The 72089-nt window shown below is 40.4% G+C and overlaps 1 protein-coding gene across 1 annotated transcript; it reads right to left on the reverse strand.

Annotated features, from left to right (window-relative positions):
• Positions 1–21809: 21809 nt before the first annotated feature.
• Positions 21810–37586, reverse strand: TES (testin LIM domain protein; the record flags this gene model as incomplete). The annotated part of the gene is made up of 6 exons (XM_082489069.1): positions 21810–23266; positions 24472–24630; positions 25195–25410; positions 28523–28858; positions 30022–30274; positions 37501–37586. The coding sequence occupies 6 exons, from the start codon at positions 37584–37586 to the stop codon at positions 23075–23077; spliced, it is 1242 nt and encodes a 413-aa protein (XP_082345195.1). The 3' UTR covers positions 21810–23074.
• Between the last annotated feature and the right edge of the window lie 34503 nt (positions 37587–72089).

Below are 72089 nucleotides of genomic sequence, written 5' to 3' on the forward strand. Positions count from 1 at the left end.
GGCAGCACCTGTTGGAGTGGGGTCTGCTGTTGAGTAACCCTTCTGCAGTACAAAGGGAGGTTATATTATTGGGTACATTTTAATTCTTGCTGGTATTAGTCATAGCCTTGGTGACTCATCAATCTGGCTCACAAAGTAAAAGCAGATTTACTCTTTATAGGGTTTGGCAGTTGGCAGATGATTGTTTCCCCTCTGTGAATCAGACTTTTATTTATTTAGTGTAATCAAGAAGGAACTGTCTGTTTTGTGACCTTCTAGGTTAGTGAAAGGGAACAAAGGATTTCTCTTTATTATTATTATTTTTTGGCATCATGCAGTTAGCAGAACAATGCAAAACTATGATAAAGGATCATACTCTGGTTGGCTGGCTGCTTGGACTGTAGCTGCATGTCACATTATTATTCCAGTTGGTCTGAAGAATTCTTTTACATGAGCAGAAATAACCATTTTATTACAAGTAAAGTAGAATCCATAATCTTTAAAATCAGTGGGGAAAATTTACTCCCCTTCAGCAGCTACCTAGATAACCATTTAACATGTAAGGCACTGAAAGTTCCTCGAATAATTTGCTAAGCTAGACAAAAACAATAAGAGAGTTTTGCAACATGCCTGGCTATTGGACAGAGTACGTCCTGCCAGATTACGGACATGTCTCATGCAAATTCCAGAAAAAAAAAAATCAGGTTGCAGACAAGGACTGTGGTAAGCAGCTCAAAGACAGCAATCTGGGTAACGGACCTAAAATATATAGAGAGATTGCTAAATGACGGTGGAGCTGAAAGAAATTATAAAAAGCTAAGAGTAACTAACCAGAAATAATTAATTGGTTACTGCTTCTTATCCAGATAAGGAGAAAATGCCATTTGGAAAGTTCATACAGTTCCTAAACTTTGTATTTTGTTTCAAGGAAATGGCTTCACCAGCATGAAGCACACTGATTCACTGCCTGGTCCTGGCGCTCCGTAGGCATTTTGCTGAGACCTGTAAATGATCTGCAATATGTTCAGGGAACGCCAACAAACATTATTAATCACTACAGCTGCGTTTGTTGCATAGTTTTCGAAGCTGGTTATTTCTAAATGTTTTTCCCTTCTACGTTTAGCCAGCGAAAAGTTTCAAACGCAGTGAAAGAACTTGGTGCTCAGTGAAGCTTAACTATAGTGAGCCGTGTGGAATGAAACATCTCCGATAGTGCAGTAAAAAAGAGGGCTTTTTTTTCAAGTTTATTTCAAGAAATTTTCATTAGCGTGCCCTGTGGGAAGCTGCAGCGTGGGCCGGTGTCCCAGGGGGGTGGGCAGGCTGCATGCGGGGTGCACCTGCCATGGGGGGGGGGCACTGGTGGTGGTGGTGGGGGCTCTGAACGTTGCACCCATGAAGGGAGGGCTTCCCATCCGCCTCGCTGCATTTCTGTGCTGCCACACACTGAAGGTCATAAAAGTGCTGTTTTACTAAGAACCTCGCTTGAGGAAGAGTATATTTGGAAGAAAAATGAGAAAAACTCTACTTCATCAAATTACATACTTGAAAAGGTATGTTGTGGAGTAATCCATGCTTCTTTTAAATCAACACTTTCTAGGATATTAAAAGGCCTCAACTTTTACATGGGGGAAAAAATCGGCGTTAGGGACAAATGAAGCATGACTGCCTAATCAGTTTAGTGGGGATGGGGGCATTACAATGAAAGCTCTCGTGAACAATTTCTTTGTTAAGCAGATCTAACTAAGTTTAAGTTACCAAATTGAGAGCGTTTTCCAGCAAGGAGGATGTTTTGCTTAGCAGCGTATGGTCAATGCACACCAAATGATCAAGGGGTACTGCAGGTTATTCTTCATTGGGTTCTATAAGGACAAGGTAATTATCGGTGGGGAACGGTTTCAGTGGAAAGTGAGTTAGCGATCTCTTGAGGTGTCTTTCACCCTTATATTTTTGTCTGTTAAAGGAAAGATAAAATGATGGAAAACCATGTCAGTGGATCTCAATTCAGCGATGCATAATTTGACCCAAAAGAAGATTGATTCTGTTGGAGCCAGTGGGAGATCTCTGAATAGACCACAACTCACGCTCAAAGCTGTAGTGTTTTTTGACTTAAGAGAAGACTTAAAGAATTGTTTATGTTGAAGGATATACTTACAGCACATTTCCAAATTCTTTACGCTGACCCTGAGAATACAGTGACACACCACTGTGATCACAATTTTAGTGCGGCTTCACCTAAAATACTCACAAAGCAAATGTTATTGAACTTCAAAGTGTGGGCTGTGAGATAACCTCTTGCAGGTAAAATGATCAAGAATACAACTAGACCAAGGAGAAAATTACTTGAGACACACAAGTCCTCTTTGTTCTTCCACTTTCTTTTCCTCAGAAGCATAATGGTCCTGAGATCAGCAGCTGTCAACAATATAGGAGTCAAAATAATATACAGTATTACTTTCTTGTTGTGCTAGGCACTGTGTAAAGATACAGTAATTGAAGTTAGCAATATTCACGCTTTTATTATGGCTTTCAAGATTTTTATTGTTCTCCTTCAAGCCTTTTTCCTCATTTTCTTGTGCTATGTGAGAGTCTCAACTATTGCTTAATAAAAAAATTATCTAATTCACACAACTGTACAGGAAAACCTTGAGAGTTTAAAACCAGACACAGAACAGAAAGAAGACAGTTGTTTTGGGGTTTTTTTTGTTTCTTTTTCACTTCTTACGTGCCACAATTTCAAAGTCAACCTCAAAGTTTATTCGTGCTTGCTCTGGATTTGGGGGACTACCACTACTAAGAAAAAAAGCAGACCCTCTGCCAGACAAACCATTCTGTCTACACATACAAGATAAGCAAAGGGTGGGGGAAGTTAACTATTGTTAAGAATGTGGAAATTAGGCACAAGGAGATTAAACTGCAAGTACTTGGTTAACAATAGGTTATGCAGATAAGGTCAGTGCCCAGGAGGGCTCAGAGGCAGAGGGCGAGCTGGCAACTGGCCCTGGTGGCTCCTTGGGAAGGGAGAGAAGTGGCACCAGGCATAAATGAAGCTGCACTCACCAGTGCAAAAGCTGAATCGGCTGCAAAGCTTAGTATTTTCTTAATGAACATCAGTGTGAAAAATCTCAATGAAGTGCCATGGCTGTCCATAGTATACCTTGGGAACTGCTCCACAGGATTTACACAGCATTACAGGGGAACTGGAAGTGGAAAAGCCCATGGGTAAGAAATCAGTAAATATCACCAAATAAAAACCAAACCGAACCAAACCCAACCCAGCAACCCGCCTGTATTGATCTCAGGAAAATTAGTTTAATTTTATCTGAAAATGACTCAGGGGAAGGAATGCATTTCAGTGAAATATCTTCTGTTTTCCTTGTTCTCACACTCGACCTTAGACATTGATTTGTGGTTGCTGTTGGAGACAGGATGTTGGTCTAAATGGGTTTTTGATGTGACCTACAACTGTCCCAGGGCTATAATGTTATGAGGGACACTTATTGCCAGCAGCTGAAGATCTAATCCATCAGCTGTTGCAAGTTCTCTTAGACGTTACATGGTTTTTGTGGCTACCAAGTAGTTTCCAGAGACACCTTTTCCCAGAATCTCTTGGCCTTGCACATAAAGCAGTTCTGCATGGTTCTGGCCACTTTAGGCTGTCTGTGAGTCACTTGTTGGGACTGCAGCTTATGGAAGGGGTCAAATGCTTCGTTAACAAGGGTAGGCTGCACCACACTGGAAAATCCTTTTTCTTCAGTATACCCTTGATAGTTCTAAAATCTAAGAAATGGGTTTCTACAAATAAACAACATCTGTGTGTTATCAGTATTATCCACCTTTGGGATGGAACACATTCAACTGGGTAGAGCCTGAAAGCCCCCCCAGGAATATTTCAAATCCATTTCCTAGGTAAAGCAAACAGATACTTATGCTCCAGCCCTCCGTCCCACACTGACTCCTGCATTCACAAGGAACCCCAGTGACCTCTCTGGGTCCATACAGGCCAACCACACTGCAGGACAGTGCATTACCTTTAATAATTAGTACAGCATGTTTTTTTGATGGGTACACTTCAAATATGCTGCTTCTTCCTAATGAGAAAATTCAATTTAAATTGACATACAAGAATGAATTAAAGTATACAAAGGGTCTTAAATGAAAAAGTGTCCATGTAAACCCAAATTAGATATCTAAATTATCAGATGAGAAAAGCAGCTCGTGAAAACAAAGGTACATCAGTAGATTTATTTCAAACAAATGCATTTCTGTGTGACTAAAAGAAAGACCTGGAGCTGATGTAAATAGTTTGGAAGCAAAATAAACCGCACTGTAATCATATATTAAGAAGAGATATGTGTGAATCTCAGTGATTTGTAGAAATATAGTCCAAATTTGTGAAAAAAATCACCACAATTTTACTACAAATGAAAACTTTATTTTAAATATAGTGTGGGGGGGGGGGAGAATAGGTAGGTAGCACTTAAATTTTTAGTCTTGTTTCAACAGAGGAAAATCTATGTTTAAAAACAAAAGCTGGAGGATGCAAATCAATTGCTTGCTTGAAGTACTTTTACTCAGGTAGGAGTTACTCTTCCTGGTAACTAACCATGCATGAATTATTCCTTCAACAGACCGACACAAGTCACACAATTTAATCAAACTGTGGCTCAATCTTACGCTGTAATACAATTGTTCGCAGAGAAATGTAGTAAATTGGAAAATCTTACCTTTTTTTCCCCCCAAATCCATTAGTGAAAGGGTCAGTAGTTCTTAAGGTTCCCATTTCTAATTCCCTTGCCTTCTTGACTGCAAGATGTTACTGGCTTTCAATTAGCTGGGAGTGACTGACTGCTCCAAGTGCACTGCTCGCCTGTTGCAAATGCAAAATAAGATGGGTTTATAAAAAGTCACCTATGAAGATTGGTTAAGTTGCCCGTTCGACTGCATGTTTGCAATGGGCTAGGACCATGCGCACAATGTGTGATTTGACTGACAGGTAATTGGGATGTGCTAACTTGTGCCTGGGGGAACCTGTATCATTAAAGTGCCTTACCCAGTACTTCACCACATTAAAAAATATATTGTGTCCAGGTTGTCATAAAAGTTTTATTTTATTGATACTACATGTATATTAAAGATGTAGCCATGCACCAAATGAAATTTTACATTTTCTCTCCAAGCTTTACTCATCCTAGTTTCTTATAATTAAGCTTCCTGTGTCTTCCTTCCAGTACCAAGTGTACTTCCAGAGAAAAAGACATTAGATATTATTACTTATTTTAGGATTTTTATTAGCATTCAGAGGATCTCAGGACCACACAAGGAGGCCCTTGGCAAATGTCAAATACAGAGTTTTCCGCAATGCTGGGTGGTTGCCTTTTTGAGAATCTCTAGCTTCAGTTGTGATCGACTGGTTGCGAAAACATTTTAATATGTAAGAGCTGAAGTGCTGTGCTCTTCTGTCTCAACAAGTTATTAATTCATTTTCAGTTGAGAATCCACATCTAGATAAGAGTTCCACTCCTAACACGGAGCTACCTCTCCCTGCCTGAATTCTTTCCACCACAGAACTAGATATAAATTTACCTTTCTTTTTTTTTTTAATCACCATGGGTGTGACAAAAATCTGTAGATTCGGTACTAGATAAGAAGAAAATAAATTACTCCTCTCTGACAATTTGGTGGCAAGTGATTTCACCCCTTGTATTTCTGCATTCTATTCGTGCACTATTAAAAAATAAATAGTTTAGGAGACAGATAACATTAATTTTCTCTTTCTGTTTACACGTAACAGCAGAGAGATGTAGGTCTTAACTTTGTGTTTAAATTATATCAACATTTTGAGGTGACAAGTTTAAAGTTTGAAATGTGATCTGTAAAAGATGTGTATTAAATGTGGAATCAGTTCAAATTCTGTAGAAAAAAAATAGATAGTGAACCAGAATTACTTTGACCCTCTGAAAGTCGGGTATCCAGTCCAAGCTAAAGAGAGAGGGAGAAGGAGGTATGATTCAGTCTATTCAGAAATAAATGTCTAAAGCAGAATCACCCTCTGGAGATGCTTACCTCCTCTCGTTAGTAACAGGCTGAGCTTTGACGATTAGCTTCAGTTTGACACTTTACTTTTAAATGCCTAAAATTAGGTGACATGAACCTTATCTTGCCATTATCTATTTCCACCCAATAGAGCAAAGCATTTAATAGCACGCTTATACTTAAACGTAAGACAAGTGCCATAAATCTTTCTAAGTGTTTTGCTGGAGCAGGTCCAGAGTGCTCATCAGTTTGCAGGATCAAACACTGTATCTTTAATGGTGTTTGGCACTTGAAATTCCTATTGGTATCATTGCTCTAATGTGCGGTTACAGCTTTGAAATGTGAAGGCCAGGCTTGAGAGGGTTTGTTTATCACTCGTCCATGCTGCTGTCTTTTCCAGAGGGAAGTGAAGGTGTAGAAAAAGAGCTTGCCCATCTCACATCTGGCTGAATACTGAGCATCCGAAAGCTGTTTTCACTGGGGATCTTCTTAAAAATGCAGGAATGTTTAGAGCACAGAGACTGAAGTGGGAATAGGCTTCACATACAATTATTAAATTTACTTAATGATCTCCTCAGCTTACTTTAGGCATCTACCTTAGGTGCAATCCAGGACATACGAGTTTAGGACTCCAAATTTCCTTTCTGGTCCATGGGAAGAGACACTCAGAGGGCCAGTGGGAACATCAGTGTTAGCTGCCCGCAATCTCCAGTGTTACCCATTTTACTGTTTAATTGCAACATTAATGCCTGGTTGTTTCCTGGCAAGGTATAAAGTACACATGGAAAAATAAGATATTGCAAGAACACAGAGCACCTTTCTGAGCCCGTTTAACTCCCCTGTAAATTGGCAAGCAAACTCTGCTTTCACTGAAGTTTTGTGTCTAAGCAGCACAAAAGTGTTTTTCACAGGGTATTTGCGATATTTTACACTGCTGTTCACACCAATCTAGATAAGTGGCCTACATAAACTGTGTTGCAGTTTGAGTATGAGAGGCCAAACTCTATTTGCGTACACATCACACATCACAAAGATAAAATAGAAGTGACTTAACAATGTTCTGCCTTGGCTTTAAACGTGGTCAGTATAGCACATTATCATCCTGCCAAAACAAGCATGTTGCATTTGTGACAAACTTCCAGAAAAATAGATTTTGACTCACTTAGCCACCCAGTTTAGTTTCCAAAATGACCTGAAAGAGTAAAATACTTCTCTTGCCTACATTACTGTTGTTTTAGGCCAAGGAGCGGATTGGCTTAAGCAGCTCTGCTCTGACTTTCATTATACTGTTTGACTTATTACAAATCTAGTCAAAACAAAGGAAAGAAAACATTTCAGATTTTGAAGACTATTACATACTGACTTATTTGCAGCTTATATAAAACAGGACTTTGCATTTGCTTCTCCGACTCCAGTTGCCACAATAGGTGTTTGGCAGGGCTGCTCATCCAAGATGACTCACATTTTTTTGTGAGGCTCCACTGCAAATACCTTCCTTCATTCTCAGAAATGTCTTGTCTAAGACAGTGGCCTAAATCTTTTCTCTCCCACCCATGGCGGGAAGTGAAATATCTGCTTAAGTTGGCAGAAGTTGACTGGTCAGTGAACTGGACAGGTGCACCAGCAAAAAAGAAATTTTGTGGGGGATGGAGCAATTTCTGTGCTTTCTTACACGAAGGGGAAGGGGAATTACCACCTTGATCTATTTGTTGATGTGAAGCGTTGTTTATTAGTTTAAAAAGGAGACCTTACCGACCTTACCCTGACATGTTTATTAAGGTAAAATGTGGATGTCAATATTTGTGATAACCCTCGGATGTGCTGCAGACTCGCCGGTTTTACAGACCACTCTGGCACACTGAGAGTTGAACTCTGAAGTCAAACAGGTGTCCAACAGTCACCTCACCGTACTCAAGGAAAAAGTGGGAGCAAAGGAGGATCATTGTAGTTATCTGCAGGACCCTTCCACCATCTCAGGTATGGCGTTATTAGCAAAAATGTAATAAAGGACATGTCAGAAAGGACCTGTTTGTGATATACAGCTGTTAACAAGCCCTGCATACTGCTCTGGCCTTGCAGAGGTGCACAAGATGGTGTGGCCAGCAGACAGAAAGAAGTTCCTGCTGTGGTAGGAGGGTTGCAGTTCAGTCTCAAAACTGAAATGCAGTGGTTTGGGTTTTCACATCCCTTCTGACGCCAGAGCCATCAGACTCCAGCAGAGCCTTTGAATCACAGTGGAACACAGATCTTTAGATATTTGATTCTATGCCTGTAGGAAGAAGAGGTGGTGTAAAGTATGACCTCAGAAACCTGCAGAAAAGTTCAGAGATTTCCTCTTCATCAGCCCATCATCTGTACGTGATCATGCTGACGCTGCTGAGGGGCTATAAGTTCAGTCTAATGTCAGGTCATGTCTGGGCTGATAAATAAAAAAGACGGGAGACAGAAGTAGAGCACTTGTCTCATCATCCACACTGTTCAATGGTTTTTTCCTTGCTCTGTTTTGGTGATGTTCTAACAGCTCCTTCTAAGTCTGCAGTCTGGTAGACTAAGAGTTCATTTGGGGACCCAAAAGCAACATTTCCCAAAGGAAACCATTTTTCACTTCTTCCCAACAGTTTTCTACTATTATTCACCAGACTTTGCAACATCACTTATTTCCAAATGGTCTCATGCTCCTTTTCCAGGCATACAGTGCGTACAGCCTCAATGATGTCATGCTGTAAGTAAGCTGCTGCACAGTGCTCGTAGCAAGAGCCTCTAGAGAGCTTTGTTTTAACACAAGAGAAACTGCCAGCTGCATGCAGACGTTCTAGACAATGGGCTTTTTGGCCTTTTGTCCTAAGTAAAGCAAATTCTTCACCCACAATAGTTTTTTATTTCAGCCCAAAAGAAAGAAGTCCCTCCTACACCTGAGAATTGTCAGGCTGTTAGGTCGGCTGCAGACTGGTACGTGTGTGCAGCTGGCCAGGGCTCAGCTCTGTGTCTCCCCTACTGACAGTTGTTCTTGGAGGGGTCAGTACTAGCAATGGCAGAGGTGGTGGCATCGGCTTGGTGTAAAAGAGCTGTGCTTAAACAAAAATTATAACTTCGTATTTTTTGTCCTCTCTGTGTGAAGTGGAGAATCCTGTGAAAATAATTTGCTGGATTAGATTACTCAGATCTACTGTTGCTTCATTTATGGATGACAGCCCTACCCCGATGAGTGTAAAGTGAGGGATATGTGGTAGCTAATGGGGTGGGGCTTTGACATTCCTCAGAGGCTTTTAATTCCTGTCCTGTTACAGGGGTCTCTAGGGGACCCTTCCAGCAGAGCTCCCTCTTCCTGTTACCTCCACTAATGGGACTAAGACCTGTGTACCACCACGTATGACAAATGCTGGCAGGCTCCTTTCAGATGGGAGCCTTAAATTCCACATCCTATTCCGTTCCCACACACTTCTGTCAGGAGCAACCTGCTCTTATTGATTTGAAAGATGAGGAACCTGCAGATACAACCTTTTCCTGTGCTAACAAGATCTCCTGCCCCATAGATGTTCCGTGAAAGATTAGTAGTAACAGTGCTGCCATAGCGAACAATACTTAGAACCAGGCAATCATAAGAAGACCATTTTGGATTATTTTGGATGAAATCACAGAATAGTTTGGGTTGGGAGTGACCTTTAAAGGTCATCTAGTCTAACCTCCCCTGCAATGAGCAGGACATCTTCAACTAGATCAGGTTGCTCACAGCCCTCTCCAACCTGACCTCAAATATTTCCAGGGATGGGGTATCTATCACTTCTCTGGGCAACCTGTGCCGGTGTTTCACCATCCTCATTGCAAAAAAATTTATTCCTTACATCTAGACTAAATCTACCCTCTTTGAGTTTAAAGCCATTCCCCCTTGTCCTACTGCAACAGGTCCTGTTAAAAATATCTTCATCTTCCCTATAGGCCCCTGTTAAATACCAAAAGGCCACAGTAAGATCTCTCCAGAGCCTTGTCTTCTCCAGGCTGAACAACCCCAACTCTCTCAGCCTGTCCTCACAGGAGAGGTGCTGCAGCCCTCTGATCATCTTTGTGGCCCTCCTCATGTCTTTCTTGTGCTGAGGACTCCAGAGCTGGATGCAGTACTCCAGGTGGGGTCTCACAAGAGAGGAGTAGAGGGGCAGAATCACCTCCCTCGACCTGCTGGCCACACTTCTTTTCATGCAGCCCAGAGTACAGTTGGCCTTCTGGGCTGTGAGCACACATTGTTGGTTCATGTCCAGCTTTTCATCCACAAGTACCTCCAAGACATTCTTGGCAAGGCTGCTCTCAATCCATTCATCCCTGAGTCTGTACTGATACCGGGGGTTGCCCTGACCTCGGTGCAGGACCTTGCACCTTGCACTTGGCCTTGTTGAATCTCATGAAGGTCACATAAGCCCAATTCTGAAACCTTTCCAGGTCCCTCTGGATGGCATCCTGTCCCTCAGGTGTGTGAACCGCACCACTCAGCTTGCTGTCATCTGCAAACTTGCTGAGGGTGCACTCGATCCCACTATGTCATTGATGAAGATATTAAACATTACTCGATGGATTTGTTTATCTATCTATCTATCTATCTATCTATCTATCTATCTATCTCTTTACTTATTTATTTATTATTTAAATTTTTGTCTCAATTAAGTAAATAAATAGCTGGAGTTAGCCTGGTGTACAAGTTCAATTGGCTGCACAATGTAGTGAAAGTTACCTGCAGTGTCAGCATTAGGGTAATAACGAAAAATGAGAAACTGCACCCTGAGCCACGATTCGGAGCACGGGAGCTGAGAGGCAGGATACAGCACGAGTCTCAAGGGCCATGTGCAATGGCCAGGTAAAGCTGGACAAGAAAACCTCCATACTGAGTTAGGTCAAACTGGGATGCTAAGAATGTAGGCAATCACCTGGAGTAGAACATTTACCACCTTCCACCTTCAAATTATTTTAAAGTAATTACTTGACTCCAGAAGGTTCCAGATACATCAGTGCTGCCATCCTCATTTAAAAAATCAGACCACAGAATTAGAAAAGGTAATGGCTTTCTGTAAGTTGGTAGCAGTGAAAGGAAGACAAGCCAGCCCCAAAATGACACCTCACAAGTTCTGGTCCTGCATGACCACCATTAATTTTGTAGTTATCACTGAAAGTAAGTATGGCATTATTATCTTTCCCCAGCAGTGCATTACTGTAGTTCTAATGAAACTAATTAATTAATGAACTGATTATCTAGCATAAGCATGTTTGAAATTCAGAATTCCCTATCCTCTGTGGACTTCATACTTTATACTACCAAATTGCTTTTCTGACACAATCAAAGCTGGCAAAAATGTTACTGAATTTGATCCTACAAATTGTTTTTTCCCTTCTGTATCTTTCACCATAAGTAGATTCCAGTAAAAAAACAGTATTTTCTTCAAACCACTCACAATACAGCCGATACTGCACCTTTTCTTGCTAAGTAGAAACAAATCCTCAGTTTAGGGTATCAAATTTGGGTCAGGTTTGGATGCAGCACAGCCCCGTCCCACTCTGGAACAGCGTGTGCCTTCCAAGTCTGGTCAGACGCACGTTGTACAACTGCGCCTGGAGGCAAGTGGCAGCCGTTTACATTAAGAGCAGAACTGGGCTTGGGACAGTGAGTTCAACAAGCATGAGAATAATGCTTCTTTCTTTAGCGATCTCCGAGCTCCACCCCATTTCTCAAAATTGCTGAACTATTTACAAATGTTTAAGAGAAGCTCTGTGTTATTAGAAGAATGTTTACACTGCCATGCGTTTCAGATGCAGGCAGAGCCATACAATCAAGGCCCACCCCAAAGACAAGAGCCATGCTGTATTATCAAAATATGTACTGGTTCTACTCTCCACCACCATACAAGGCAGCTCTGCATTCCTGCTGGTAACCTTTTATTACCTCCTCAGTTTTCCAGATCACTGCCAGATTTCTTGAACCTCGTGGAATGATTACAAGCTTCATAAATATAAACCTCAGATTCTGTTTGGCAGTTTTGTATGGGAACGCCAAAATGAAGAAAACACAAAGTATTTCAGAAAAGACTATTAAGACCATTTGTGCGTGGTAACGGCTGCAGTTACACAGTTTACAGTTTCAATAAACTTCAGCAGTTAGAGTGAACCAAGCCTCAAAATATCACTGCTAGTATACCCATCATCTTACATAGGATGTTAGCCGAGGCATAGAATGCCCAAGGAATGTAGACAATGTCCCATTGCATTCGGCAGAGGGCAGGAATTAGATGTCAGATGCTTCTGCTTTGCAGTCGTACTCTGCAGTCCACTAAACTATGCCGACTCCTTACGCCTTTAGAGAGGAAGAAACTATTACACGTAAAGGATTCCATATAGCTTATATTAATACTCTCAATGCATTACGACTAAATTGGAAGGGGCCAAGAGTCCATTTGTTTGTTGTAAATAAGACATTTGTAGAAGAACATTCACTTTTAGAGAAGATTCCCCCAATATATGAAAAAAAGAAAAAAAGGAAAGAAGGGATGGAATAGATGCAAGTACACAAAAGCAGCCTGAAAAGCTTCTGAATGCATATCATACAGAGAGTTTTCAAGTTGTAAAATATGCATTGAATTCCTGGAATTAGAGAGATGTCGTTTGTATTCTGCCCACAGTGTTCTGGCTTCCTATTCTGGAAGGTCATTAAAATGTTTTCTAAGAACTGATGAAATGTTTACTGATTTTATTCTTACTGATGATTCCTGATTTCTGTCCTGAATACATTTTCCAAGTTATTTGTTAAAAATGTCCCCCAGCTTGTTTCAACTGGAACTTTAAGCTATGTTGTTGTTTTTTCCCATGTTTTCTTTGACGAAGATTTCTGTCCAATTGAGACAAGTTAAGCCTCAAAAACTTCCATTAAGTCAAATTCCTACACAATCTAACTATTTTTTCCTTCTATGACAAGGTGACCTGCTTAGTGGATGAGGGAAAGGCTGTGGATGTTGTTTGCCTGGACTTTAGTAGAGCCTTCAACACTGTTTCCCACAACATTATCCTAGAAAAACTGGCTGCTCCTGGCTTGGATGGGTGTACTCTTCTCTGGGTGAAAAACTGGCTGAAGGGCTGGGCCCAAAGAGTGGTGGTGAATGGAATTAAATCCAGTTGGTGGCTGGTCACAAGTGGTATTCCCGAGGGCTCAGTATTGGGGCTGGTTCTCTTTAATATCTTTATCAGTGGCTTGGATGAGGGGATCGAGTGCACCCTCAGTAAGTTTGCAGATGACACAAACTTCGGTGGGAGTGTTGATCTGCTGGAGGGTAGGAAGGCTCTGCAGAGGGATCTGGACTGGCTGGATCGATGGGCTGAGGCCAATGGTATGAGGTTCAACAAGGCCAAGTGCCAGGTCCTGCACTTGGGTCACAACAACCTCATGCAGCGCTACAGGCTTGGGGAAGAGTGGCTGGAAAGCTGCCCAGAGGAAAAGGACCTGGGGGTGTTGGTTGAAAGCCAGCTGAATATGAGCCAGCAGTGTGCCCAGGTGACCAAGAAGGCCAATGGCATCAGGAACAGTGTGGCCAACAGCACTAGGGAAGTGATCATCCCCATGTACTCGGCACTGCTGAGGCCCCACCTCAAGTACTGTGTTCAGTTTTGGGCCCCTCACTACAAGAAGGACACTGAGGTGGTGGAACGTGTCCCGAGAAGGACAATGAAGCTGGTGAAGGGTCTCAAGCACAAGTCTTATAAGGAGCAGCTGAGTCAACTGGAGTTGTTCAGCCTGGAGAAGAGGAGGCTGAGGGGAGACCTTATCTCTCTCTACAACTACCTGACAGGAGGGTGTAGCGAGGTGGGGGTTGATCTCTTCTCCCTAGTAACAAGCAATAGGACAAGAGGAAATGGCCTCAAGTTATGCCAAGGGAAGTTTAGATTGGGTATTAGGAAAAAATTCTTCACTGAAAGGGTTGTCAAGCATTGGAATAGGCTGCCCAGGGAAGTGGTGGAGTCACCACCCCTGGAGGTATTTAAAAGATGTGCAGATGTGATGCTTAGGGACATGATTTAGTGGTGGTTTTGGCAGTATTATGTTGATGGTTGGACCTGATGATCTTAAAGGTCCCTTCCAACCTAGATGATTCTATGATTCTACTTTCTTTGCACCCAGAGACCACATAAAAATAGCAGTACCTAAAACTTAGCTGTCAGAATGTGTCATTTTTAGGTCCAGAATTTGAAATGCAGAAAAGGTTAATGCCAAAATAACCAGCATGCTGAACAGAGAGTCACTCCACCAAAACACACCAGTAGAAAATGCTGAAAATGGATTTTTCAGCCTGTTCCGAAGCTTAGTAGCGTCAGATAGAAATGGGCACAGACTCCACTAATGTTCTAGTTAAGGTGCTTTTAAAAAGACTTTTCAGACTGAGTCATGCGTGGATGCATTTTCCGGGGGGGGGGGGGTGTGTGAGACAGAGACAGTGTGACAGAGAAAGCAAGACAGGGAGATACTTCTCCTGTAACCTCAACCAGACTTGGCAGAGGGATGGAGATCTAATATGTATTAAGTTCCTACAAGCGCTGGGAAACTTGTGAAACAAGTTTTGTCTGTTAATGCTGAGCCTCTGCTGAGCCTCAGCCTCTAAAAGATGAGAGAAAATTCACACGGGCAAATGAGATCTAATGAATTCCCTAACCATGGGAAAGGCTTTAGTCAGAGTTTATGTATTAAACAGCAGAAAAACCTCAGACTGGAATTCTTGCCTGTATGGAGTCTCTGCTGCCTAGTAAAATGCAAGCAAGGATAGAAGTCATAAATACATTTGTAAGTATGGTTTCCCAATTAGATTCTCTGAAGTCCGAAAGGGACAAACTCCAGCTGCAGCTTAATATATTACAGTTAGATTGTCAATTAGTCACAAAACCACTGGGAGCTAAGCTGCTTTGGTTCAAGTACACGGGAATGCTTGTTCCCAGGAGCCGCAGGGTCCAGCTGCATCTCTTTGCTGGGGGCTTTAGGCTTACTTAGAGAAGACACACTGGAGCAATGATCTCAGCTAGAGGGAGAAATAGCACCTTGTGGGTGGGTACCTTTTTATGATGTGTGATAGTGAATACCAGAGGAGGCCATGAGACGCGAAGAACTAAATCGCACCCATTGTTGGAATAGGCAGGCGGGCGACTATGGCGTGGCTGGACAAGGCCCTGAGCAACTTGATACACCTGTGAAGTTGGATGAGATGACCTCCAGAAGTTTCTTCAACTTAAATCTTTCTGTGATGTTATGAGTCCTCAACTGTGACGTCACAGTTAAAAGAAATGTAATTGTTTTGCCATTATTTTGCTGGAGTAAAGTGTTATGTTTAGCCTGGATGCCCTTAGCTTTTTGAAAATTTAAATAGCCACTAGTGTCCTGCTTGTTTGGGAATGTAGGAATTGTCTCAGACTTTTCCAAATAACTTCTATCGCTATCCTTGTGTTTCACTCCTGATCTGATTCCTGAGAATCTAGGAAGTGCCATAAAGTTAACCTCACACAACACATTTCAGCATAGGATATCAGCCTGTTATCACACAAAAAAATTTTGCTTTTTTTTTTTTACTTAAATGGGGCAAGTCTATTAACCAACGTACAGGCGTAACTGATTGGATTTTAGATATATCATAAACATGCAGCATTAGGGGCTGAAGAACAGCCTTTCCTCACCACCAGTCCTCTTGATGTCCTTGTTTCTTATCTCACAACCTTGATTATTGCAGGCTGTTCCCTAACCTCATGGTGTGTTTTCAACCCATAGCGATTAAACCTCATCATCAACTTTCCTTGTTTAGAGCAAATGTCCTTCACCACCTTTAGTTTTCTACCCTTTAATAGTAAATCATAATTATTCCAGAGTACCTCCATGAGTGGTCAGGCATTGGAATAGACTGCCCAGGGAGGTGGTTGAGTCACCATCCCTGGATGTGTTTAAGAGACGTTTAGATGTGGTGTTGGGGGATATGGTGTAGGGGAGAACTTTGTAGAGTAGGGTAGATGGTTGGACTCGATGATCCCAAGGGTCTCTTCCAACCTAGACAATTCTATGATTCTATGATTCTATGATTCAGCATTATCCCTCCTTGCTTATTTCACTTTTTTCCCCCTGTTTCCACTCTATTCCTGTTCACCCTAAAATACTTCCCCTGTGCCTCCCTCCTCCTAGCTGAACTCATGATCACGCTGTGTTCCACTCCCATACGGCCTCCTGGGCTTGCAGCCCCCTTCTCAGCTTATTCCTTTCTTAAAACCTTCAGGACATCTCTCTTTCAGTTCATACCTTCTTTTTTTTCTGCTGAGTATTTCCCAGGGTTTTGTCTTGTGGGTGCAGCATGCGTGCTCAGCGTAGCACAGACGGCATCTGCTGGGTGACTGAAGAACATCATGTGGCTGCTGCAAATATTTTAATTACTGGGAACTTAAAAATCAAGTCTTGATTCATGTAAACGACTCATCCAGGGCAACTAATAAATACTCCCGATATTTTATTGTGACGCTATATTTTTTTATCAAATGAAAAGTTAACAGATATATGAAGCCTGACTAGTTTCTCATAAAGTGGGTGCAAAAGTTTTCTACAACAATGCTAGGCTTGAAGCCAAATCTGAACAATGCTGGGCTTAATCTGTAGCAGAAACATCCTCTTATTTGGGTCATTTTTCACTTGTTTAGCGGGGAAGCAATGGGGGAAACGCTGATCTGTTGTATTTTGTTATGATTGCTCATAGCAACGACAAAACTCAGCATTGCTGCTCCGGTGATGGCACAGTGAAGCAGGTACTGCCCGGGTGCTCGCCAGAGTGCAAGGTAAAAAACATCTGGATCATTTTTGGTGATTTAAGCTGCAAACACAGGGTGGCAATCTACAATCTGAGCCTAGTCCTGGCTCAGATGGTTTTGGACTTTTGTCCCCCAAAGCTCTTTTATCCATTGTTTTGTTAATAAAGACATTGAAAAAGTGAGCAAGTCATTCTTGGTACGTTGAATTTTTTTCTCTCCACTTCTCCCGGATTGTTGATAATCTTTAGATGATTTGTTTTCCATTTAACACCTACTTCTGGGACCTCTTTGGCAGTACACTTAATTTTATTAACCACCATTCTCAAGCCTTACACTTAATTAATAAACTCAATTTACTTATTTACTGAAGGAGTGAGTAAAGACAGACTCAGAAGGTGGCGGTCCGTAGGCTTTTTTGGCCTCAGTACTCAGAGGCAGCAGAGTAACAGATGCAACACGTGAAAGTGGATGATTATTTACAGCCTTTGTAAGTGTGGAGAGTCTTCAGCTTTAGACTATTACCGAGCAGCTATTTGCAAGGCAAAAATCAGAAATCTAGCTCTGTGCGATCCCACTCACTGCTGACTGCGAATGACACAGCGACATAATTTTAATAGTGTGTTTTAGCTAACAAACATTCAAACCCGGGTATTGGCTGCCATGTGTAGTTTAGGTTGACTATGACATTCTTAATTGCCGTGGCCTACCTCCAACAGGTGGCATGAAGACCACCTGCCCAGAGGTGACACCACAGCTCAATGACCGGGACATTCTCCCAGATGGTGCGAGGCAGAATTTGGAGCTGAAATGCTCGAGGGCAACCTTGCATCCAGACTTCCCACTTCTGGAAGCAAACACTTCACTCATCCAGACATACAAAAGGTGAACACACCCTCCTTGTGTTTCATACAGAAAAACTATGCTGAAAATAAAGTTTGTGCTCAATGGAGTATGGGGGTATGGGCTCCTGTCACTTCTAGGGTAAAACACATGAAGAGGTGTGGAGGCCTAGCAAAAGATTTTCTGTTGGCCTGTCACATCCTCTTCCACCACACACAAAAGCATTTATATACATTGGTGTGAATCAGACCGGACTCTTCTCTTATAGTGTTTTGCTTGGGCTGGGAAAGGAGGCCCCATTGGCCCCAGTGACTCAGTGGACTACTCTTGTGGAGGTGATGTTTATGATGGCTTTCCAACTGAGATGCCACAAGGTATGGGGCTCTGCTGTGGTGGGAAAGCACACCCAGGACATGAGGACATCATACAGGAAATCTCAGATTTTTGGAGGAAGTCCCTGCCCTTGAACTGCTGCATCCTTATACTAGCTCCCTTCATCCTGTTCTCACAGGACAGCCATTGTGCCCCTAATCCCCTGGAGAGCCTGCTGTGAGTTGAATTGTTGACCCTTTCTTGGACTGCCAACCTCCTGTTTGCCACCCATTGCTAGCTCTAGCATCCCAAACCCACACTGAACTTGGCAGAGGTTATTGAACCAAGTATTACCATCCTGTCACCCCTACCTCATGCACTGTTCTGGGAACAGGTGGCCTGGAGCTTCCAAGCACCTCAAGTTAGTCCTGAATGTAAATAATTTTGTGCTAATGATCATTACTTCAACAAAGCCAGATAATTTTGCTTCGCACCATCAACCATGTTCCATAACACTCAAAACCTAGGATTCTGCAGGCAAAGGGGGAGTTACTGTGTTGGTTGTTCATTAGCATGTATTTTAAAAGACACAGTTGTTAGATTTCCAGTCATAAAACATACATATAAAAAGGTGCTTAAAGTATGTTTTTCTTTTTTTTTTTTTTTAGCATATGTATAACCATAATAAGTTTGAGATGCAATCGTAATCTCAATAAAAAGTTACAGGTTAGTGCTACCGTGTATAAACATCCATTACTAATTCAAAGAAGCATTTATTTAACTTCAGTCTTTTAAAGTTTTCGCAAAGCCTTTGCCAGCCTGGACTTTACAGGCCGGCAGGATCACTCTTCCTTAAACGAAAGGCAATATTGGCTTCTGACTGTATAATGGTAGTAGCGGCCACATGAAATCCAAGGCTAACCACGTCTGTATGCTAAAGTGTGCCCCATCGTGTATAGTACCGACTCAGCTTTGACTTCACCTCTTCCCAGAAAAAGGAAAGGTTTTGCCCGGAGTTCACATAAAAGGTATTTTTGTAACAGTAAGTAATTAAAAAAAAAAAAAACAAACCCAACCCTAAAACCAAAACCTTGTTCTTCTTACCATAAGAGCAACAATGGCATTACCACTTTTTCTTCATCCAGACTGTAAAGACTCCAATTAATGCACTAATATTTAGAATGACATACATAAGTAAATTTTAGTGTATGAAGTGGTTAAAAAAGATTAAAATTTAAGTGTGCTAAAAGCCTGCATCACGTGCATAAACATCTGTATCTCTGGAAAAGCAGGGGGAGTTACACATGCTCAGAGTGCCACAGATCTCCTTTGCTCTCGGGGCACGGAGGAGACCGGGTTGCAGTGCTTGTCCAATGGGCCTTCTGGTGCTCGTGAAGGCTCCTGGGCTCTGTGGCCAACCAACAGGCATACAAATACCTCGATGCTCCAGCCATGGTTACAAACAGGTTGAGTGAAACGAGACTTTGCTGTCATCTCAATGGCACTGCACCTTGTCTGTAATTTTTGTACACGAGGTAGATTTCAAAATTTCAGGGAGTGTTAGAAGTGGATAAAAACCCGGTAATTTTAGGGGTTCTTTGAAAAGGCTGACAGCCACTGCCACATGGAAAAGAACAATCACATTCCCAGGCATCTGTTGGGATAGTGACAGGATGGTCTCTTTGGTGCCCTCTCCTGCCATGGTTTAAGCTATACCCCACTTTAATTTAATCCCTATAGTAAAGTTGTTCTACTGTATAATCCTATTTATTCTTCACAGCCAGTTGTTAAAAATACCACTCTACTCCAAAAACCTCAAGCTTTGAGTGATAACTGTCACAGTAGCCACATGAAATGCAACACAGAACATAAAGCTGACAGGCAGAAAGTCACATCCTGAAGGTGCACTTGGGCTTTTCCTTCTCACAAATGCTGACAGTGACAAGGCCAAACTTGTCTTCTGCTGTGAGTCTTTGTCTTTGGTGCTCAATATGTGAAAAGTTAAAATGAAATATGTCGCTCTGCAGTGACATGATAAATAGAGGTGGCTAAGTGCCTCTTTGACCTGTTTCTTGGAGCCAATTAACTATTTCTGAAGAGTATGTTGTTATAACAAGTGCTTATAACCAAAGTTTTTTCCTAAGGGTAGAACTTCAACTTTCATACTTTGAGTTCAAAATTTCATCTGCAAAGTACGTACTTTTATTACTGAAGTATGCAAAAGCCTTCCAGCTTCTATTCTTAGCTTACTAAGAGAAATAGATCCAAAGGGACCTCTATGATAAAAAGGCCAAAAAATACAAGAGGAAAAAGCCCCAAACATCACTTAACCGCCAATATTTTTATTATGGCGGTGAGAGAATGAGATCTCCTTAGCGCTTGTTTTCAAGCTCCAGTGTGTTGATGTATCTTTCAGCTAACACCAAACGCATTATCTTCAGGAACATGAATTCCTTCCTCGCTCATTACAAGAGCTGTTTAGTGCTCCTAATCATCTCCTGATCTATTGTGCAGTCACAAGCAGTATCTTTGTCTCACCTCTGTATCATCTGCACATTACACTTGACCTTCCTATGACATGATCCTTCCCAATTACTGCGTGGACATAGATTAAACTTTGGCCACCCCATAGCAGAAACACCTAGATGCATCAGGTTCCAGGGAAGAGAGCCAGAAGGGATCAAGCAGGCAAGGGAAGATTAAGTTTCTCAAGAAGAGAGCTAGCTAAAGACAGCAAGCCAGCATGCTTCAGAAGAGGCATGGAAAAAGCCAGGCCCAGAAGATGATGGGCTATTGAGATGTTTGGTTTGACAACAAATTTCCTTAACAATTCTGTCTTGATGGAATGAGTAAGTCCCAAGGTAGCACCTGCTCATCCTTGTAAATGATGGTTACACAATAATAATAAAGTTTGACAAACAAAACTGCACAGAACGAGATTTAAAGTGAAAAGTAAGACTGCCACCAGTGCAAGCAATCACATTAAGGAGAAATAGAGCTGTTACATGGGGTGACAAGGGAGGGGCAGGGAAAGTTGCACAGCAGCTTTTCAGAAAGTGTCCTTTATAAAGATCAGCTGCATCTTCTAGAATAGATGTTACTAAGTGGGTGAGGACAGATGCACTGAAGACAAGTAAAACCCAGGCAATATTAAGCCAGCCTTATAGATAGTAATTAAGTAAAACCTTATCCCCCCCCAATGCCATTCCACAGCATGTGCTGCTATAGATTAAGGAGCACTTAAATGGAAAAATGGAAATACTGTCTCTTACTGAGGCATCCTGATTTTCCTTCTTTTAAAACTGTGAATCTGGCAAGAACACACCTCCATTGGCATAAGCTGGAAGACATACACTTTTTTTGTACATCCCGAAGATCCCTGAGAAGCTGTACAGGCTTCCAGAACATGGACCTAAAGTTTATACCTCCATTTAGACAACATACAAAGTACGTATCTCACAGCAGTGTCTTTTTTTTGCAGTACGCAAAGGATCACAATGCACTATTTTCTCAGCACATTAGCTCACCTGTGTGAATTCAAAACTTTCAATGTTGTCTTAGTATAATTAAGGCCATAGTTTACATGAACAAAAAGTAAATTCACACTATTCACACTAAGTTCCAACAAATACACAACACCAGAACAAGACCCACTGCCTTGCACCTATAAGCATATCAACAATATTACACAAGACAGTAAGCACTTTACAGTAATACAGGACTTAAGTTGTTTTTTTTTTTTTTTTTAAATAGTCTCAAAGCTAAAGAGAAGTATGGAAACATTTCCCCTCCTCTCGCTCCCCTAAAAGGGATTCAACAAGAACAGAATTAGTAGACAACTCAAGTGAAGAATACTAATTTTTATTTCTAAGTGTTACAATACAGCCACCATAAAACTTAAAAAGAGCCGAACATAAGACTTCCATCGATTTTTTTTTTAATTTTTTTTTATTTTTTTTTAGGCCAAAGACTCTCCATTTACTGACACAAAGATAGCTAACAAGTTTCACTGAAAATCTGTAATTCTTAAGAAAAAGAAGAAGAACCACACATTTGGTTTACCTAGTAAGCAAAGCTAACATACAGCTGTGATTTTTTTTCACTCAAATACTTGAAATCTTCTGGGAAAGACTTCTTTGTACTTTGGTTAAGAACTTACAAATCAAAAGCCTAAGTATGATCCTTCAGCAGAATTACATTCTTGGAAATGCATACAGTATTGTGTGCCACATCCCTCTGACAGAAGGCACAATTCATAAAAAGAACATTCATGAAAAAACAGAAGCCAGTTCTGAAAGGACACGAGTGACACTCACTAACGTTGGTGGATATTTTTGCATCTTTAATCAATGCAAGACCTCCTCGTATTTTCTCTGCACCCCCCGCCCCAAAAAAGAAAAATATCTGTAAAGTAACTTCAATATTCATAAAATGAAAACTTTTCCAAGCATGAACAGTTTTAAGAGAAACATGAGCCAATGCAGTTTTCTACTGGTGCAGAGTTACTTTCCAAACTAGATGTGAATAGTCACTATTCCTCAAGAACCCATGGGTGAACAACAAGCAAATGATTACAGGCAACTTTTTTTTTTAAGCTTCATTCTCCCTGCATACTTGAGGTCAAGTGAACAAAACTGTACGTGGTGGTAAAGCTGATCATTTTGTCTAAAGTGCTTGATGAAAGCAGGGAAACTATAAAAATGATAAATTAGTGAAACCAAAAGTGGAAGAGTTACATTTACCATAAAAAAAAAAACCAAGAAAAATTGGAGCATTTTCACATTTTCTTCATCTATTAGACAAGATACAGCAAGAAGATCCTTCACAGTGAAGAGCTCCCTTAAAGTATGTATAGTTCATAATACATTTTCTTACATTTATGGGATACAAAGTCATTTGACATAAGACTCAGGAACAATACTCCAAAAAAAAAAAAAGTATTATTACGGCTAAGAAATGAAGATTACATATCAAGTTTTAGTCATTCAAAAAAATCTTTGGGAAAATGCTATTTAATACTTTCAATAACTTTAAATGCCCCGATGCTATAGATTTTACAGTAGAAATGCAAGAGCCTTTGGAACACAGCAATGCTTGGTTCTGTGCACGTCTTCTCTTAAGACATCATCTTTTTCTTACATTCCACTGAGCAAAAGACCATCCCTTCCACCGGCATGAACTTCTGGCCAATTAGGCACTTGCTGCAACAGGAACACAAGAAGCATTCCTGCGTAGCATGCCAGTTGAAGCTGTTGTATGTCACACGCTGAACTTCTGGATCTATAGCATTATGACAGCCTTGGCAGATCTGTTCAGAAACAAAGAGTCACTTAAATGAAGCATACACACCCTCTCTATAAGGACAATAAAAACTGAAATTCCTCAATGTTTTTGGAGAAAGGACAGATGTTAAAAGAAGTATTTGAAATAAGTCTCCACCTTTTTATTTTCCTTTAATTTTAAAACAGAGTTTCTGATCAAAATGCAGCTGAGAACACAAAATAAAATTATAAAATGGACACAAGAAGTTAGTTGCTGCTGGGATTACACTTAGACAATTATGACGTTAGGATTTCCCAATGCCCGTATAATGATAAAAGCTTGCCATGCCAAACAGCACAGATCTTCCTATATTAACAACCCATATATTTGAAGAGATTAGTTACAAAACTTCCTGTGCATTGGCAGCTCTAAAGCAATGCTAAAGAATTAAAGGTTACTGGGAAGTCTTGGATGCAATTCAACTTAAAATCTGGTTGTCAAAAAATATCATTTAGGTCTCAAATAAGTTTATGTTTTAAGAAGAAAAAAAGCCTCTCCAAAAGATAATTCCTCACACCTACCTCAGAAGACTATTAACCGCCAGCTAGAGATAACAGTTTTTCCCCTCCATTAACTCTATAAACAGTCTAGATGCACATTAGACTGAACTCCCAACTAACAGCTAGTTAACAGGTTGATATGAATGGACCATCATCACAGATTAGAGTTCCTAGTATACTAGGAATCGAGAACTACCATTCTTTCCCAAACTCCTAGCTTTATCTTGTCAGTCACTCCCCTTTATAACTCACACGGTCAGACATACAAAGAAACAAAGTACCTAGACTGCAGTTGCCCCCGCAGGCTTTCAGCAGACCAGCTGAAGTTGAATCCCACTGGTCACAATGAACTATGACTGACACAAACTAAACATTTAGCAGTGTTATTCATCTTCACCTACTTTACTCCTCCTGTTACAAAATCTTGCTTCACCACTGGCAAAGTTAAAGTTATTTTCAGAACCACCTCCCCCCTCCACCAGTGGGTTTTGTTCCAGTTTATGAATTGACAAAATACTTGTCTGCTTTTAAGTTTGTTTTCAAAGGGAAAAAAGATGATTGACTTGATCCTGAACTTGCATTCAATTTCTGCTCTTCAGATACTCCTACACTGGGAGAAAGTAAGAGTTTCAGGCTCCACAGATGTACGTTCCCTTCCTTCACAGCGCCAACACGTCTGTATGGATCTTACCGCAGCATGGTTCTTCACGTAGCAGGGTTTGCAGACTGGCTTGTCATTCACCATTACATAGATTTCTCCAGCCAAAACGCAATCGCAGTCAAAACAGCAGAAGTGTTTCAGATGCCAGTTTTGACCTTCCGCTTGAGTATATTCATTGCTGAATATTAGCTATAAAGAAGATGCAAACAAGTATTAGTATATGCATTTGAATAGCATTTCCTTTGATAAAGCTATCCTCAGGATGTTTTGCAATTTCCAAGAAACTCCTGGTGATTCCACTGTTTCAAATTATTTCAACAATAAAACTGAATGTATTCACTTGTTAGACAGTTTCCCAAAAGCCTCCATTTTGTTTACTAAGATCCAATAGATGCCAAAGCCACCAGGCAGGCTGTTCTCTCTGTGCTGCACAAGGTGTAATTTAGCCAGGCGCTCCCCCTAGTGCCCTTCCTGAGGAAACAACCGCATAATTGGAACTTCATAGAATTTCGACTCATGTCTTACATCCCACGTCCATGTAGACCACACAAAATCCCCACCAAATCCAAAGCAAACTATGGATCTTCCTGAATGTGGAGTGTCTGTATCAATTTCTGTTCCTTGCAACTATGATCAGTTAAAACTGATGAAGGCACATCATGGCCCAGCACTGAAGTGTTTTACTAAAAATTATATACACTTCTCAGAGGAGCAAACTTGTGCACTAAAACAAAGGACTAGGATATTTCTTACCTCATCACATCCAGCACAGCGGGGTTTTTCGCTGTCACAATAATGTCTTCCACAGTACAGGTTACCATTCTTCCAGAAATAGATCATGTCTACTAGAAGTTCACTGCAGGTGCAACAGACAAAACAAGCTGGGTGCCACAATTTGTCATATCCAGCACGTTCTGCGTAGACAGCTGGGTCACCTTCTTTCATGTTCAGTTTGCAGCGATAGCAGGACTGGAAAGAAGGTATTACCAAGTTAAATAAGTCTTTGACGAGGTACATCTATAGCAATTACATATTACTGATGTATGTGATAAATCCCACCTTCCCAGACTGAAATTAAAGAATTAGTTTACTCTCGCGATCAGATAGTAGCATGACATGATGCCACGGTACAGGTTTAACTAAGCATTTCAAGATTATGTACATTCTACTGACATAGCACTAGTGCTACTTAAATGGATTACTGTATTTTGCCATATTCAAATTCCTGCAACTACAGTCCAGTTCTTAAGAAAACCCACACAACTAAAATTCACGTTATGCTCTGTGCATACTCAAGAATAAGGAGAGAATAATAAGAAGCCTCCAAAGCTAACTGACTAGACTATGACTAGAACACATGACAAGAACATGGCTGTATTATACAGGTCATGAGAAGATCAAGCAATAGCTGCATCACTGGTGAGGAAAAAAAAAAAGTGACTATTTCCAACTCATTCTGTTTAAAGCTGTGTTCTAGGGATGCTAATCACTCATGGCTGTTGCCCAACAGTCTGTGATTAATGACCTTAGGAAGGGGAGAGTGATTATGGAAAAGGGACTACTAAGTTTATGAACGCAACTACTCTACAAATAGTTCCAAAATGTTTATAGTCAGTCTTCTGTCCTATACCTGCTTGCAGAGAGGGTTTTGTCATCAAGTCAAAAAACACCAGGTGGTTTATGTTACTGAAACAAAAAATTTAATCTACAGTTTAATCACCAGTTTGGCATTTCCTGCACTCCAGTTGGTCTGTGGACTACACTGAACATTCTGGGAAAGTCTTTTCTATGATTCACATCACTACAAGCCCAGCCAGAAATGGCCTCAGTTTTCAATTGTGTGTGTGTATATATATCTGGTTTTTGTTGTTTTTTTTTTTTTATTTTTTTATTAGTGTCTTGGCTGTAATGCATATTGATCAGATCCCCACACTTGTTTTAGACAAGCAATTTCAAAATAACATAGAAAGACATCAAAAGGGGAGGAAGAACAGCTTGAAACAGAATGAAAGGGGAAGTGTAAAGATGTATGAGAGGCAATTACTATTGGTATATTATTTACATTAATAGTGGAGACCCGATTGATTGTGTTTTGTTGTTGTTTTTTAAAAAAATAATGTTTAAAAGAGTTGAAATCCATTCCTACAATAAAAATTAGATTTTCAAGAGATCTATTTCAGAGCTATTTACCACAGCTACAGGAATAGATACTTTCAGATTCAGTTTGAAAGACAACATACAAGAAAATTTGGAGAACAAAGATGCAGCACTAATAGATAGAAAAAAGCATAGACAAGGATAGCAATTCTGCAAGGTATTTAAAAGCTCTTCTCTGTACTGGTTTATTTTGAACTGTTGAAAAAAAGAATTTGAAATAATGCTACAGAATATAGCTGAGACTAAGTCACGTTGCAGAAATCAGAACAAAAAAAAAATAGTTAAAAATAATATATCTAAATCCCAATTATTTACCCCAGGGTAAACTCAGTACCAAACAGATAAGCAACTCAAATGTTAACTTACATTATTAAACACTTCTAAGCCTCTTTCTAAATCACTGCACAGAGTGATGAGATGTACCTGCCCTAAACAGTAGGAGTTATACTCAGGTGCTTGAGTAAAGAGAACTTTGAAGTGATAAACAGGTGTAATGTAGAAACGAAGCACCTTTGGATACAATTACTCAAGAGGACAGAGTGCCTCCTGCCCTTGACTTAATGTAGCCCAAGTCAGTTGGACAGCAGGGTACAATGCAAGGTGTGTATTTCTGTAGGTTTTTCTCAAGGAGGCAAGTGAAGAGTTGCTGTGGTGAAGCTAAAGTAAACCCACCTTTTCTTGCTGGGTTACAAATGACACAAAATGACAGCAACCTCATCAAGCCACAATAATATACCTTTTAAGTATCTTAGAATCTCCACCACAAAGCAATGGCAAAAATAACCGAATAATTAATTTTAGAAAATAGCTACAGGTAACCAAATGGCACAGCATATGAACGATGAAGGTAAGTGAGCATTTTCAAGGCTAAAACTTCAGTGTTAATTTTATATTCCATATCAATTACACAAGTAGTAATATACTGTGCCAGTTTAAACAAACAACAAAAAACACACCAAAAGCAGCACACAACACCCCCCAATAACACTGAAAGCCATATTCTACAACCATGTTAAACATTTATCTCCATCTAGAACTCATATATTCGTTTTCTGTAGGTAACTTGGAGACAAATAATTTTTGCAATTCATACATACAATAGCAACATTTCTGGAATCAAGTTACAGGATCTTTTGACACTCTGAAGTGAAGGTCTACCTTCACTAAACTAATTTAATGTTACTTCAGTAATCCCACCCCTATTTTGTATTTATAATTGGTAACCGAGACATGCACAGCAGAAGATAGTAAGTTATGTCAGAAATACTTTATTAAGGCTATAGTTTTAGAAAGATCAATGAAAATTGGGTAATTTTACATACCTTATTTTTTGTTGAGCTATTACAAGACAGAAATCAGATGCCAAAGAAAGAATAGACCAAAGAAAAAAATAGATCCGAATATGAAAAGAAGGCTACTCAAAACAGCCATTACACGGCTTGGCTTGTTGGAAGTGGGAGGGAGAGGTGTTACTTTATTATTTCTCAGTTTCACTTAATTTTAAATACAATTGGTCAAGTAGGTAAATTTGGTGCTCTTCCAAGAAAAAGGAGAAAACTGACTTCCAAAATTAAACTCTTCAAGAGGAGAAAAGTGCAGCAATCAGTCTGTAAGACTATACAAGTGTCTTGATTATTATTCTGTAAAAGCCACCCTGCTATAGTATATGTCCAAACTAACATGTTTTTGCAATGCGGATGAAAAGGTCACCTAGGAAGTTGTTTGCTGCAATGCACTAAATACAGTCAGAAACCAGGGTTCTGTGCAGATATTCACAATGTTTTCCAGTTAGCCTTCTCTCCTTTCCCCCCCCTAGATTTTCACTATTCCAAGTTAACAAACAAGTTAATTGTGTTAAACAACCAACGTGAGCACTCGATTGGTAAAATACCTTCTTGTTTTACCTTTCCTTTTTTATACTTACATACTGAGATGCCTTCTGATCTGGGGACTTGTCATCCATTGCTCCTACAGCAGCTGAAGTGCCTCTGTCACCATTGTTCACGTTATTCTTCTCAGTAGCTCTCGTTTCCACCTCACCAGGGAGCTTGACATCCCCTACACCAAGTGCCTCGTTTTTGTACTTCTTCACAAATTGTTCCATCTGCTTAACTTCACTGGGGGAGAGCTCGTGGCATTTTGAAGGATCCTGATCGTGAGCGGGCAGCTGCTTAGCCAACTGCTTCTTCCTGTACTGTGCGCCTTCCGAGCCAGCAACAGGCTGCTTCTCCTTTGGTAGCATCTGCATATACTGTCTAGCCTGAACCAGGAGGAATTAGATATCAGATGCCACTTCAACTATAGACCAAAGCAAACACGCGACTATAATCATCTCTACTGCTGTTAGCGACAGTCAGATTTGTCAAAAACAAGGTTCTTTCCATAAACGTTAAGTTCCCAAAACACAGTAGATAGAGATAAAATACAGCAGATGCATTAATTGGCTTCTTCCCAGAGTAAGAGACAGGCTTCCTTTTAAGCCTTTTACGGAACAGAGTTATTACTTCTCAGAGTAAACAATAATTAACGTTTACACAGCACCTTGTCTCTTCAAAGCTATATAAAACTACTGATCATCAGTATAGCTGTAAAAAGTAGAAGCTGAAATTGTTTGCCTGAGGCACACAGCCCATTGCAAAAATAATTCTAGCTAAATAAAGAAAAAATCTCTAGTTTTAATAAAGCATGAACAAGCCTAAAAATCAAAGTGGTAACTGAACGTTAATAACAAGTCAATTTAGATGCACAAGGTTCGATTAATTCACTGAAAAAGTATATTTTGAGAAGTAGGTCAGAGAATGTGATTCCAGCACAGATCACACAACACTGCAGTACAGTAAATTAGCAATCAAAGTTTGAAAAGTGAAGCAAAACCCTCAGAAGGCTATCTATCATCTCATCTACTTCAGCTGAAAACATACTGGAAGAGAGTTGCTCTTTTAGATGTCAACACTGACCTTGTTCTTACCATATACAGTAAAAGCTATATGCAAGACTGAGTGTTCCCCTTAACTTTAAACAATGACAAATTGTTGTGGGGTTGGGGTTTGTTTTTGGGTGGTTGTTGTTTTTTTTTTTTTCCCCCCCACACTCCATGCAAATTTTTCAAGTGTACTAAAAAAGGCAGGTTAGAGAAACTGGACTCCAGGGACTTGGCAGATAATGCTTAAATCCTTTTAATCCTCTCTGTTAAAAACCACCTCATCTCCCCAGTTCTCAAGAAGTTCCATAGACAAGCATCCATATCTGCAAGATGTCACAGGCAAGACTCATTTAACAGACACCATATTGTCAGTTTAGCAGAAGAAAAGAGGTACACACAGAATGACTACAAGAGGCAAATTCAGCCTTCCGGTAAGCTCTACTTCTCTATCTCCCATCAACTCCTGCCTTGAACATGAACAAAAAGTGAGTTGGACTTACCAGTGTCTGATTCTGAACAGGAGGAGCCCACTCGTAAGTCACAGTATTGATGGATATGTTCTTCTTGGCTGGCACTGGATTAGTCAGTATCATTACATTCCGTTTATACATGGGGATGCCATCATTCTTCAGCTTTGCAATAAGGGTTGTGTATTTTGTGTCTTCAAAGAGCTTCCCCACTTTCCGATCCTCCTCATTGCTTGTAAGGACATCGTGCTCTTCCTGGCCACATTTGCAGTTGCGGCATATTTTTCTGGAATTTAATGGAAACAGCAACAAAGTTACAGTCTCGGCTGAAAAACGTGCCTAGTAACAACATCACTGGGAACCCAAAACCTTGTTTTCAGTGCTTTGATTAGGGAATATACAAGTTTTCCTGCAATATGTCAAACGGCTCTTGAGGATATTCTTTATTTCTCCTGTTGTATTACTTACATTCTTTGTTCACAGAGATTGTGATCAGATAGATATCAACTACACTAATGCATTTTGAATACGATACTGTATCATTCCTTCAGTTACATCTCAGTACTGATTGTGCACATACATGTCTGTTATCACCCACCTACCAGATTTTTTTTATGGGTAGCGACCCATGAATTAACTTACATGCATCAACATGATCCCCCCCAGAAGTCATGTATTGGGGCTTTTAGTTTTTCAGGTTCTCTTTATACACTCACAATTACACACACCATACTATTTTCTTCATATGCATTTCATTGTATGCATGACATTTGGTTATCACAGGGTTGCTATCAAGTGGAAACAAGTATTTCCTAGAAAGGAAAAAAAAACGCATACAGCCATATATACAGTGTAATTGCACCAAGTTCTGTTCAAAGTTCAGCATTTAAAAGAGAAGATGAAAGAAAAGTGAAAGGCTTATATGGACAAAGCCTTTCAAACGGCTCTGAATCAACTCAGAACAACTCTGGCACATGTTGTACAGAGAATTTTCACAGATAACATCCTTAAAAGGTAGAAGGCTTTACTTAGATAGAAATGGTATTCTTTCATATACAAGACATTTGAAGTCCCTCGGTTAAGGGCTATTAGATAGCAATTTATTACCTTAAGCATAATTAAACAATTCACATATAATAAACAGAACCTTGGATTAGACAAGCTAGTTTACTATTTATTAATGGCTTCCCCAGAGCTTCAGTTCAAAGCAGTCAGCCACAGTCTATGGAAGTTAGTGAAGCTGAATGTTAACCAAAAGCTCTTATACAGAGTAAGAAAACAGATCAAGCTTCTGGATCTCTAGAGTTTAAAGAGGAATGAGTAATATTTTACCCCATTATTGATTTCTCAACATAGCAAATAGCAGAAAACTACTACCTATAAAAGGCTTTTCAAACCCTGCTTGCAAAAACCCATCAAACTCTAACGTTGTTCTGCATCTTGCTTTCTAAAGTCTTGAAGGCAAGATACATACCTTATCTTCAGGCATCTGACAGGTACATGACAAGAACACGCCATGATTACAGCAGGCCCATTAGGGGATGGGAAACGCAGGAAGAAGGAGGACCTGCATGTAACTGGTCACGTGAAGTGATGCACAGCCAGCCTCAAAGATACACGCTACATAAGGACACCAGTTTCTAATGAAGGGTACTAGCATTTCAGTGTGTGATGGACACTGCCCTGGTCATGTGATTATATAGCAACCATAAATTATGGTAATCTAAGTTATGAAACTCACTCCAAATAAAAATAGCTAACTCTGCAGACATGCACCACTCCACTCTAAAAATAACAAGTAAAGTAAGAACGTTAAGCAGAACAGACTCCGCTTTGCAACGCATAAAAACCTAAAGAGATCAATAATTGAAGTATAGGCTGTCTGACCGCTTGCACAACTTCCAACTCATACCCACAACAGGAAATATGCACAGAATTTCAAAGCTGATACTTCTCTGGATACCTGGTAAACACTAAGCACTTTGTAAGTCTCTCAGCTTACCCAAAAATTCAAGCACGAACTAGCATTGCCCATTAAGCCTAAATGCTGTACCTGTGCATTACTATTAGAGCAACATAAAATTTTGCAACATCTTCAACATCAGTCTACACGAGTCCTTTACCTAGCTAATACTTAGAGAATATTTTATATACTGAGAAAGCAATTTATATTCACTTTGCTCATCCTTTAAGGTGTGCATGTAATTATACCTTACTACCAACCTTCAATCATGTCTTCTTTGAGATCTAATACTAGGTTTACTTAAGAATTTGACTGTGTATGTTTCAGTCCAACGCTATCTCCCTGCTCTTTCGAGATTAAGTGAATGACTCTTTGCCTTCATGGAGTTTGCAAGAAGTTGTTACAGGGCTATGTTACAAAATTACAAGTGTAGTGGCCCTGGCATTAGAGCTTGTGGCTAATTATGTCTCCCAATGCAGCAGAAAGCCATCCAGAAAGAAGATGAGTCACAACTGATGTCAGCATATCTCTGTGAATCAAAGGAAAACCCCCGAGGCTCTTGCCATTTCCCTGGCTCCCCAACGTTCCCCTGGATCCCAGCCACATGAAGATGCCTGTACACTGCTAACAGCCAAAAAAAGGTTTCCTGTCCTGATTTATAAACCTTTTTCTTGAATAATTTCCAGTCCTAAAAGATATCCAGTTAACATTTACACATATAACTCTTCCTGCAGAGCACTGTTTACAATTTAGTCATACCTTCTTCCACGAAGTTGCCAAATCAGAGTCCTGTTCATTAGTCACTGTCCCTTCTGCCCAACAGATATGGTCAATTACTTCTACTTAGAATAGGTCAGCTGGTCACTTCTTTGACTATGATACAGCTATCTTACTGAAGCAACCCGATCTCGTTACCTCAAACTTACACTTCAAAAGTCTGTCTGATAACTGATGCCCAATTTTTATTTTTTGTGTTGAAGCAAACACCTCACATGTGCCAGGAAAACCAGTTGCTATTATATATGCACACAGACATACATATATAAACACACATATAGACTTAAATTTCTCCCCTTTGACTCTATCGAGAAGACAGGCAGTGAGAATTTCTTGTTCTTTCCATCTGCACTGTCAAAAAGATTTTCCCTTCACTTGAGGACATTCAGCAAGTTCCCTGCTGAAGGGGGTATTAGGGACTCCTGCTTACGTGTTCATAGCTCTCAGGACCTCAGCAAAGGAGAGAAACATTCCTTCAGCCAAATCTCAGCAGTTTGGGAAGCTTTTACCATTCAAAACATGGAAGATACGGAGGAAGCTTCAAAATTTGTGGAATTGGAAGTTGCGCATGACTGTAAAAGACCGATCTAGTAGATTGTGTTTTGCTTCCAGGTCTTGAGTGGGTAGAAAGAGGAAGAAGGAAGGTAAGCAGATTCTACCCTCTCTCCCAAGCTGGTGAATTCTTATGTCCTGGATGTCTACTGACAGCAAGGATCAGACTTCCAGCTCCTTCTCCAAAACCAAATGTCAGCCATCATCCTGCTTTTCTATGTTTTGGTGTATGAAGAGGAAAAATAATTTGGATCATGACCCTTCCTACGCCAGCTTTGCAGTGGCTCCTAGTGACAGGAGGTGGCAGCTGCAAGTACAGAGAAGCCCTCAACAAATACCTGGAAAGTCCTGAGGCTTGTCTCTTCCATGCAGAAAGAATAACCTCTTCCTATGGTTCCTTCTGTTAGATTTTCTTGCTATTAAAGCAGCCATAGTAATTGCAAATGATGTGAACTGTGCCTCGGTACTTGCCTGTCATCAGTAGTATCAGAAGACATTAAAGCCAACTTAAAGCTCTCCCTGCCTTCCAGGGATTGTATCTGTACAGAGAATGTACAGATGCTGAAAACGGTTGTTCCCAAGCTTATGATTCTTGTCTCCAGAAGCTTTTTAATATCTTGGAAAGCCACACCGGAGACAATTACCACTTTCCAGTATATACAAGACCAAGATAAATCAGAACCTTCCCTCCTGCTTTCAGCAACTTCTGACTCCCATCCCACACCTCCCTCTAGCGGGAAATGCATCCCCACAGAGCAAACATTTATCTGACTGTCAGTCTCTTACAGCCAGCCTGCCCTACTAATTTTGCAGGGGCAGTTTTGGAGTCTTAAAGAAGTTTAAGACCTGCACTGAGAAGACCCTGCCCGCTGCTGCTGCAACACTTGGATGGAAGCATGATTCTGAGGACCATTTTAAAAGCAAAAGTTATTAACACACTAAGATAAAGCAGGTAATTGTTCACTGTTCAGCTACCGTTACAGACTGTGGCTCTCACTGTATTCATTTTCTGTTCAGCTCACAACACTGAGGCTTTCAGAACTTCAAAATTTAGGAACAAATTTTACTAAGGGCTTTGTTTACCACCATTTCTACACCAGCCTAAATTAGCAGTTCTGCACCTATATAACCATCCCACACACTGTGCCAAGAATTACAGCACAAAGTGCTGAAAGAGCAGTTGCCACCTCAGAAGAGGTATTTTCCAAACTCTACCAGTATAGAGAAGAACAGTGTAGCAACTCTGTGTAAACCCCTGCTGCTACAAAGATGTACTTGGATTTTTTTCATGCACTTTCCAATCTGACTCCCCCAAGGCAGAACTGATGCTCTTTTGTACAGAAATACAGAAAGAAATTACATCTTAGCTCTTTGAGATGCTTCGGAGCTTCCATGTATCAGGCTAAGAATTACATGATCTGCTGAAGCTCCTCAGCTCCACCCAGGAGAGGGCAGTGTCCCCCTTACGCACACCACAGCAAGGACTGCCACCTGCAAACCGCTGCCTCACTTACTGTACTGGATCTGGCTCCTATGGAGGTAACTTTCTTCATAACGCCCCTATGGTGCTGCGCTTTGGATTTGTGGCTAAACCAGCGTTGATAGCACTTGCTGTTGCTGAGCACTTCTGGCACAGTGTAAAGGCTTCCTCTTTTTTTGGACACTGCCCCCACCTCAGTGAGTAAGCTGGGGGTAGGCAAAAAGCTGGAAGGAGGCACAGCCAGCTCCAATTGGCCAGAGGGATACGATACTTCATACTATCTAATGTTGTGATCAGCAATAATACAGGCAGGGTTTCTGACTTCCAAAGCGGACACTGCTTGGAGACTCCCTGGGCATCGGTCTGCTGGTAGGAGGTGGTGAGTGATAGCCTTTGCATCACTTGCTCCACCCCCCCACCCTACCTTCCTTCAGCTATTAAACTGACTTTATTTCAACCCATGAGTTTTCTCACTTTTGTTCTTCCTTTTCACTCCTTTTGCTTCCTTTTGCTCACCCACCCTGCTGTGAGGGGACACGGAGTGAGCAGCTGTGCGGGTGCTTGGCTGCTGGCTGGGATCAACCCACCAGTTATTCTTCCCCCTCCACTTGTAACAATTTCTCTAACTACAATCCCTACTTCAACACTTATCTTTTATAGGTGAGCAATAGTGAAATTATGCATGCCTATTAATATATTTTTCCTTTGAAAACTGAATTCAGATTTCAGATTCACACCCTTACTGTCCCCAGTAGCAGCTCTCCTGGAGAAACAGCTATTTTTCTAAGCCATTCTTGAATTGCCTCAATGGCTAACTTTTCAACTGTTTCAGAAGTATGTGCCACATTTGTCTGACATCTAGATGATGTTTCTCAGACTAATTCCAGCCACCCTATGTACCTGGTCTATCCTATATAGATTCAATTTCCAAATTATATCTTAATCTTAACTAAATAGACACTGGTTTTATGTCTTTTTTTTGTACTTGCTCTTTAATCCACTGCTGTCTAGACAGTGCTCTGACAAGCTACATATTCAGGACCTGGCAGAACGAGCCCTAACCACAGGAGCATAGTGAAACGTGTATAAAAAAAAAAAAACACACACACACAAAACCCTCCAAATACACACACAGAAGGAGACACATTCTAACTTGGTAATCATGCTATCATGTGACTATATCACTTGAGGCAATTTATTTCTTTTTATCCCAAATTCTTCCCTGTTAAAGAATAAGCTAGGAATCACAAGGTCTAACAATGGGAACTAAGAAAAAGAGGATGAAAAGGAAGAGTTGAGAAAAAAGTTAACTGGACTAATCTTTTCTTTTTTTTTTCCCCCACTTGTGATTTCCCTGTCTATTACACTATGAACAAACAGCTTTCTCAAGTAGGAAGTGACATAATTTCTCATTTAACCATAAATAAACAACAGTATTTACTCTTGCAAATTTTTTATTTTGTTTTAATGAATTACCTGTATGCATTAACTTGTGTTCTGTTTTAGTTTAGTACCTCTACACGAGTTCCCTCATTGACTGTACTGAAAAAGCATCTTTTCATAAATTAATAATTTGTTTTATGTTTAGATGATCATGTTTATTCATTAATGTATTAACACTTCTTGCTCCATGTCATTATTTGTAAGCTGTTTCTGCAGCTACATATTACAGATCATCACAAAGAAGCTATATCCTCATCAACTTATAGCAAGGTTTTGCTGTGGTCTATTTGGTCATTGTCTAAACTGAGTCTCAGCTGCAGTCAAATGCTTGGGCAAAGAAGTAAAATCTCCTAGGCCTTATCTGCACCTGATGCCACTACGGCTCATATGTAAAGACTACATTAAAAAAACCCACAAAATAAAAACCTACTGCAGATACAGTTATGACTGTAGCTAAATAGCATTGGTGAAACGTAATTGTTTTCGTTGCTAGCATGTGCTAGTATTACTAACAATTATTTATTTTTATGTCCTTTCAAGGACATGAAATGATGTCCTTTGAGAGAATTTTTTTTTTTTTTAAATCAGAATCACTAAGCTACATCTCAAAGTCCACCCAGTATAATCAGTGAACTGGGCTAGCTAGATACATAAATTAATACACACATATACATCTTGTCTCAGTAAAACAATAAAGGTCTTAATGGAATACAAAGTTTCTGCAGAAGTAATGGCATAGACCACAGCATAGACTATTTACTGCTACTGGTTTAGGAACAGTGCATCATCCAAGGCCAAGTACTATCTAACTTATTTGAATTATGACACCTCTTTCCCCCGAAGTCATCTGTAGATGTATACAAAGTTTCAACATTTTTTCAAGATAATGTTACTTAAAATCTCAGATCAAAGCTTATGTATTTGGTCAGGAGCCGAGAATGCATTTTATTACTGAGATAAAGCACACTGCTTCCCTGTCATCTCTCTTACTGAAGGGATAGAGATGTTTTTACAAACCTACTTCAACTGTTTATTAAGCTAAGGCAAATGCTTCAGTAGAAGTACTTCCATTGACTTCAGTGCAGATGGAATGCATGTTCATAAGTGATTACATATTTAAGCACTCTTCTGTAATGCAGCTGAGAAGCCCTGGCCCTGAACCTAGACACAGCTTCTTTGAAGCATCTGAATAGTTTAATTGAAAGAGGGAACAGAAGTTGTTACTTACACATTTGTATACATGTGTTAAGATCTGCAGTGCTGAGTCACAGCTTAAGAGACATCTGGTGTCACTTACCTCCAGAAATGAAGCTCAAATCCTTCACACTTATCCTTGCACTTTAAGCAGGGGGCACCAAATCCTTGCTCGTGGCCCAAGCCCATCTGTGTACAGAGCAATATGACTAGTCAGCTTCAAGAAATATGCTGCATGAATGATCTTACTGCTGCCTTTATAATCTACAATCCAAAACGAAAGCAAAGATTAAGAATTTGACTAAGTCGACATCAGGACAGTATTTTGGGGTCCACTCACCTTTCTATTGTACCTACATAAGCGACAGTGTTTGCACAAGCCTGTTGGTGCAGTTGAGCTAGGAGGCAGAAAGTTAGCCTTAGCCAAAACCAAGTATTTTCCTGGTGACTTGTCTCCCCAGGCCAGCTCACTCTACAAGCTTCACATATGTGAAACAGCAGATTCTTTGCAGCCCTTCCTTAGGTCTGTGGCTGTGAAACCACAGCGAGAGAGCCCATAAGACCTCAAGTTAAAGGACATTTAATCCAGCTGTCAGAACAATGTGATTTGCAGTATATGACTTGGCAAAACACAGAAGATCAAGAAATAAACAAATCCCACATTTATATGTACTAACCTGGACATCTGATAGGAATAAAAAAAACATCCAAGTGATTTGTCTCATATTCCGAGTATATTTGAGATGCCTGATAGTGATTGAGAGCAGAACATACCCTTTACAATCAAGTTTCAGCTAGACTAATACCAGCTTTCTTTCAGAGAAGAAAGAGAGACAGCACAGTTAGCAAAAACGATGACCATAAATGATATGCAAAGGGTTTTGCTGTGAAGAGATTAAAAGGGCAGACGTCCAATTCATAATGCAGAGGAAATATGAGAGAATATAAAAAACAGTGCAGAATTAAAGGCCAGGTATTCACACAATATATCAACACATCAGCAAATTTAACTGAGTAACAGCCACTGGAAATTTGAGGTGAAAAATAGATACCAAGCACCATAACTTATGCATCCATATAACACAGTAAATTTTAAATGCCTCCAGCTCTATAAACCTTTGGGGAATGTCGCTTTTAAATCAGACGGATGAAGGATGGTGGAACTGTGGTCACAGTTGGGTGTGCAGGCTCTCGCCCAGCAGGCGGAGGGGAACCCATCCCCACACTCCCACCCACTGCCCCAGCAGCGTGAGGAGCACTCCCAGTTAGCTGTGGGTAGATGTAGTGGGAGGGAAGGTCATTGTGAAGATGGCTCACCTCCAGTTTTGCTTTTACCATGAATGGAAAGTGAGCTAGAGCTGAAAAATTCTGGTACTAATCGTAGTTCTGGCAACAATAATACAATGCCAGGGTTAATGAGATGTTGTGACATGGTTTTATTATTAACAAGTTTGTAATTTACTCCAAGTAGTCATACCTCTATTGTTGTACATACAAGGATATAAACAGCTCAACTTTCAATTTGTTTCTGTCCAAAACGAAGGAACAGGTTGTTCACAAACCACTTGCTCAACATAACAAGATGCAGGCAAGACAATGTTTTCAGTTATTTTATAATTTGAAGGATCACTGCCCCTGAGGATATTACAAAACTTTCCTGCAGATTATGGGCTATTTAGGGAGAAGAGACACTTTGGCAGCTATTAAGCTACTGCTTGCAACTGCAGGGATGGATAGAGAGGCATGAAATTATTTCTTCCTTTCTTATCTGGAAGAATAAATATAAGCCTACTGTAACCATAATGACATCTTTATCAGCCTAAGGGCTCAAGAAGTTCACATTCTAGGGGCACTAACCTGAAACCAGAGCAGTAGACCATCTAAAATAAACATAACTTTAAAGATTAACTTCTCTTTCATCAATTACATTTTTTTTTACCAAGTTGGATATATAAAGCTAACAGGTTAATAAAAGTTTGTCTCCACTGAAGATTGGTGTTTACAAGGGTCTTCTCATCTAGAATCCAGAGCCCCACCATATGCAGCCTGAATCTCATACACACACCATGTACATCAGTAAACAACTAGGTGCTCCTGTCAAGTCACACGAGCATAACAAAATGTTGGCCAGGATGTTCTCTAAAGAGAAAGAGGAAGCTAAAGCAACACAAAACAATCACTTCTTTTTTTTTCCAGGACAGGTTTTTTGTTTGGGGTTGGTTGTTTGGGTTTTTTGGTTGGTTTTTAAAATCATCCTCCCTAAAAAGCTGCTAAACTGAAAATGTGCTTGCATTGCCCTCAAAAAAAAAAAAAAAAAGTCAACATTAACCCATTCTCTCCATCTGCTACTTCAGCTACAAATTGGCATTACTTCTTTATGCTTGGGCTCTGCCCTCCTTTAAAAAAAGGGGAAGGGGGAGAAAGAGAAATAATGATAATTTCATTAGTGTTGTAATTAGAAGGCTTAGAAACCTAGGATCACTTGTGTATAGAGCACTATTGTACAGTACACAGAGGAACAGGCTTAACAGTTCAAGAACTCCCAAAACAGAATCTGAAGTGCAAGTAAGAAAATGAAAATGGGTTTTGCATTTTTTTAATATAGTTTCCAAGCCTCCTAATATTTAAGGCTTTTTTTTTTTTTAAAGCTAAAAATACCTCTCTAGAAGCAAATTAAGGAGAGGAAATGAATGTTCTCTAAATGCTCCACCCAAAACTTGCTCCCTCTCCAGACTAAACAGACAACAACCAGCCAGCCTACTTGCACCTTCATAATCAGCAGTCTCAGTGCAGATTTCTTCAGAAACACTGGATTCCACATTCATAGAATCATATCACAGAATGATTTAGGTTGGAAGGGACCTTGAAGATCATCGGTTCCAACCCCCCTCTGCCATAGACAGGGACACCTCTCACTAGACCAGGTTGCTCAAAGCTCCATCCAGCCTGGCCTTAAACACCTCCAGGGATGGTGCCTCAACAACTTCTCTGGGAAATCTATTCCAGTGCCTCACCACCCACAGAGTGAAAAATTTCTTCCTAATATCTAATCTAAATCCACCGCCTTCCAGTTTGAAGCCACTCCCCCTCGTCCTATCGCTACATGCCCTAATAAAGAGTCCTTCCCCAGCTCTCCTGAAGGCCCCCTTTAGGTACTGGAAGGCCACTCTATAAGGTCTCCTCAAAGCCTTCACTTCTCAAGGCTGAACAAATTTTTGTTTTATTTGTTTCTTTATTCCCTTCCCAGTAATAAAGAGCACACCATTAAGTAAATGCTTACGCAGCTTGAGAGAAACAAAATGAATTAGCAAATGAGATAGACTTGTTCTGAAATGCATTTCTGTTTGCTGTGAAGAGAAAGGAGGGAATGACCTTTCTATATGCAATGTCTGGTCACCTTATGGGAAAGATTTAGCTTGAAACTAAGCAGCACATTGCGAACTGAATTAGACACAATTCCAGATGCATGCACAGCCTCTGCCTTTGTTCTGACAGAGAAACTATATGGCTGCCTGCCAAAAATAAAGGTATAAAATAACAAGAGCACACCATGCTTTTGACTCTGACTATCTAAAAGTCAGCGCATGTCAAATGCTGCTCCACATTGCTGTAACAGGACCTGCTTCAGTGGTAAGCAAGCATCAGCCTCAGAAGCGACTTTCCTCTTCAGCAGCCAATTCTGCTGTAATTTGGGAAACTCAAGAGAGCCCAAAGCTGCAGTGTGCTTCTCCATTGCTACCACCTACATTTACTCCCCATGCTTTCTGAAGGACACAGCCAGCTCCATGCTGGAGATACAGAGTGGGTTGAGCACACACTGGAGCAGGAATGCACACCCGAGAACAGGAGGGAATCCATTTTCCCCATAAATGGAGTTCTGGGAGAAATGGCACAGATAGGTCAGCTGAAATACTGCCAGAAGGAGGTTCCTGCCTGTCTGCCGCCATTACTTCTCATTTTACAGCAAAAGCTATGCAAAACCATCTGCTATTACTAACATATCCAATACAGATTTAGTCTGAGTATGGAAGATGATATAAATATGATTCAGATCATCCCTTGCATGCTACTTTCAAGACTAAATAGTCCTCAAGGGCAAAGAATTTTAAATGGTTACAGCTAAGTGACAATTAGTGAAAGACTTCCCCATTTCAGTTCAGACTGGAAACCAGTGTCAAGAGTTGACTATCTTTACATTAAGGAGCCACAGGTAGAAGCTTACAGTCATCTTAAAAACCACATTGGTCCAATTCAAGTGTCTAATAGTTTGTTCAGATGTGTAAGAGAAACATAGCAGTTTAATATAACTTTAATATAAAAACAGTTTAAGCGTGGATTATCAGAAGTGCTTATTTTTAAGTTTATTGAACATGACAGAGAATGAAAGTCCAACAAATCCTGTTTCTCCCTCCTGTTCATTTAATCCTCTGGCAAACATTGAAGTCCTGCTTCACTGCAATTTTAGAATATTGATTTCAGAATTTGTATTTTTGTAAATACAGAAGACTTCACAGAGCATCAGACAACAAAACATCTTCCACATCAGACGCTATGAAAAAATAAATCATGGACACAAATAGATTATGCATGTAGAAACAGATGGCCAGTTTAGTCCACAGGCTAATACAAATGCAATTATATTGTCAGTTATGGTTTCTCTTATGTGGTAAAATATGGTTAAGTTTAAGAAGTTTGTTCCTACATGGAATGGACTGTGACACAGCTCACAGCGCTGGTAAAAAAAAAAAAAAAAGCATTGTGATGAATGGAGGAATAGCTTTTTAATAGTTAAGAATCAGAAGAACTTCAGATTATTGTTGACGATTACAGGAAAAAACAAAGATAAGCCCTAAGAAATCTTAGATGAATTAAAATGCAAGACAAAGCAGTAATTTTTGAAGTTGCCTATACTTGCTTTTAATGAGCATAGATTATTTTAAGTTGAAAGGGCTCTCTGGAGTTCACCCAACTACCCACAAAGAAGAATGAAATCAGATTTGCCCAAGGCCTCGTCCAGATGCAGATACAACAACCTATTAAAATGTTGAACCACACAGAAGAAAGAAAACCTATGTTTAATCAGAATTTCTCACATAGCAGCTTCTGTCCAGTCTCTCACATTATCATTATACAGTGACTGGATTTCAATTCTGTCTTTTCTATTCCTTCCCACTCAGCAGCTGGGTACAAACGATACAAAGAATACCCTGACGGAGTTCCACTGGAAGTCTTCAATTATTTTAATAGTTGCCATTTAATAGTCATCACACCCAGCACAAATACAGCCCTCAAAGATAGCTGCTCTGACCTTCCTGCCCCCCTCCTTACCCCAGTGCTAAGGAGAAGGTAAAAGAGGAACCCATAACAAAATGCAGAAGCTCCACTTGGCATTTCTAGGTCTCCCTCCCACAAGATCTTTTACCTTCTCAGTCCCACCAAAAGACCAGAGCTAACAGAGGTCTTGGCTCCTTTTCCTTCCTCCCACCAAGGCAAGTCCTGTACCACCAGGCAGGTGAGTTGTATTAATCCGTCACCTTGCTACAGACAGTAAGACACAATACCAGTACTTAGCCTCTGCAGAAAATCAGAAGTCCTCCCACTGTTTGAGACCTCTCTGGAATCTGAAAGGTTGTGTCTATACAGCAAGGAAGTTGTCATTAGTGGAATGCAATAATTAACAGTGAGCCCCAGAGTAGACTTAAATGCTCCTAACTGTCCTTTTCGCAGATCTGTCTCCTGTGCCTTTGAGTACTCCAAGGGCAGCAGTGAAGAGATCCATGCTAAAGCTATTCTTGGATTTAATATAAAATGGCAGGGATCTTCTGGTTTGAAGGTTACTTAACTATTAATCCATTTGGATGGCCCCCATTCAGGGGCTACATCAAGTGATATTGTCTCCCATTTCCAATGTAGGCTTGAAAAAAACACCTGTATAGCACAACAGAACAGATTTCTAGCACATCCTAATGTACCTTAGGGACTTCCAGAGAAGTCAAGGTAAAGCCAGGTATGCAAAAAAAAACCCACAAACCACCAAACCCAAACAACATGAGAACAAGACACATTAGAAGTCTCATGTGCAGTGCATGGTTTATTGCCGAGACCTCATCTTGCAGAAACACAAGAAACTGGATATTAAAACAGGTTACAGCATTTAAACTTTAAAACCAGCAGAGTTATTTCTTATGATTCCAGAATAAAAAAACCTAAGCACAGAAGACATGATTACATCTGGACAATGGTCATAAGACTTCTACAGACACTGTATGAGAAGACAAGAAAAAAAGTTTCATCTGTAGTGAAGAGCAGTATCCCACGGACCGCTCTATATTTGCTATTATTTTAACATGTCTACTAAAATTGATGGCAAGTCTGTCCTAGTTTGTTTTTTGGTTGTTATTTTTTTTTCCTTTCAAACATGCATTTAGATTTAGGGAAAAGTTGACTGGGATTAAGATGCAGAAGCTTGGGTAAGGAAGTCCATTTGCACAGAAAGAAGGATGCCATAAAGTTGTTGCATCCAAGAAAAATATTTGAAAGATGATCTGGGCAGGACAGACAGAAGAATAAATCAAGGAGCTGCAGCAGCCTACGACAGTACACAAGTACTAAGAATTTATTTTATTGTGATGTTGTTAACTAAATATCAAACAGCTCAGAACATAAATATTTAAGACACTGTTACACAGTCTACTGTCAAACGACCAACAGCTATTAAAGATATCTCAGCTGGATAAAAAGCAAGTGGTGTTTATTCACAAAGTCCAATATTACACTAAGTTTGAATGCAGTTGACACACACTGTAATGCTGTCTATAAACCTCTAATACAGCACTATCCATCACCCAGTGCCGCAGAGGCATTTTCACAATACTCATGTATTTTGTTTTGACATCAGCGCTCTTGTCCAGTTGCATCTTCTAACTTTAGGTTTTCAGAAGCAGACATGGAAATCAACGTATTCGCTTATTAGGATCTTTAATCATGCAGGAATGTGCATGGTTTTTTTCAGCCAGCGCTTGTAGAAGCTGCAGCTAGACAACCTCAGACTGAAAACAAGGTACAAAGGGAGGGTCAGGCAGACTTTAAAAAACAAAAAGACCAGAAATACACATACAGCAGTACCAGAGTACAGTTGTGTCTGATGTAGTCTGGAACTGTCATGACAGAAGCCTCCCTACTGCCTTGACACTTGACCCTATTCATTTGACCAAGTCTAAAACCCTAGGTAGCAGGTGTGACAATCTCTCATCCTCACAGCCCTACTTTTCCAGCAGGTCTCCACCATCTAGAAGAACCTCACCAACTCTTCATGTTAGTAGAAAGTTTATATTAGGGTTTTTTTTTTTTTTTACATATACACCCTATACAAAACACATATGCTCTCACCCCATACACATATATATTATATACACACACCCCAAATATGCATATCTATTTAAAATAGATTGTAAAAATATTTTTAATGACAGCACAATATATATATATTCATACCCACCCCATAACATCTGTAAATTCTGCATTTGCTAGGAAGAAGCCATTAATTTGCAAGTGTTACATATACTTCCTAGAGGTAGAGAAATGTGTTTTTAAGCAACTTCTACCAATAAAACTTAATTCACAATTGCTACTCACCATTATTATATTACTTAAGGGAAAGTAAAAATTTTTTTTTTCCAGGAACACTAGCAGAAACAGATCTTTGTGCCTTTAATGACATTGTACTTTTAAGATAAGTTAGTTTTCCATCTCACTGTTTGATACTTTGCTTATAATTATGCTATATCCAACAAAGTTTTACCTGATCTTAGAAGTCATGCAGGTCTGCACCCAAGGAGTGCCTTGCCTTGCTATTCAGGCATTTCATTATATTTTATAGTCATAACACCTGGGGAGTACTTTCACCAAGGGGGGGGAGGGTCAAAAAAGTTTAATTTAGCCTTGCCATCTTTGCCAAGCTGATATCCAGGAATGGAAGTCAAAAAGTAACTAGGGGTGTGCTTTCAGACAGATGTTCCAGGAAACAAATTCACAACAACATTTTGAGGGGGAAAAAAAAAAATCCCACCACAACATACACAGAAGTTACCCAGTTTCCTTGTTAACAAAACTGAAGTTAGCTCCTCTCACATCTCCACACTTGTTTTCATACTTCTCCTTGCAGGCAAAACTCACCCATGAATAAATTTGCACTTCCTTGATCATACTATACCTAAGGAACAGCAAAAAAGCTCTACTATCATGGGTTTCCATGGCAGTAACACCAAAACAAACAGTGACCTCAACAGGAAGCAGAGCCCAGCAGATATTACTAAATCATGCTTTGCAAAACACAAAAAAAGTTTACTTTGCTCCTATACATACCTTACTCACCATTCATTTATCAACGAATATTACAGTTGTTGACTTAGTGATGTCTAAAGCACTCTGTTTGGTTTTCCACCATAACAGAACAAACCAAGTCTCAGGCCCACAGAAAACCACGCAGACGTTCCACACAGGAGAAGTTGCACCTCTCCCCCCGCCAAACTCTGCTGCCCCTTCTCCATCGCAATCGAAGTTCCTTTTATAAAGCAAGTATTATACTGTGAAAGCTTATACAGAACAGACTCACTGCCAGATTCTTATTTTCTCTAGTGAAGCACTGGACCATGCTGCCAGAGCAGGACTGTGACCTACTGATTCATTTTACCGAGTTCACAGAGGTGACAGACAGGGCAGGAATCCAGACTAGCAGAACTTTGTTCTAACAGAGTCTTCAACAAAAAGCTTTAAATCTTCATTTTCCCTACACCCTCAAAGCAAGGTTTGAGAACACAGTGTGTATTGTATTTGGGAGAATTAGTGGTCTGTTTGTTGCACAAGTACTTTTCAAGCTAGAGCTACTGTTTTTAGGCTTCAGCTCTGTTGTGCAATCTCTTTATATACAGAGCTGTCTTCATGGTCCTCAAACGCAACAGTAAGTCAAATTCCTCCTAAGAAAAAGGACAAAATTGCAGTCAGCCTTGAACTCCCCATTCCCTTTTAAGGGAGATTATAACAGACAGTAAGGAATTAGACTTAGTATTTACATAGTAGCTAAAAAGACTGCCTTGCAACTCTATTTTCCCACATTATTCACTGCTAGATACATGCCTCAGTTATTTTACGTCTTTAAGAAGCACGATGACCTGACTACAAAAAAGTTATGCATTACTCCACATATACGTAAATGTTCTGCGTATATTCTCCGTGCTGAAAATTCATTCTGAAATTTGTCTTTCTTGCAGACTGTGGTTGTTCAGAAGCCCGGATCCTGCTTACTTCTGCCCAGTGTTCTTGAAACTTCCTACGCAACAAGCGGGTCAGCCACTCATTAGTTCCTAGCATTTACCTTCATTTGCCAGGTGGTAAGTAGGTACAAGTCACTACAAAAATAAAGTGTTAACAAAGTAGCAAGCAGATTTTGTCAAAGGACTCAAGTTATTTCAGCCCAGGGTGCAGGACATAAAGACAGGGGCGACAACCATGACGTGTCATTACATAACCCATTACTGCTGATGGGCTAAAAATCTGACAGGGACATCTCCACTTCAAGACAAGTTTCTCTAAACCAAGTAGTTTACTGGTTTTGATAAACTTGATTGGAATCTTGCCAGAACGTTCTTCCAAGAGAGAGGGAAGTTGGCAAAAAAGAGAGAAGTAAAAGATAAGGAAATGAACAGGTTGAGAATAGGAACTAAAGGATGGAGATTGAAGACATGCAGCTATTACAGAGTTGACATGAACTGTTATTCATTCATTCCAGCGTACAAGATCAGAGAAAGTTTTGACTAACGTAAATACCGGTAGTCAAAAAGAGAAGAAAAGGATTTAGTACCAAACACACTGATATATAGCAAAGCTTACCAGTTCTACCTGCATTGGCTTTTCACAGAACCTTGTCTATTCTCTGGGGAAATAAGCTCCACCCAAGTTATAAAGAAAGTGATGAGATATGAACAAGGGCGGGGAGACAGAGGAAGAACAGAAGCAGTTTTCTGAACATACGTATAATGGAAACAGAGAAAACATGAAGTTCCTCACATCATACACATCTCCTAGCAATATCAATACTAAAGCTGAACAGAATAGAAAATACAAACTACTTTCTACAAACAGAGCTTTGCTGGTTTCTTTTGTGACACTAGGTTTCACGTCTGTCTCGGCAGGTTCAGAAAAGTCTTTAGGAATCTTTGAAGTCAATGAAGGACAAGAGTAAAAGATGACCAAAGAAAAATATGACAAAAAGTCAAATAAACATAGAACACACAACTACCCAATAATCACATGCAATTTAAAGCAGCTGTTCAGCACCTACAAGTTCGCCCAAACCAACAGCCAAGTAGTATTTCACAGCACATATTTATTTTCTCTTTAGACAGAGAAATGCTGAATAGGAATGCTGTCTTCCCCTCTCTGGAGTTTTGAACTCTCCTGGAATTCAGAAAGCTTTCAGTGAACAAGCTTTATGATGTTGTCAGTTTAAGTTTTAAATTGTGCTTAGAAAAATATAAGCAAGTCTACTGAAGAAGCTTGTTTTCATTACATACCAGCAGTCACGCAAAGGGGACAACCCTGTGCACACAACTAGCTTCTGAGGACAGTGACAATACTTAGAAACACCCATCTATACACTTCCTCACATTGACTAGGGGATGAGGTATGTAGTTTCTCCAAACCAGGACCTGCATCCAGGTGACATCACCACATGTGGTGACATCACTCTGAGAAAGCTATGACTCAAGGCTAGTTTGCTTCAATAGGATTCAGCCTTGACTTAACAAGCAGCCTTCCACACTGCACAACTACTTCCATAATTGAGCCAGTTTCTAGCCTGCAAGTTGGAAAAGCATACAGGTATACAAAAGCGCATACGCATACTTTAAAACAAGTTACTACCCTTAAATATAACAATTCAGGAATACAAACCACGCATGTCCATACAACATGAATTTCAAAAGACTAGTTTTGATATACCAATGATAGTTATGTACAGATTTAACCCGCGCTCATATACAAGGTTCCTTCTACCTTTATCATTTACAGTATCTGTTACAAGACTATAAAAGTTCTTATTAAAAGAAGGGATCACTGACGTGCTGCATTTAATTCGCAAAAGCACTAGAAGCACAGATTCAGAGGCATATCCCACATGAAATGAGTTTTACAGATAAAGATTTAAATAGGGAGTTTTGGAAACAGACTAATACAATTGGATCACTAGTACTTTCTGTTACTTACCCTTCACTCCTTGCCGTTTTGACTCTAAACTAACCAGTCAATGTGCCTTTAAAAAGAAACAAACCTAAGTTTCCGTCTCTGGAGGGTAATCCATACAAACGCTGACAACACACTTGTAATGGGCTAGTGACATCAAAGGTCAGAAATTAATCTTTAGCATAGGCGGGAAGGGCATTCCGATTGCATGCAACTATTAGATTTCGTTTTTTTTTTTTTTTTTTGGGTGGGGGGGGGGGGGGGGGGGGATAGATTTTTACCTGAAAGACAGCAACGCTTGCATGCTAGGACAGGGGTAACACTTGGCTACCTGGGGAACAAACTGCAGCGTCTTAATTAGGGGAGAAGCGTTTAGTTCCGCCTGAGGGCGAGGCAGCAGGAGGACATTTCGGGGAGAACCCCCCCTGCCCCTCACCTTCCTCACCTCCCCCCCCCCCCCCCGTTTGGGACGGGGGGACTGCGCCCGCCCGGCTGCAGCACGGCGGCGGGAGGGGCGCACCGCTCCGCGGCCGACCACAGCGCTCGAGCGAGGGCGACGGCCTAGGCGGGTCCGGGTCGGTCCGTCCGTCCGTCCCGCGGGCGGGAGGCGGACGCCGGCGGGCGCGGCAGGTAACTCGGCGGGCGGCCCCCCACCTTACCTTTTTCACTTTACTCTCCAGGTCCATGCTGCCGCCTGACTGGGCCGGGCTCCGGAACGGGGCTGGGCGTGTAGGCGGCTGCTGTCCGGCGAGGCCGGGCTGCGGTGTCGCCGAGGCGAGGTGACACCCGCCACCGCCCCTCACACCCGCCACCGCCGCGCTCAAACTTCCGCTGCCCTGCGGCAGTGGCTGCAGCCGAACAAAGGCAGGGCGGCAGCCAATCCCCGGCCGCCCTCCCGCCGGCCCGCCAGCCAATCACCGACCGCCGCTGCACAGCCCTGCCCCGCCTCGCCAGCCCTGTCCTGTCCCGTCTCAGCCTGCTGGTGGTGGCGGTGGCGGCGGTGGCGGAGTCGGGCCCGGCTGTGGGGTCATACCCGGGACGGTACCGTCATGGGGAAGGCGTGCGAGAGCGGGCGAGCCCTTGGCCTCACCGAGACTGTTCCCGCAGCGGCTTCTAGACGGCGCCGTGCCCGCAAGGGCCGGATCGCAGCCGCCGGCTTCCCGCTGGCGGCCGTGGGGGCTGCCTGGTGCTGGGGGGAGGCCGGGCACGTATGGGTAAATCCAGTGGAAGTTTCATCTCGCGGGGGCTGAGCGCTCGTTGGGGCAACGGAGGGGAGTGTTGGTTGTGCCCGTTGGTACCGGGGGTGGTGGGAGCGGGGGGCGGTGGGATAGGCCCCGCTGCCGCCCCTCTGCCCAGCCCCGTCCCCCGAGGTGGTGTGGAACTGCTCTTCCACGCCGGTTCCGTGGCCTAATTCTGCTGCCTTCTTCCCCCCCTCCTTTGGGAGGAAATTACTAGTTTTGCCCAGGTGGATTTGCTTCCACCTGAATCCACTCCAGAACCCGATCTTGTCGTGTGTCACCACATGTTCTACAGCAGAGATTTTTGTCTATGCATTGAACTGGACATTATTTTTTTTTTTCTCCTGTTGAAACTGGATGAGTACTGGGAAAAAAAATTAGACTTTGGTCCCAGTCTTCAAACTCATATGGACACGATCAGTCCCGGGATCCACTGATAATATGAAATATCCTTTATATACAATGCATATGTAATACAAAATGACAGAGTAATTAAGCATTGGCAGGATTGAGTAATTCCATAAATATTTTCTTCTTTCATATATCTTTTGAACTTTGGAAAAAGTAACAGACACTCCTACAGAATTTATAGCTACCCTAGGCAGTGGTGGTGAGTAATTTGGTAGATTATTTTGTCATTCATCTGCAGAATCTAATCTTTTCTCTCCACACATACCAACTTTTCTCAAGTAAGTCTTAGGTCATTTTATTTCTTCCCCAGAGGCCAAATACACTTCTTTTTCAAGTGTTTAGTTTTTTTGTCTGCCGTCACTTGTTGAAAGATGTTTGCAACAAAGTGGAAAAGAGACTAGGTCTGTTTGTTGCCTGTTAACAGATAAAAGTAAAACTCCATTTGACTTTTCGGCTGGGAGCGGCATCATGGTGTATGGCATGGGCCAGCAAAAGAAATGCAAAACAAAATTTCAAAATCAAACAAAATTCATGCATCAGCCCTTATTATTTACCTCCCTGCAGCAGACCATAACCAAGAAATTCAATACAAAACTAAGAGAGGATGGTCTCAGGCCATAATGTTAGAAAAAAATGAGAGAACAGACCATTGGGTCTGTGCTCAGCATGTGTCTGTTCCGTAGAGAGGTGAATAATTCTGTTTGCTGTGGTTTCGTTGTTTCTTCCTGCTGGTTTTGGAGGTAAAAGACAAGGGGAAGTTAGAGGGCCTGAAATATTGGTATGCCTGGGAACAAGGCAGTTTCAATACCTTCCATGCTCATAACTTCCTCAGACTAAGATCAAAGGACTAAGCAGGAGATTTTTCCAGTTCAGTGAATGCACTGCCGAGTGATGTAAAGTAATAGTAAAAAATGCCAACAGTTACAAAGACTTGACTGTGCTAAGCAGAGAAATGAAAGTATCATAGTCCTCATTCTACGCTTTTCATATGGGAATGGATATAGAAGCATATTTTCATTTTAGGAAGCTAAAAAAAGTAAACCAAAATCTTCTATGATTGAAAAGTATTTTGCTTATTCTTATCTCCTTGAGAATAATAACGTAATCATAGTTTTGATCATGACATTTTTCTTCTTTCCCCCCCCCCATTAAGGTGACTGCTGTGTTAATAATAATTTCTTTTGCTTATATTTTTCTTGAACCTCTTGAGTTGGAGATGCTGTGGCTGTGATCTGTGCATCTTCAAGTGTGTAATTTAGTGCCAAAATACAGTAAAGCGACAACCTTCCTACCTATGAATTTGTATATGGAGCCTCCAAATTCATATATGTAATGGAAAATGCAGACGGTAATATAAGACTTTGGTTTTGCAAACCAGAAGATTGCTGTTGGAACACACTTCATCTGAGACCTGGCCAATAAAGAATGCACTTTAAGATTCTAACTCTTTTCTGTGTTTTCTATGACTTTAATTAGTCTGGCAGAAATAACTTCCTATTCTGTGAATGTGATCGTATATAGCTCTTTCCCTTAAGGATTCAATACAAAACTAAATTTCCAGGAACACAGCACTGAAATGTGCCAGGGTACAGAGCTGAGCTTTCTCGTAACTGTTTAGGAAAGAACAAATGCCTGTTTTAAATATCTCAATTTTTTGAAGGAAGAGCGAGGCGCATCCCAGCATTAACTTTCCCACAATTAACTTTCGCCTTCGTGGCAACAACAGGCAGAAGATGGGGAAAAGCTAATGCTTCTACCATACACACTTCTGGGAACATAGACAGCAGAGAGTGGACGATCTGTTGGATTCTCTTCCTGGTTTTACAATTTTCTTTGCACTCAGATGCCATAACAATGATTGCATTTAGAGTGACTCTATCTCCAAACATTAGATACGTAGATTATGTAGATGATTTATAAGTCAGTCCTCGACTGAGAGAAAGGATAGCATCATAATGACTTAGCAATGCTGAAAATTTGCTTCTAGTAAAGCTGTTATTTAATAAACAGATCTTTTGTTTAAACTTTGAATCAAATACTTCAAACTAGCTTCCAGCTAAATTCTTCTAGTTGTGCTGTTTACTCAGTGCTTCATACATTATAAGTAGTGACACTGTGTGCTTTTAAGATTTTTTTTGGTAAGTATAATCTTAAGTGTAATATAAATACAGCAGTCTGTCTTGCCTCAAAGTGGCTTAATACACTAATTTGGTTTTCAAAAAACATTTCAGTTTGAGAAAGGAATAACATTTACCTTGTTGTATCTATTTGAATAAAACAAGGGAATGTTCCATGGAATGTCTTGGGGTAGGGCAAATAAAAAACCCAGAAGGAAACTTGGGTGCCTAAATCAAAAATTGCAGATCTTACTGCATTACTGATTATCTGCTTCCCGGCTAAGCATATACTTAGTTCTTCATTGTATGTTAATAGTTTTACTTTTTTTGCTTACTTAGATTTGAGACTCTTTGAATGTTCATATTGATAAAATGATTTGATACCTGTCTCGTACTTGGTCCATTCAAGATCTAGAGACTAAACTTCATTGTACTGAGCTCTTCAGGGAGGCTTAACGTGTTAAGAAGTTTCAGACCATGCGTGACATAGCAACAGATGTAAGATCCTTACAAAATTCAGAAAAGGCTATTGCTTTTTTAAAAGGATATACTAAGAAGGGCTTCTCCCCCACTTTTTCTGTGATGCCCTAGTAGATAGTCAACTTACCCCCAGGCTGGAATATGAAGTAGTAAACTTTCCTCAGCGTGGTGGGGATTCAAGCTACAGCTTCTATCTGTTAGGGCTGTGGCCTCGCTGCCAGACTTTGGCTACATAGTTAGATGAGATGTCTTAACTATGCTTTTGAAGCCATGCCACTGTACAGAAGAGAAAAAGAGGTCCATTGAAATAGTGAGAGAGTAGTATGTCTACCTAAGTTAGTGGTTATGCAGTCCCAAGACCTTCATTAGCCAGATATTGGGTAAACCTACAGTTCTAGAGGTGAGGGAGACTTGTTATGCAAAGAACACTTAACACAGGTTATGGTCATTCTCTTTTTTGCTCTCCCTGTCTGTCCCTGTGAGTCTTCATTTCTTGAAACAGCAGCAAAGCAAAATGGTGGAAAAACGTGCTGTAGCTTCATTGCTATGGCACTTGCTGGGGAAATCAAAGCTTCCTTCAATCAGAAGAGGAACCTGACCCTGTATTTTCCACCTTGTGGACAGTATTAGAGGCAGAAAGAGAAGGGGAGGAGAGAAGACAATAAAAGAGAAACCTCTTCTGAAAGGAAAGAATGAGCTGTGCTTTGTTCTTTGAAGGAACTGGAAGGAGGAGGCTCTGATTCCCAACAAGTAGAGATGTTTTCTATCAAGTATGGGTGATTCAGATAAGTTGGGAGGCAGCTGCTTGCTGACTGTGGTTCCTTTCTCGCCCAGTGCACTTTATGGCTTGGAATCTGTTCTGGATTATGGAACTGCTCCATGAACTCTGTGTGCTTCAGGTGCCCTGGCACAGAAACCAAGCATTATAGTGTGTGACTTTTTTTTAAGTCCTTTACTGGATATAACTCAGAAATTATGTAGTGGAGAGTGGAGCTGATTCTTTAATCCCTCTCTGCTCTTCAGTCTCAGACACATAATCAGTAGCTACAAACATGCCAACCTGAAGAAGGTTCCTGCATTATTAAATCTCTAAATGAAGTAAATTTACTTAGACCAAAAAAACCCCAACACTTAATAAAAACATACCATAAATTATGTTATAAATAACTTATAAACATGATAACAGAAAAAATACTAAGGCTAGAGATACACTTCTTGTTCTTTGAAAAGTTTGTTGTACAGTAAATTTACATAAATATTTATTCATGGATGACTAAGGAGCTCCTGGCAAAACTCAAAAGGCGTGTGTACAAAAGGTGGAATCAGGGACAGGTAACCTGGGAAGAATATGGAGGCACTGTCTGAGCATGCAGAGACATGTTTATGAAAGCCAAGGCCCACCTGGAGTTGAACCTGACAAGTGATGTCAAAAGGAACAAAAAAGCGTTAAGTATAGGAGTAGCAAAAGGAAGAGTATAGGGGAAATGTGAATCTGGTGCTCAATGGGGCAGGGGCCTTGGTGATCCAGGACATGCAAAAGGCTGAGGTACTGAAAGCCATCTTCACCTCAGGCTTTACTAATAAGACTGGCCTCCAGAAATCCCAGAGACCAGGAGGAAAGACTGAAACATGGGAGAAGTACTTTTGGTGGAAGAGGATCAGGTCAGGTCACGCACAAACAAACTGGACACACGTAAGTCTATGGGCCCTGATGGATGGTACCCATGACTGCCAAGGAAGGTGTACGATGCCATTGTGAAGCCAATTGATAATTTTTGATCCATTGTGGTGACTGGGAGAAGTGCCTGAAGGCTGGAGGGAAGCAAACGTCTCTCCTATCTTCAGAAAAAGCCAGGAGGAGGACCAAGGGAGCTACAGGCCAGTCAGCCTCGCCTTGATCCCTGTGAAGCTGATGGAGCGGTTAATCCTGGAAACAATTTCCAGGCACATAAAGGACAAAAAGATAGTCATCATGGATTCACCAAAGTGAAGTCATGCTTCACCAACCTGGTAACGTTTTATGATGAGATGACTGGCTTGGTAGATAAGAGCAGTGTCTTTGTTAATGAATGATGGGGCAAAGTGTATCCACAGCAAGCTGGCTGATGACACAAAACTGATAGATGTGACTGATACACCAGAGGGTCATGCTGCCATCCAGAGGTATCTTGACAAGCTAGAGAAATGGGCTCACAGGAACCTCATGAAGTTCAACAAAGGGAATTGCAAAGTCTTCCACCTGGGGAGGAAAAACTCCAGGCCTCAGTACATGCTGGGGGATGACCAGCTGAAAAGCAGCTTTGCAGAAATGGACCTGGGCGTCTTGGTGGACACCAAGTTGACCATAAGCCAGCAATTTGCTCTTGCGGCAAAGAAGGCAATGGTATCCTGAGCTGCATTAGGAGGACTGTTGCCAGCAGGTCGAAGGAAGTGATCCTTCCCCTCTACTCAGCACTGGTGAGGTCATACCTGGAGTGTTGTGTCTAGTTCTGGGCTCCCTCGTACAACAGAGACAAAGGTATACTGGAGAGAGTCCAGTGAAGGCCAGAATGTATGATTAAGATACCCCTTGATAGGACAAGGGGTAATGGATTCAAGCTGGAACACAAGAGGTTCCACTTAAATTTGAGAAGAAACTTCTTCTCAGTGAGGGTGACAGAGCACTGGAACAGGCTGCCCAGGGAGGTTGTGGAGTCTCCTTCTCTGGAGACATTCAAAACTCGCCTGGACGCCTTCCTGTGCAACCTCATCTAGGTGTTCCTGCTCCGACAGGGGGATTGGACTAGATGATCTTTTGAGGTCCCTTCCAATCCCTAGCATACTGTGATACTGTGATTTCTTATATGAGGAAAGGCTGAAAGAGCTGGGACTGGTCAGTCTGGAGATGGCTCAGGGGGGGATACCATGATTGTTTGTAAATATCTGAAAGGAGGGTGCAAAAAGAATGGAGCCAGATTCTTTTCAGTGGTGCCCAAAGACAGGACCAGAGGCAGTGGGCACAAACTGAAACACAGGAGGCTCCGTCTGAATATCAGAAAACACTCTTTTACTGTCAGGGTGACCGAGCGCTGGCTTAGTATGTCCAGGGAGTTTATGGAGTCTCCGTCCTTGGAGATATTCAAAAGCCATCTGCACATAGTCCTATGCTGTAGATGGGCTTGCTTGAGCAGGGAGGTTGAACCAGATGACCTCCGGAGGTCCCTGCCAACCTCAGGCATTCTGTGATTCTGTGCTTTGATTTTTGACAGTACTGAGAGGTGCTGTTTCACCTAAAGATATGCAAAAATAGCAAAAGGCAAATATGATTTTTTTTAGGAATTCTTTTGTGGCAGTTTTTCCTTATTATCATTTCTGTCAGATTCTAATATTTTACTTTGATTTGGAACAGCTATCTAGACACTTGTATTTTCCATCTGAAGCGACAAAAAAAATTGATGTTTATCTTTTAGCTGCATTGACATTATCTAAGTCAATTAGTTTAACTCTTTTTTGTTGTTAAAAGTTATGTCAGAGGTCTCTGAATGTCCAGTAGCAAAATTTTGAAACTAGAATTATTTGGAAATTTTATGCCCAGCAGTTTTTATTTTATCTTGAGAACAGGATAGTTCTTTGAAATCAAAACTTTCTGCAGGAATTCAAACACTAGAAGTAGAATTTCTCTTCACAGGGAGAAAACACAGGAAAAAGATTTCCATCTCACCTAGGATTAAGGTATTTACATGAGTTACAGAAGACCAATATCTGATCCTGCTCTGCCTAGCTCAGAGTAGAAAAATGTAACCATGGTGAATGCTTTCACTATGGGAGTAGTTTGTTCAGTAAAGGGCAAAAGGTGTTTCTGTCAGGTTTCCCACTTAGAACATTCTTGGTTTCATTCCAGTGCAATGCGAGGCAATTTTTGATCTCAAAAAAATATGGGATGGGAAATAATTTCCTATAGAGCTCTGCTAACAATATAATATTATGAGCACTTGTTTGGCTTCTTTCCCATGCAAGAGGGGTCTAGCAAATGTTCTGCAGTTCTCAGATTTTCCATTAGTAATAATTTACATAAAGATTGTATATAATGTCTAAAAAGGGATAACATATGTACCAGCTGGATAGAAACATAGCAACTTTTCCCCTATAATGTATATTTAATAACTTCAGCCTAGGCTTGCAGAGATGATGTCTAACAGTATTGAAAGAAAGGCATTACAGTATATGAGGTCATGATTTTATGGCTACAAATGCCAAGGAACATTAATAGGTAATTGAATTCTTCATGTGTCCGTTCATAATTAGACTCTTACTATACTTGCCACCCACATCTGAGAAAAGCAAGCCTGTTAAGTCTGAGGAAACAGGCACTGATCATCAGCTTTCCTGCTTACTGGACTTCTTTTAGAGCCATTGAAAAATCTTCTGACTTGGGTCTGCAAGCAGAAATTTTTCTCTCAAGTAGACTGAGATTGTCATTAGGGTCATACATCTCCAAGCTGCCACTCCGATGGATCAGATGCTCTTGCTTTTTCTGTCACTGATCAAATCCACTCTTAGCCCATCCAAAGGGGTACCCATTTGAGATCTTACTAAGTAACTTACAGCTTATCAAAGGACTAGTCTCAGTGGGAATGATTTATAGTTTCTGGTGTTATGTATGGTATACAATAAGAAAAATTGAAATTAGGACAATTATCTAAACTGCAGTAAGTAGGCTCCCTGCTTGGGCTTGCTACTTCTCTTTTTTTTTTTTTTTTTCAGTCCTGAAAGATTTTCTACTGCACTCTAATCCTTCTTCAGACTTAAGTGGTGTTGTATAATATAATATAATATAATATAATATAATATAATATAATATAATATAATATAATATAATATAATATAATATAATATAATATAATATAATATAATATGACTTTGTTAAGAATCTAGCACTTACTGACTCTATTTAAATACAAGTTTAGGCCCTAATCCAGCTGATGGGAATGCTAGTTGAGATTTCTAAGTCATCCATGGAGAGCATTTCCCTACATTTGTGCCTTCATTTAAATTGAAAAGGTGTCATTTATATCTATGGCAGCTGGGGAGTCTGTCACATGCAATTCATTTTGGCCGTTGTATTCTGATATTTGATTTGGAGGCCTTTGGTGCAGAGGTTTTCTAGCTCTGAAACAGATGAAAAACATGGCTCAAGAGGACTGATCTGCAGGAGTGGTATTCACTACAAAAAAGGTGAAACTGTCTCAAGAACAGATCAAGAATCAGAGTGAACTGCATTTTCAGCAAATGAAAAGAATTTTCAAAAGCTTTTAAGAAACTTGATTTCTTTTCCTGTGACAAAGAGCCTATAAAGGCTTGAGTTCAGCCACAGGTTGATGCTTTTGGTCTTTGTTAGGCCTTGTCCTAGAAGTAGTTTGCCAGTGCGTTTACCTTTACACAGCCACACAGTGCCAGTGACTTTAAATGGTCTATTCGCTTGCATACAATTGACAAGTGTGTTTTGGGGACAAATAAAAAGATTTTCACCTGCTTACAAATATAATTCAGTAAAGGTATCTACGTAGCTGAGGAGCAATTAGAGAAGACAACTGATCATATCTAGTAGGCATTTCTGACTAAAGCAGCAGTCCTGTTTCTTCCTCCTTCCCTCCCTGCCGCATTTTGGGCAGTCTCGTGACCTTCCTTGTGCCATCTCTGGTGCTTCTCTGATTCCTTGAGTAGCTGGTTCAACTCAGTAGACCAGAAGAAATATATTCATGTTTTGACTAATTAGTTTCCCCTCAGCTTAGTGAGCTGAATTGGTTGTGGAGGAAATCAAACATCAGAGAGGGCACAAGCAGATGGGCAGGATGGCATAGCTGGGAGCAGAGAATTTCTCATGGAAGTCCACAATGAGGGGGGCAGATAAGAGAGAAGTCGTTGCAGAAGCAGTAGGACTATTAAATACAACTGTGAGACAGCTTTACTACAAAATGATGTCCAGAGGGGATTAGGAATTGGGCCTTGAAGGTGGGACAGGCAGAGGCAAGCATGGGTGGCTAGTTGTTCAGGAAACACTCTAGAATTTATGTCAATTCATTGTATCACTGGGAAACTGGCTGTTGTGCGTATCACAAAGCAAGAAACAAATCCATGAGTCCCAAAGTTTATCAGTATGTTTGCACAGTACTGTCTTGATTCACACTTTTTCAATGGGCAGTAGTAGAATAATTACAGTATATAAGCTCAGGACTGAAAAACAAGTCAAGCATCTAGTTCTAGTGAACAATGGGTGTATTGCTGTCTCAAAGCTGAGATGTGCTGAATATGGTGCATGGATGCTGAAGGAAACAGAAGCTGTTGAAATTATATCTCATTTTGTGTTTTCCCTTCTTCATTGCCAATATGGTGTATTTCTTCTTTTCTGTATGTATTAGGCATGAAAAATTACAGCAGAATTTCTGACATCTGTTTTATATATGCGTCAGCTGTACTCCTTTACTGGTAAGAACTGAAGAATTCACAATATATTAATAAAAAGAAATGGTATGAACAATACGGTTCATCAGATCAGAGCTTTTCATATATTTTCCTTGGGTTTTTTTCTATGTATGTATTCTCTTACCCTTTGCTGCTCTGTTATTTGGTTTCCATCTTCCCACTCCCTTATATGGAGCGACTGAAGTCTTAGTTTACTTTTCTCGTCCATGTTTTGCCTTCCTTTCTCAAAAAAAGTATTTTAATATAGCTTGATAGCATCTTGTATTTATCTGTTACTAAGGGAATATATACAAAAAGGTACACAAGAAAAGAAAGTCAGCAGTCAGTGTGCCCATGTACACGTCTACCTCTCAATGCTTTTTTCTCGTGTTTCTTTCTTTGCTCATTTTTCCATGAATGACAAAATATAGTACCAATAGCCAATGCTATCCAACACTTCCCGGTACAGAGTCTATTTTCAGTTTGTTATAACTTTGTCAAACATCAAACATTTGAGATGAAAGCTTCCCTGCCTCACATCCTATCCACCATATTTCTTTTTTTTTTAAAAAATCCTTATTGTTGTTTCTTTTTTGTTTTATTTATTTGTGGAGGTGGATCAATAGAGGAGAGAAAGAATTTGATTTATTGTTAATGCCAGATAATGAAGGTGTTTCCTAGAACTTGAACTGTGGAGAATATTTTGTCTTCTTTTGCCCTAGCTAAAATTCTTGTGCCTGTTTCACTGGAAATTTTACTGGCAGCCAGAGGCTGATTTTGGAGGCATTTTGAATAGAAGTAGTTGGTTACATCCAGTCCAGTGGATGGACTGATCTGCTTTTGGATAGTCTTGTGGCTAGGGCCTTCCACTGTACAAGTATGGGAGATCCTTGTCTAATACTTTGTCTTTTTATACTGAGTCTCCCCCACAAATCCTGTGACCTATAAGGAAACATTCTGTCTCACTAAGTACATACTTAAAATATTTTGCACTGAGCAAAACAGCTTTGACAAGAAGCATTCTTTTTCTGATATATCCCTATTTGTGCAGAATCCCTTCTGTGAAAGAGGAACTCCTGCTTCTGAATAATTATCCATTCCATTTAATGTGGGATACTTGTGAGTATAATCACATTTAGAATATATAAACTGGTCAATTTCTGTAATTTCTGGCAACTATTATGGACTAGCAGATAAGTTTTGGGAAGAAAAATACCCTTCTTTCCTGGTTTTGTAAATGTCCCCTGTAAATGGTTGTTTGTTTATTTGTTTTTTAATAAAACCTATTTGTCAAATTCAACCCAGCTTCACAAATGCCATCAGATGAAGTAAAAGTGCCTTTTTGTTGTCAATTATTCTCTTCAAAAGTGTGTCTAACTGTAAGTCTAATATTTCTAATATGTGCAATGAATACTCGAATTTTTGCTGAAAGTAAGTCTGGGTTTTCTCTTTTCATGTTTTGTAAAGAATAGATGAATTTGATTCTTAGTCTGCCGTATTATAAACTTCTGAAAAATTCTTTTCACAAAAAACTTGTCACAATTTGGTAGCTCAATTTAAAACCTGTCAATACCATGTAGCTCAGCAATCATTCACCCCAGGCTCAGTAACCTGAAATGATTAAATGACTCTGAATAATGTATTGGAGATAAACATTTCAGAAAAATCTCAGCTAACATTCTTTAAATCTTATTGATTTCTCTTTTGAAAAAACTTATGTTTCTGTATTTCAGTATTCATGTATAAAGTATGAATAATAATTCTTCCTTAAACCCATATGACATTTGAAAAAGAGAATAATTCAAGAATCTAAGAGCTTCATATGCAGCAAGGGAATAACTTCATACATACCTAAAATAGATACATTGCTCTGAAGCAATCAAAAAGAGACTCAGTTCCAACATTTTACAATTTTCTGATGTTAGTTAAGTCAATTAACATGTATCTATTTATTCTGGACTAGCTTAGCTTTCCTGTTGAGAGGATGCCTTGCTTAAACCAGATAATTCACTTAAGATTTTGATCCACTCAGATTATTAAGAGAACTTTTTCTTTCATCAGTAGGCTTTGCATCAGATGGCCAGCTACATCAAATAATGACAGATTCCAGACTTGTTTTATCAAGTGCTGCTGTGCTTTTAAAGGTCCACTCAGTGCTGCAAATAAAGATTCTAATCCTGGCAGAAGAATGCTGTATTTTCAGTTGAATTCAATTTGCAATGCAAATCATGTCTTCAAAACAGGATTATCAAACATCAGGTCTATGCAGGATTCCTAAAACATCTTAATGCTAGTTGGCAGTCACTTATCACGCATTATTAAACAGTTTTCAAAAATCACAATGTTGTCACTGTAATTAGAAGCCTCTTTATATTGTACTACATAAGTGGCTAGTTAATCTGAAAAGAAAGTTATTAATAGAAGGGTCTTAATTGCTATAATTACATTAAAAGTAGTCATGTTGTGAAGTCTGACAATGCTGTAGTTGCTTTAGAATTTCACATCTTTGGATGATCATTATAACATGCCAGCGATTTTGAATTAGCTTTCAGAGATAATTATGATTTAAATTGTAAACCCCATTTTAGTATAGTATAGCATGAGTATACTTTCTGCTTTGAAATTCTAATATAACTAAGGATGAAATTCTACCATGGCTGCCATCACAATTTTGGTATAATTTTTTTTTGTGGGAAAAATATTCATGATTTTCTTTTTTCTTTTGAAGGGAAGGTGAATCTGGTGAGAAGCAGATCATCAAACTACAGTGAGATCTTAGAATACCACAGATTGTAATCTTGGCCTACTTCACAGGTCAGTGAAGGGGAGGTGATACCGTTCTCAAAATATTAATTTTTGTAAATATTTTTAAGGTTCCCACTTACAAAGAGAAGTAAGAATTGAATTTAGAAAGCCAGATGGGATTTCCAGAGTAGCTGCTGCACGGGTGGGAGTGGGATCCTTGCCATTCTGTTATGTCCACTCTCATTCACAGGGTTACCCATGATTTGTCACTACATACAAATGATGGAGCGGGAAAAGAATATTTCACGGAAACATTCAGATTAGAAGGATGGTCATCTACTCTAACCTCCTGGTCAGAGCAGGATCAACACTCAAACTGTATTGCTCAGTGCTTTGTCCTCTTGGGTCTTGAAAACCTCCAAGGATAGAGTTTATGTAATCTCTGGGCAACCTGCTGCCGTGCTTAATTATACTTATAGTGAAAAATGTTTTCCTTGTATGCGGTCAGGACAGCCCATCTTTCCATTTATGGGCACTGTTTCTCGTTTTCCCACTGCATCTTAGTAAAGAACCTGGCTCTGTTCTCTTGGTGGTCCCAAAGTGCCCCTGAAGCTGACTCTTCTGAACAAGCTGAACAAGTTCAGCTCCCTCAGCCTCTCCTCACAAGGCAAATGCTCCAGTCACTATCTTGGTGGCTCTTTGCTGAAGAGCCTAAAAAAGCCTCAGTCACCCAGACGCTGTTATCTGTGGATGTTCCCAGAAGCTACAAGAAGCAGCAGTCTGAAGAAAAATAAACAGAACAAACCCCAAACCAGAATAAGTAAGTAAAAGGACACTACTGGGGAGAAAAGAGCTACCAACGGGAGGTGTAAGTGGTGTAAGAGCAGCGCTGCTGATAACGGTACCTACTTTTAGCACAGATCATTTGCTCAGTAGAAACCTGTCCAATCATTATTGCTCTGGTATAAATGCAGATTGTTGGGTAGTCTACAACTTCTTGTATTCCTGCTGAAGACAGATACAATTGTCTCTCATTATTAAGCAAGAGCTTTTCATCATTCAATTTCAGATGTGTAGGAGTTAAATGTATGAGTCACAGCTAGTCACTCCGAGCTCTCTTTGTAGTCTGTGGAAAAAAATAAGTACTACTAGTACGTGATTCATCTGGCTTGCTTAGACACCGGTCTTAGGGTGATGTGACTCATCCTTCAGAGACAGCAATTTCTTTTTATCTTTGATGTTTAGTTAATCACACTCTTTCTTGTCAGATCACCCCTAGTGAGTATTTGCAGCCTTGAGGCCAGAGTAGTTTAACGCATTTTCACAAAATCACGGAATCACAGAACAGCTGAGCTTGGAAGGGCCTCTGGACATCCATTAGATCCAAACAAAGGTGGCAGGGGACTGTATGAATGAACATCTTAACTGGGAGTAACCATTAAATAAGATTCCAAGGAATGTTGCTTAATTTGGCTCTCTCAGGTGTTATTAGGCATACAACTTTCTCTTAGAGTTTTTCATCAAAAGCAAGACTATTTGTAGAAACTAAGAAGAAAGTAACTTCGAAAGCTTCTTTGGGTTGTAGAAACCCAAACAAGTAGCTCAACCAAATTACTCATAGGAACCAAAGGTAATCTGGGTACCGAGTCAGTAATTTTTGAGTTATGTGAATGTGGGCAAAATGCAAAGGAGTTTAGCCAGCGGGTTTCATCTTACATGAATGGCTTTGGTTTCTCTGCCTCTTATTCCTCCACTCTTTCTTAAGCCCTTGTCCCCACCAAATTTTAATCAATGCTTGAATCAGTTAGTGATGACAATACTACTGTCTTTTGCCCTTTTATAAGACTAAGGGATTGAAGTTGCATTTGGCTTTGATAAAGTAATGGAGTAAAATTAAGATTTAATTACTATTATGTGGAGAAGAAAACCAACCAAATAACATCATAGGCATTAGTTAGTCATTTACAATCAATTGTCGGTCTCCAAAGATTCCCAGCTCATCAGTCTAAGTGTTGTAAGGTAACAACCCATGGTTCCCAGCTGCCTTCTTCCGTTTGAAAGCCACAGACTTGTTTCCAATGAGATGCTGCCCCTTTGCACTTCCCTTTCCACATTAGTTTGAACTGATCTAACTTGGTGTTAGCGGGAGGCTGCCCACAGAATCGCAGAATGGTCAAGGTTGGAAGGGACCTCTGGAGATCATCTAGTCCAGCCCCCCCGCCAAAGCAGGGCCACCTACAGCAGGTTGCACAAGATGGCGTCCAGCCAGGTTTGGAATGTCTCCAGAGTGGGAGACTTCACAACCTCTCTGGGCAGCCTGTTCCAGTGCTCTGCCACCCTCAAATTAAAGAAGTTCCTCCTCATGTTAAGATGGAACTTCCTATGTTCAAATTTGTGCCTGTTACCTCTTGTCCTATCACTGGGCACCACTGAAAAAAGACTGTTGCCATCCCCCTGGCACTCTCCCTTTAAGTATTTATAAGCATTAATAAGATCCCCCCTATATCTTCTTTTCTCTAGGCTAAAAAGTCCCAAGCCCCTCAGCCTTTCCTCATAGGAGAGATGTTCTAATCCCCTAATCATCTTTGTAGCCCTTTGCTGGACCCTCTCCAGCGGATCCCCGTCTTTCTTGAACTGGGAAGCCCAGAACTGGACACAGTACTCCAGATGAGGCCTCACCAGGGCAGAGTAGAGGGGGAGGATGACCTCCCTCGACCCGCTGGCCACACTCTTCTTGATGCACCCCAGGATGCCATTTGCCTTCTTGGCCACCAGGGCCACCACCTTCTGGCTCCTAGTTTCAGGGTTTTACCACCTCTCTAGGAAACATAGACAAGGGTAATATTCTGCCCGTTTACCTGTTTGAATTACTTCACTCTGCCAGTGTTGGCATCAAGAGATGGGAGGAAAAAAGTGACTGGAGGGAAGTGTGATACCTTTGATTTAGATAGGCCGAAGCCATCAAAACAGCAGCCTCAGGTTGTTGTTTGGCTCCCCCAAAGAAGTCCCCTTCCTTCTGAACTGTGCCCATGCGCACATTTCTGTGCCCCCATTGGCATGGGTGGATCACAGCAGCCTCATTTATTATGTGGCTCTGAAAACAATTTAATTGGCACAACTCAGCAGGTATCTCAGAAAGCAAAACGGAATGAAAGGGTGAGGCTGATAACTTCTTGCAATGGTAAGAAATCCAGCTCTGAAGTGCTGTTCTCTTTTCTAAAAGCATACCAACCATTTCAGTTGAAATTACATACAAAAAAGACCCCTCCAAGATGTGTCTTGCTTAAAAAGCTTGATTTTCCTAAGTGTTCGTCTTATGTAGATAAACTTGAGATTGCTACAGCTCACATGGAGAAAAGGGAGAGGTGTGAGGGAACCACTGGTACAAGAAGCAGCGACATGAATGGCCCATGTTTTCCATTGCCCAAGAAGGCAATCCTAGGAGCTGTTTCTAGCTCTGAAGGAACCGAATAACTGTATGACATCAGAGAATTTCTGCCTGTCATTGATTCATATATCTTTAAGTAAGTGCTGAATGAAGATGTCTTTCCCATGCCATGATTTTATTCCATGTATAAATATTTGTGTATTCAATATATAAAACATTTCAGAATTAGACCACTGTATTTTTTATGGTTTCATTAAACCATTCTCAAAATATGTATGTGTTAAAGCAGCAACGTCTTCCAGCTGCCTGAAGAATTATTCTCTGTTACATAGAGAAGACATTTTATTACTTTTTTTCCTTTGCCCCAAGAGTCAAAGCTAGTTTAGCTTTTGAACAAAGTCCAAAGAAGAAAATATAGTGCTAACTAAAGGTTACAGTTCTTCCATGTAAAAGCTCCGTTGATAAATTTTCTCAACTAAACCAGCTCAATTTTCTGACAAGGTTAGCTCAAAGCTGATATCATATTAATTTAATGAACAGATGTGAGACTTCTTTCATTCTTTTTCTTTTTCCTTCTTTTGATTTAAAGTAATGTGTAGCCATTAATACTGGTGCATTAATTATGACAAAGTAATATATGATCTTACGGAATCAGGAAAGCATAAAAACAGATGGCTCACAGTAACGCCTGAAACGCAGACAGAAAAGGGTGTAATTTTTGAAGGTCAGAGGAATATCCTGACACTGGGTATTTCTATATCAGTGTAGTGCACGCTGACTTCTTTTGTCTCAGCTGAGAAAATGCGACGTTCGGTGATTGTTTGTGGAAGCAGAAGCAGGGAAACCAGTGTCTACTGAACTGTACAGGAACTAAGTTAGGAGAGGCCGAGGCCTGGGAATAGGAAACACCTGTGAGAAAGTCAGGAAACAGCAAATTCAATCCTCCTTGCTCCTTCACAGGCAAGGAAAAGGTGACAGTTGTTAAAGCTGAAGGTGTAAATCCTGCAGCCTACGAGGCAGTGTGATCTAGTTCAGGTCTAGTTCCACAGGCTGCTGTCTGACTGTTACGGATCTCTGCAAGTCGCTCATTAATTAGTTTGATGATGAGGCCAAGGGAGGCTCTGACAACTCAGAAATGCAAGCCTTCATTCTTGCTATGTTTTACAAGCTGAATAGCTTTTAACATAACTTGATTTACAAATCTCTAGGCTGATATTGCCAGGACAGCAGGCATAAAAATAATCTGTATTTGAAAACTGAAGAAACAAGCTCTCACTGTTAAATATAGACTCCAGTAATGGGGTTAGGCTGGTGTTTGTTATGAGCAAAATTAAAATGGCTGCTACGTACACTTAACTGTGATTTTGTGTGTGTGTGTTTATTAGTTTGGCCTATGTACAGTGGATGCTTGTTATAGTTTGAGAAACCCATAACAATTTATTGTCATTTAGACAATCATTCTGTCACCTGATGACCCCTCCCTACCCAGGAAGGGGAATCAAGGAAAAAACAAGTAAAACTGGGAGCTGAAACATAAACAGATTTAATAGAATAAGATTAGATAATTAACATTAATAGCACTAAAGAACCAATATTGATCCTGATACCAATACAGAATATGCAAAGATTATACTCAGCCAATTCTATCCGTAGGAATCTTTGCGCTCCCAGCGGTGGACAGCAAATGTCAGACATTGCGAGTGCTATGGCTTTGGGAGGAAGGGAAGGGCTCAGGGGTCCGGCGCTGGAGCAAGAAGTTGTCAGGATGGCATCCATCAAGGGAGGGAGAGCAGTTCATAGCAAACTTTCTAATTAATATTGAATTTGACATTCATGGTGTGAAATAATCCTGTTGGCCAGCTTGGGCCAAGTGCTCAGGTCTTGCTCTTCCTTATCCCTGCACCTGGCAAGCTCAGAAACACTGAGACCTTGAAACCCACATGCCATAGCTGGCTATAAAGTAAATATTTTCACAAATTCAGACACTAGAGTGTCCTAAAAGTGCAGTCTTCCCAAGTATTAGAAGATAAATTAGTCCTGTGTCGCTCAAAGCAGGACAGTGCTATAGGCTAACGTTTGTACAGAATCGGGAAATACGATGAAATTATGGGACAGTTTGTGTGATATAGATTCGGTGAATCAAACGCTTTGCAGAAGCACCAGGCTAACTATATGTGTAGTGAGATTAGGAATGCATATGCAGATTATCCATGTCTGGGATTTCTGGCTGGTCAGGAGTCTAGCCCTAACTCTGTGCCTTGCCATCCTTGAGAGATGTACAGTACCGCTCACCCTGCCCGGATGCATTTTCAGAGCAAAAAGATTAAATATATCTGGGGAAACCCACACATATTGTAACTTGTTTCCAGCATCGAGTGGATTTGAAAAACAGGAAAAGGTTTGTAGATGAGACTCTTGCAGACTTGTCAGCATCACAGACAGTATGTTGCAGCTGTAGAGTTGTAGAAGCAATGAGAATATAACATACACAATACAGCTTGTTCATTTCTGACAATGAACCTCTCTACTGCACAGATGGAGGGATTTCTTAGCTGTAAACATGACTGTGAAAAGTAACATATTTTCCATGCTGCTTGCAAATATATGCTTGCCAGAGATACTGACTATTAAAATGGCGTGAGGCTCAGTAACATTAAAAGTTAGAGGAGGGTTTTTTTTCACAGTGAACCATTGCATAAGCCCCGCTGTTAGTTTGGATCGCTCAATAGCCAAAGCACTGAGATCAGCTGATTTGTCATGAAAAGAAGTCGCCAGTCAGTTCACAGTGGGGCACATTCTGTCCTTTCATTGTAGGAGGGTTGGTTTTTTATCCTGAGGATCTAAATAGCATTCGGTTTTACGTTATGAGAGAGTCTGACATTCCTGGTGAGAAAGAATACTTTTTAAATTAGAGGAATACACATGCTACTGGTGTACTAACTTTTTGTGTTAATTGGACAATGGGCGGTGGTGTTAAAGCACATCAAAAACACCAACTTTGAGCAAAACGGGACAGTTACCACTCTCAACTGAAAAGGAGTTTGCTGCCACCTTATGGGTTTGTGAAGTATTTTTCTCCTAAAAATAATGCGACACTATATGAATAGTTCTTAACATTCTTTTCCTTAATATATAGATGGTCTTGTGAGAGTCTAGCCTGTCCCTAGTCTTAGTTTTTTATTTTAATTTTCAGTTGCATTTTAATAAAAAAATGACATATTTTTGCCTTATTTAACTGCCTCATTTGGTGCTCTAAAGGTCAATCTTCTCAGTAGATATTAACAGCCCACCCCCAATACGCATTTTTATATTTTATTCATTGCAGCTTAGGTATATTTTTTGGCTATTATGTGGTCTATTAATTATTTTGTGGAAATTCTTTCAAGGTCTTAAATTACCACTTAAAAAACCCTATTAACAGCCTCGATGACACACATTTACCTCTCTACGTACTGACTGCTTTACATTGGTCGGCTTGCCTGTTGATTGCTTGCCTGAAGGAGTTTTCTTCTATATCTACTGAAGATATATTGGTCTTGCCATGTACTTTGGAGTGCCATACATAGGGAATGCTCTTCTCTCTGGCCAGGGTTCAAGACTATGTAAAACTTTTTTCACCTTAAAAGCAAATACTCATTTTAATTAACAGATTTCCATACTTATTAACATTTAAGTAACTGTTCCAGATAAATCATAAGTCAGACAAGATCAGACTTAAAATTGTAGACTTCTTAAGTACAAGGGAAGAAAGATGAACTACAAGCAGAATTTGAATTCTTGTATTTCTGTAAGCATGCTTCCCATCAAAGAAAAAAAACCCAAAACATGGTAGTGTTTGGGATAGCTATGAGAAAGTGTAGCTCTGAATGGGGCAAAGATTTTTGGTTACACAGAAGTTTCTGACCTTAAAAAGTCCCGTGTTGTCTTAGAATAAACCAGAAACTTTACAAATTTCTTGGAGAAAGAGGTTCCAGAAGAGTAAATATGCCTCTAGTTAGTGCATTCACCTCATAAGGAAAGAAATGAAGTCCTGCTTCGATAATTTTTCTCATTTGTTTATGCAAACTGAAACAACTTCTGAAAATTAGACCAACTCAATGGTATCCAAGAGCTTCTTGGTTGTGTCTCTCACCTGGGATGCAAGAAAGCCAAAAAAGAGGACAGAACTGCTTCTCCGGTGTTGCGATTCATACTTTTGCTCTGCCCAGAAATCCCATGGAAGTTGAAATTGGGAATTTAATGAATTCAAATATAATTTTCATTTCTGCAAAAAAGGATTCTTTAGTGGGTCAGCATTTTGTGTTAGGCTATTTTCCTTGAAAAGTTCTCACTCAGATTTACTCATAAACAGCTCAGTGATATTTTTGGGCTTTTCTGCAAATCTGAAAGAAAGTGGGGCAGACTGGGTTGCAAAAAAATGAATTGCAGGTAACAGTTTCTCACTTAAAAAAAAATTTGGTTTCACTTTCACTTAAACCTTAATGCTGTACTTTCTCTGACTTGAAATGGCTCAGTAGAGCACCTTTCAGAAACATTACATAGATGAGATTTTTGAGAAAAGAATACTAAAAGGAATATAAACAATTAAGAAAATAAAACCATCTGGGTTTCCTATCTTAATAATTCTAGGATGTACGTGTTCCCTCTAGTGGCTGACTGAGGGTTAGGGATGGCTACTGATGCTGCTTGGACCAATGCATGCTGCACCAGCGATTTCTTCCGAAATATCTTTCTGTACCTGACACCCTCCTCCCTGGCTGGGTTCTCCTCTGAAGCCAGAACCATAGACCTGATCGATCCTACTATTTGTAGTCAAGAGGGAGGTCAGCATTTTTACCATCTCCTTCATCGCAGCAGGTTGTGCTGGTTGAGGACAGTGGTGTTAGGGAGCAGTGGAGGCTGCTGTCTCTGGGGCAAAGCTGCCAAACTCTCACGCAGAAAGGCTCATGTTAAATACACCCGGAGAGGTGAAAGGATCACAGACCTCAAGCTAGTTATAGAAATATATTCTTCGTATTCTTCTATCTAATTTTCTTCCATGTCTTTACCTGGCTACTCATTTAAAGGAAGGTGCAGTGGGGTGGGTGGTTTGTATGCAGCTATACTTCAGTTGTATGAATTGCAGGAATTGTTCTGTTTTTGGTTTTTTTTTTTTTTTCAGGGAATTTAAAAGTATGTATGCCATATGATAAGCCTCATGAATAAAATTACGAGACAGAATAGGACAACATGAGTGTCACTGTATAGCTCTTGCTCCAACAATCTCTCCTTTTGACTTTACAGCCATAATTATTGTTCCTGTTCTAGCATGACATGCAGTTATTTACTCCAAAGAAAAAAACTTTTTATTTGTGACATAATTTATCATTTGTCATGAAACATTTCCTTGTTAATCCATGACCAAAGATAGAATTGCCTGAGTACAAAATGACTAATTCTTCCCTTACAGCTTGGTTCCTTCTTCTCCTAGACTTGGACAATTTGTGCATTCAGATAGCAGGCAATCAATGAGAGTACAGGGGGAGGGGTACATAGGTGTCTTTTTAAGAGGTATATATGGGGAATATATTAGTCGAGGGAACCTATACTGGGCATCAAACTTAGAACTTCGTTGATGAAATTATGTTTTCATCTTTGAGGGAGAAAGTGGGACAACTAGTGTGCCTGAGGCAAGCATACAATCAGTGTGGACTGGTAGGTGCTACTGGCAATGCTCAGCTATCACAGGTTGTATTCCTGCCCCTCTCTGTGCCCCAGCTAGGGAATCACTAGGGAGCGCTGGGGGAGTGCCCCCCCCCCCCCCCGCCAAGTTCCCCTCTGCCTGTCTCCCTCCTGAGGACACAGCCTGTGGTGGTACCCAGCCTGCAATGTCTGTGTGGAGTTTCTGTGTTCTTACAGTTATTTTGGGAGGGACAGAGGCCATTGGTCATCTCCTTGACTTGGTAATTATATTCTTTTTCTTCTATTTATTTCCATCTTCCTATTTGCTGTCATTATCATGCATTTGATTTAGCTTTTAAAAACAAATAAATTTCTCCATAGATCTCCAGTGTCAAAAAATGTTACATTAGCTATGTTGGTTCTCTACACTGAGGACTGTCGATTGAGGCTATATGTCTAGAGTTTTCTTTCTTCTTAAGTTTGAGAAACACTATTTTCTAGCATAAGGACTCTTCTAGGGTGACGGGGACATGCAGTCCCACTGAGTGGTGGGTAGGAAGCTCAGACACTGTCCTGCTGAACGTCCTGCTCCACCATAAAGCTCTGCAGTAACTTTTCTTAATCCCGAGTGCTTTACAGTAGTTATCTACAAATATAGATCCAGGACAAAGAATTTTACCACCATCTAGTGATTTTGATTTAATTTTGATATAAATTTGTAAGTTTAGAAGTAATTTTTGGTATAATCAGATGACACAATGACTCAGCAGTTAAACTCCAGCATCTGCCACAACGGCACCTCCTGGGAGTTTCTAACAAGAACTAGGTTGTTATCAGTTTATAAATTAGTCATATTAAATAAAGAGGAAGTAACCACTAACTAGAGTAGGGAAGCATAGAAAAACTTCCTATAACAAAGTAGATAACTGAAATGCCAGTAATATTTCCTTTTTCCTATTTCAGCATGACTGTT

This window comes from Vanellus vanellus (assembly GCF_965231255.1).
Source record: "Vanellus vanellus genome assembly, chromosome: 1".
In the NCBI taxonomy this organism is placed as follows: Eukaryota; Metazoa; Chordata; class Aves; order Charadriiformes; family Charadriidae; genus Vanellus; species Vanellus vanellus.